Source organism: Malus sylvestris, chromosome 3 (genome assembly GCF_916048215.2).
Source record: "Malus sylvestris chromosome 3, drMalSylv7.2, whole genome shotgun sequence".
Lineage (NCBI taxonomy): Eukaryota > Viridiplantae > Streptophyta > Magnoliopsida > Rosales > Rosaceae > Malus > Malus sylvestris.
The window spans coordinates 12,940,397-13,012,485 of NC_062262.1; the positions used below are offsets into that span (position 1 = coordinate 12,940,397).

Genomic DNA, 72,089 nt, shown 5'->3' on the forward strand with positions numbered 1-72,089 from the left:
AATCTTCCAACCGAAGCACTCCTCCACCTAAGAATTCACCCCTCCGTTAGACTAAACTTTGAGGGAAACTTCATATTTTCTATTTTCATAGATTTTCCTATACTAGTTAGCCCAATTCTTTGAAAATAAAGGAGAAATATTTTGTGTTTGCATAAAATGGTTCATCATTGAAAAAAGAAAAAAGGAAAACGAATCTGGGTTAAATCATATGTAATCGTTTTCATGACCAAAGTCTATACAATTCCAATTAATCCACTGAGAGAAAATATGAAGTGATGGAATTTCAGTTCTTTGGAGACATGAGAGATTTAACACATAAACCGAAGGAAAGTGATGAATGCAACTTAGGAAACTAATCAACCCATATTAAAGTTTATTTTCCAGGCCTTTCCAGTGGAGGAAGTTTGGGTGGGCGTTTTTGTTTTATTTGTTTTAATGTTAGAAATAATATTTTTTTAGTTTTTATGTAAATAGGAAATTGTAGTTAAATTTAATCATGTGTCAAATTTTGATTGAGTCATGGTGCCATTATGCATTGTTTAGTGACACGTTGAGCTCTACACAAGTGAAATAAAGATTGCAATTAAATATTGATTGAGAAGGAATCGGAATAAATGGTAAGTACTATTTCTAATTCATTTAATTATTTTTATTTTTATAAAGATTTAATCAAATGCATAAGATAATTTTAATATAACACCGTCATGATATGAAAAGGAGAATGACGAGTGTCTTTGGTCTGTAGTGACCAAAAACAATTTTAATTGTGGTTGTCTTTTTGTTTTTCTTATACAGAGGATCTGCAAATTTTTTTTAGAATGGGAATGGAAAAGTTTTTCTTTTTCTTTTTAAAAGAAAAAGGGTAAATGTCCATTTTCAAGTAAAGGATATTTGGTTAACTATTTTGTCAGGCTCTTTTTTTACTATTTTATGCCACTGCTGAAAATACACAATAAAAATAAAAATCATTTTTTAAGGGTGATGCCATAGAGAGACCACGATTTATGTATCATTTCTAAAGTATCTCTCTAATACAAGTAAGGTCAGCAATACAAGTAGTGATGTACAAAACAAATAAATACCTTGATCAAAGACCAAAGCTATGTGCGCCCACGTTGTGAGTGGGGTTTGGCCAATGAACCTTTGATGTCTTTTCTAAAAAGAGAGAGTTTAAGGCTTGAAGCCTTGAATGCATAGCAAAATCTTATTAGAATGTGGTAGAGAATGCAAGATTTATAGAGCATAGGCCGCATGTGTAGGGTTTACCTTAACATGTGTCGACGTCCAATTGACCAAGGTTAGTCATTCGTTGGATGAATGAGGAAAGAATTATCCCGAAGATATTATTTAATAAATAATATCTTGAGATTATCTTGTAATATACTTGATTGGATATGATTGTGATTCATTGCTTGATGGATTTGATCTTCAATTAGAAAGGTATAAAGATAAGATTTAATAATTAATCATAACTTTATTACATCTAACTTTTCTCTTTGCCATGGGCAGAAGAGCTTGATGAGATTGTAGTCAGTTGCTCAGGTTTTCAAGATGGTTGAATTGCGCGTGGAGCAGATGTGGGCCTCGCCAATTTAATGAGAGCATTCTCGTCACTTGTGAGTAAAAGTTCACATGTCAACTTCAGGATATTCTGTATTATTTTTTGCTCCACGAGTATACATCTATTAGAGAGATGGTTTAAGATATATTCTACAAAGTATGGTCTCCCTAGTATTTTTCTATTTCTGACAAAATATGGGCACTTACTAATAGGTCTAGTGATATTCCTCTTTATTTGTAAGTGAGAGGTCATAGATTCAATTCTCGCCAAAGGCGAATTTGAACTACATTATTGCTAGCCCATTATGAGACTTAATCCACTCCTCCACTCGTTTGTTATATAAAAAAATTAAGTGTTGACTAATGTAGCTCATAATTCAAGATTTTAATTGGAGTAAAAAAGCTCAGAAGAATACCATAGATGTCACGACCCGATCCCGACCTACGTTTAAGATTGACACGTGACATCACCAAGTAACCATATATCCAAAAGATCCCGCATCCGGGATATGTACGAAGTATAACTCAAGAATCGAATCGCATAGTAATTGTTTGTTACTTTATGGTTGCATATAACTTTCTCGTTAGACTGCTTACACACCCTGAATAGGGATCAAGTCATTCGTAGTTCATTATTCACTACATTTGAACATTCATCACATAAACCACTATGTCCCAACATAATACCCCGATTCAGGCATGCACAATAATATTCTCTAGTCATCTTGCCATTCACACACACATATGATTTCCAACACTGTTCAATAATCACAACAATCAATAACACATACAATACATCAAAATGCAGGGCCAAAGCGACACAGTTTGGCCAAAGCCTACATCTCTGAAACTGAAATCAAATCCAAGGAACCAACAAGTCAAATAATGCGATTTCAGACCACTCAATGAAATCCATCAACATCGGGTTTCAGACCACTCAATGGAACCATAATACCAAACAGGATTTCAGACCACTCAACGAAATCTAAACCAGGATACGACTTAATAGAATCGTGGAGTACAATGCATAATGAACCACTCAATGAAACCCAAGTTGGATACGATTTCGAACCATCACTTAACGGAATCGAGAAGTATAAGGGATTCCAGACCATCACTTAACGAAATCCAAGTGGATATGATTCTGTACCATCACTCAATGTAATCGCGGAGTAAAAGGGATTCTGGACCATCACTCAACAGAATCCAAATGGATACGATTTTAGACCATCACTCAACGAATTCGCTGAGTAGAAGTTCAAGAAATATAGCAACGCTCGAAGAACAAAACATGAGACAAGTACTCAAAATACAAAAGTTGAACGAACAAGAAATGGAATCAAGCACAAGGTACACGACGGCTCAACGAAACGAGAAATGAAATAATGATACGATATGTGAAATAAGTCTTGAAGCAATAAACCCCATGACAATGGGTTCATGATCCACTACTAGCCCTCACATTTCATCACATCATACCAATCATGTAAATCAACTCACATTCCAAATATGCACGTCAAATTACTTTCCATCAAACAATTCAACAAGCACTTCAAATCACATTTCAATGATATCATCAATACCCGAGTCAAATCACTATTAATAAACATAGATCAATGACTAATTACATTTCAATAGATTCACATTATAAAATCAAATAACATCCACAAAGGGTACTAAATACGAAATTAGGGTAATAACCATACCCCATCTCTTAAGTCACTTTTTATCCAATATAGGTCCACTTGACTTCACTGAGTCTCTAGTAGTACTAATTTTAGTATTTCAAACGTTTCGAGACACGTTGACCAAAAGTTAACTCTCAGTCAATGGTAGGGTCCACAACCCCACGTAATTCAATCCTAAAGATTTGCACATCGGATTTCAGATTCATAATTTCCTAAAATCCTCATTATGTTCATATAATGACATACTAAAATCTCATTGCGATCCGACGGTCGGATCTCCGCCAATTGCTAGAATTAAGTGGTAGTCAACAATTAGTTTTACAAACTTAGAAATCTAATTTGGGAAGATCCGTACTCCTGATTTCCAATCCGTAAGTTCCTAATGTCCTCAATTATTACATATTATAACTTACTAAAGTTTTGTAACGATCCAATGGTCGAATCATCGATTCATGTTTTGAACAAGTAATGTATTATAGTGAAATTATGTTCAAACGATCAATCCACGTCATATGAATATCAAATACAAAATCAGGACATCTAATTGAACTTAGAAAGGCATCATCGGGCCACTAGCCATGTGCCGCCGCGGGTGGCAGTTTCCAGCGAACGGAAACCTAATTTTCAGACTAACTCCAACAATTACCAATTTTCACACAAATGTAGATCTCGATGAGTAGAGCAAGTTTCATACCTATGACTAAGACCAATTTGGCCAGAAAAGCTCTAATTTGGCTCGCACTAGTCGGAAATCCTAAGGTGAGTGTTCTTCGATTTGACTTTCTCGGTGTTCCAACGCCTCTACAACTGGTTGGGTCTTGTTCCTGGGTCCAAGTGGAGATGATTAAGGGTGGTGGTGAGTGGTGTAACTCGCCGGATCGAAGGAATCACAATCGATCACCTCCGGTAAGGTTCTACATGGAATTGGACCTTAAAAATCCTCAAATTTGGGTGGAGATAGTTGATGGGGAGTTCTGGAAGAGGTTGGAGGTGTTGGATAGTGGTGGTTCGACGGAAAAAATGGCGGAAACCGTCGAAATTGGATCGGGTTGGTGCACGGGCGATGGAAGGCTGGGAGCTTCCTTTTTTTTTCTCCTCACTTTTGATTGGTTGCTCACTCTCCCTCATTTCTGATTCGTCCTCCCTCCATTTGTCTGATTGGATTGAAATTTAATCGCACATGATATGGCCAAATTCCCACAAAGTGGGAGTTTATTTAACTTAAAATCTAAAGTTTAGTAAGCTGACTTCAAATGTCCGTAATTATACCGTTATAATCCGGATTCGTAAAAAGCTTTCACCTATGTAACATCAATGGCTCGAAGATAGCATGATTGATCAAGATAATGACTTGCTCAAGTGAAGCATTGTGTGGAAGCTAGAAGATTATCAGTTTAGTATGTTGAGAAAGAGTTGGCGTGGTTGCATGGCATTCTGGGCTGCATGATTTGGGCTTTCTTAGGATGATAACAAGGCTTCTAATGGCTGTGATGTTTGGTGGAAGGTTGTGGGATTACTAAGGCTGCATGAATGGCGATGCTTGAGGCTTGAAGTATGTTTCTGGACTAAATGGAACTCTCTGAGCTTATTTCCTAGGTGGTTCTTTCTTCTTGCGTTTCTTCTAACTCTATGTGTATTCCTTTATGCGTTCTAACTTTTTCTCCCTTTCTCCGTAATGGCTTTATCTCTCCTTATGTAAGTGAATGGCTCTTCTCTAGGTTTCAAGGGAATCTCCTTTTGTGGCTTGGTCTTCCTCTTCTTTCTCCTTAGGCCTCATATTATTCCCTTTTTGGTGTAAGATAGTTGCATTGTTGAGACCTACAATTTTCTTTTTTTTTGAAATGAGCCTTTCCCAAGGCGGTCTTCTGCAGATGCTAATTCTGGTAGCGTGCCTCATGACTTTCATGTGTTGGTTGTCTGTGTAGCCTGGGAAGGGAAAGTCAACATTAAATGCCTGTTTTGCTGGGCTTAGCATGCATTTAATGCAAGAATCTAGTTTAGTTCTAACTAAAGGAGTTGGCTTGCTAGGGAAATGAGTAAACTAGGCTAATTATCTCTCAATGATGCCTGATTGAAATACAAAGGGTATGGCTTGGATCTTTGGGCCCCTAAGCAGCCCAAAGTCTCCCATGACCCTGATTCCACATAGGCTCGATAACCTTTCGTAACCTTTCACACCACAATCCACTTGACAAGCCTCAAATATGTGACTTGGGCTTAGCACGAATAGTGGCTAAGGAAGCATGACGTGATGAATAGGCATGAGCATGACGTGAATATCTGGCTTAATCACCGTGGCATGGCATGTTTGTAAATGTATTCCTCGTCGATCCCGTACCTTGCATGTGTTTGGACACCCGAAATACAAGGGGGTGGTGGGGCCAAATTAAAATGGGAAGGGATGTTTCGCGTGTTTGGTCAAACCGTCACATGGCCAGATGCTCTGCACCCGAGAAGTTCTTCTGATCCTTACATGGTAATTGGTGCTATTTTGGCTATAAGAACAATCTCGACAAAAAAAAAAATGGGGACTAGAAACAACGAACCCTATTTAATATATTGTCATTACTATTTTACGAAAATCGGACGTTTTTTATTTGACAAGAGACATAATTCCTTCCTGAAAGCAAAAAAAAATAAAATATCAACTTAAAAAAAAGTACAACATGGTAAGGAATTGGAGATTCAGTATCCAAAAAAATATTTGAAAAAAAAAATCCAACAAAAAAAAAGTAATTTAGCACGACTTGGTACCCCTTTGTATTCTTATCTCAAAAGCGAAAGAGCCAATAAATCTAGTAAATTTATTTTTGTCCAAAAAATGTTAAATTACGAACTCCATTTCAGAACAAGTTTAAACCGATCATTTCCCAATCAATGAAACGCTTAAATGTCCCGTAGCAAAGCAAACCAAGCGTCTCTTCTCCCAATGAAACCTTTGCCCAAACCAAATTCCCTTTACACCCCTACAATCATTTATAACCACCACTTAACCGCTTCATCCACTTCCCCCACGACCGTCTTCGAGCATAAATCCCATAATTTCACGGCGCTATGGAAAACAAGGGAAGGGCAAAATAGTCAATTAATCTGCTCTTTCCACTCCATTTCCTTTTCAAACCCCCCCGAAAGCCTTTCTCAGCACGTCTAATCAAACTCCCTTTGCTATAAATACCATGCAAACACCACCTACTCTCGCTCTGCGCTCTCCTCACACACTGGACACTCCTCTCCTTCTCTCTCTCTCTAAAAACCTCACTTTCTCTCTCTAAAACTCCAGAGCGCCCAGACGCGATGTCTCAACGCGGCCGCGGCCGAGGCCGCCATTCCGAACCCTCATGCGGCTCCGACGCCCCGTCTTTTAATCGCGGTGGAGGAGGCGGAGCCCGTGGTCGGGGACGAAACGCCGGTGCTACACAGTTGTTTCAGTCCGAATCGGGACCTAGACATGGCGGTCCAGGAGTCGTAGCCGCTCCGACGGCGGCTCAAGCTCCCTCGCCGGCACCATTGGCTCAAACACCGGTTCCTCGCGGACCGGCGCCGGCTCAGGCGTCTTCCAGCTCGGCACCTCCCCCCGCTGAGGCTCCTCTCATCTGTGCGATGGAGCAGAAGCTGACGCTGACCGCTCCTCCACCGTCGTCGTCGAAAGCCGTCCGGTTTCCGGCGAGGCCTGGCTACGGGAAGGTTGGCGAGAAGGTCCAAGTCAGGGCCAACCACTTCCTAGTGGAGGTGGCGGCGAGAGATCTCCATCACTACGATGTAAGCCTCCTTCTTCCTTTGTTCTTTTGCAATTTTCCCTTTTCGTTCTTATTCTTCTGTGTTTATCTGTTCATCTGCATTTTTACAGTTAATTTTGAATTTTCTTTTACGTTTTCCTTTTCTTTGTTTTTGAAAACTTGACTCGGAATGTCGTTCCATTTTTTTTTTTTACATTTTACTTTTTACGATTTTATGGTGCTTCGGACTTTTGAGCGTCGTCATTGTGTTTTGAATATTTTTGTTTTATTTATTTTGATTTTTTTTTTCGGGTTTTCCTTTTTGTTTTTGAAGTTTACTGCTGTAAACTTAAGTCGTTCATGGCGTTTTGGGACCTAAAAAACATTTGAGGTTTCTGAAAACAACTTTCTGATTCCAAGTGATGAAGAGCAAAGGCAACCATTTAAATTTCGCTTTTTTTTTAATTTATTTTTAAATTTTCTTTTGTATTTCCCTGTTGGCGTTCCTCTAATGCTTTAAATCTGACTCAGAAAGGTGATGTCACGTTCCCAAAACATTTTTCTGAGTTTAAAGTTGACCTAAATTTGCTTTTCAGAAGGGGTTTTGTAAATTTGATCCAGGAAGGTATTCATCAATAATTTTTTATTTTATGAAAGCTTTTGGTGTTCCGAAAAACCTATTGATGAAGGTTTCTGAGAAACAGGGGGTGGTTTTCTTTTGCTATTCTGTATTTTTTTTTACTCAGAAGGGTTATGTGAACAATGCAATTCTTTTGGTATTTTCTGAGTCCTGGTAAACGGGTTTTCTTGGTAAACTATTGGTATTCTCGCATGTTTTCTTGTTGTGGGGTGTCTTATGATTTCATTCGGTGGCTGTAGGTGTCGATTACCCCTGAAGTTGCATCGAAAAAGATCAACAGGGAAGTCATTAAGCAGCTCTTAAAGCTTTATAAGGAGTCTCACCTGGGCAAGAGAATCCCAGCTTATGATGGCATGAAAAGTATTTATACAGCAGGCCCCTTACCTTTTGCCTCGAAAGAGTTTGTGGTCCAGTTGGCCGAGAGGGAGGGTTCTTCTGCTGCTGCTGGTTCCAGAAGGTATATTTGTAAGATAGTTTAATGTCCTGTTTTCATTTTTGTATGTTTTTTTATTTGTTGCGGTTTTTTGAATGCTTTCTTCTTTGTATTGAAATGGCTTACAGGAGGGACCGAGAGTTCAAGGTCACTCTCAAGTTGGCTAGCAAACCTGACCTGTATTCCCTCCAACAGTTCTTACGAAGCCAGCAGCATGAGTTGCCTCAGGACGCAATTCAAGTTCTGGACGTTGTTCTTAGGGCTAAACCTTCTGAAAAGTAAAGTCTTTATTTGGTAGAAGGGCATGAGATTTATTTTATCCTTGTCTGCGTTGTTTCCTCGCTAATGACGGTTTTGACTGTTGTAATTTTTGTCACAGTTACACTGTTGTTGGGAGGTCTTTTTTCGCCATTCAACTTGGGAAGAAAGGTGATCTTGGTGATGGTCTGGAATACTGGAGAGGCTTTTATCAGAGTCTAAGGCCGACCCAGTTTGGGCTTTCACTCAATATAGGTAATGCATTTACCAATTTTCCCTGTTCTCGTAATCATATGAAGTTAAGTGTTGTGGCTAACTTTTTTTTATTCATATATTTGCAGATGTATCAGCCAGAGCATTTTATGAATCTATTCTGGTAACTGAGTTTGTGAAAAAACTTTTGAACTACAGAGAACTGTCAAGGCCTTTACCTGATCATGATCGCTTGAAGGTATTCTCCACAAGTTATTTATGCTAGTTATAGGTTCTATTTATGCATATTTGCTAGTATTTATTCCCATTCGGTTTTGAAGCTGCATTTTGTTTTCTTTTATATTGAATTGACTTGTTCATCTTGAATTCACTTCCTTTGGATCTGGTGTCGATATCCACATAGACTAATTTATTCAGAGTTCTATGCATTTACTTTTCTTTTGTCTTGGAACAAAACTGATTGGCATTCTGTTACTTACAGGTGAAAAAGGCCTTAAAGGGGGTCAAGGTAAAACTTTCTTATCGTGAGAATAGATCTTATAAGATCACCGGGGTCTCCGTGGAACCCCTGAGCAAGTTGACGTGAGTCTTATAATCTTTACAATACGTTTTTGCTTATATCTTGTTTATATGTATATAGGTTGTTGTGGTACTTGATTTGCTTGAAATGTAGAACTGGAATTTTCATGCTCATTATCTACTTTCGTTTGAACTATTTTGATTGAATTTGCTATATCATACATCATAATGGGTAAATATGAAAATAAAATCAAATTGGGTTATGGCGGTGTTCCATGGTAACAGAACGTTCATAACTTATCATCCATGTTTGTGTTTTAGGTTCACTCTAGAAGATCAAAGTAGAACTTCAGTAGTACAGTATTATCGCGAAAGGTACAATATTGTGCTGAGGGATGTGGCAATGCCTGCGCTTCAGTCTGGGAGCGATTCAAAACCTGTTTATTTGCCTATGGAGGTTACTTTCTTGACTTCTTCACCATTTTATTTCCTAGCAGGTTTCTATTCTAAGTATGGTAGTAGTCTTGTGGAGATAATTTACCTATTTACCTTAATTTACATATTTACCTTTTTGGCAGCTTTGTTCCATTGTTGCTGGGCAGAGGTACACTAGGAAGCTGAATGAGAGACAAGTAACAGCTCTTCTGAGAGCAACTTGTCAACGCCCTGGAGAGAGGCAGCGCAGTATAGTCGAGGTCTGGATGTGATTTCATCTTTTCAATCAATAGAACTCTTTTCCTAATCTAGATGGTTTTCATTTTTGTTTCTGGTGATCATGTTTTTACATCTTTGCAGATGGGTAAACACAATCGTTACAATGAAGATGACCTTATCCAGCAATTTGGCATGAATATAAGTCAAGATATGGCTTTAGTTAATGCTCGTGTTCTGCCGCCGCCTACGGTAATTATTTGTTTCCAAACTCGTTTGAATAGTGCAAGTGTTCTTTTATTCATCTTGTTTTCTTTGCTGGTGTTTGAATTGATGACAACAGCTGAAATACCATGACACTGGTCGTGAGAAGTCTGAAAATCCACGAATGGGGCAATGGAATATGATCAACAAGGTATGATCTTGGTTTTGCATTTGTTTAGATGGATCTGTGTGTATGTTGAACTCCATTGTGTGTTTTGAGGATAGTTACACAAGATTTTTTGCAATGTAAGTCTTTGCAGTCTGCAACTTCCTGATTTATTATGGATTTGTAAACATTTAAAATACCATCTTTTACTGCTTTTGTGATATGTGATGCAGCATCAAAATTAAAACATTATTCTTGGTAGAAATTTGATTTCTGATTATTTTTAATTAATTCTGGTTCTGTAGAAAATGGTTAACGGTGGTCGAGTGGATTTCTGGGCATGTGTCAATTTCTCCCGATTGGACCCAAGTTTTAACTTCCGATTTTGTGAGGATTTGGTCAATATGTGCAACAGCAAGGGAGTGGTACGACTCCCTTCCTTAAGTTCCTCCTATTTCTGCATTGAATTGTTTTTGTTCTTTTCCTAACCAAATTGTTTTATCTTCCTAGCATTTCCATCCGCAACCCTTAATTCCTCATCAATCAGCTCATCCTGGGCAAATAGAGAGGGTGCTCAGAGATATCCATAAGATGTCTAGCAAGAAAATTGAAGAAATTGGACATAAGGGAAAGCCTCTTCAGTTGTTAATTATCATTTTGCCTGATGCTACTGGATCATATGGTGAGTAGCAGTCTGAGAACAAAATGTGTCTTGTATTTCAAGAAAATCATGTTTAAGGTCTGACGTATTGATTGCTGATTGCTTGCAGGCATGATAAAACGGATCTGTGAAACTGAGTTAGGAATTGTATCTCAGTGCTGTCAGCCCAAGGCAGCATCAAAGCTCAGTAAACAATACCTAGAAAATCTGTCACTCAAGATAAATGTGAAGGTTTGTTTTTATGTATTGCCCATCACATTACTTATTGTGTTTATCCTTTATTGATTGTCGCTCACATCACTCACTGTCTTCCATTAACATTGAAATATTGAATATTTAAAAGGGAGTTTTAACGAAACACTCTTGGTAATGTTCACTTTTAACGAAAAACAACATTTTTACCTTTTCCTGGTATTATTCACTACACCTTTATTTGTCCTTTTTCATTAAAACTAAAGATTTTTTGAACTTGTCATTAGTTTTCCTTATTTAAAACTGTTGGTAGGTTGGTGGAAGGAACACTGTTCTAATAGATGCCATTCAAAGAAGGATTCCTCATGTGAGTGACATTCCCACAATAATATTTGGTGCTGATGTTACCCATCCACAACCCGGGGAGGATAGCAGTCCTTCAATTGCGGCTGTAAGTTTCAGTCTTATATTGATTTCATTTTCAAAATGCATAATGTGTTAACATGGCAATTTATTCAATCAGGTGGTGGCGTCCATGGATTGGCCAGAAGTCACTAAGTACCGAGGAATTGTATCCGCACAGGCTCACCGTGAAGAAATAATCCAAGATCTTTACAGTGTTAAACAGGACCCTAACAGAGGTCCGGTTGCCGGAGGAATGATCAGGTATTTGGGACAGCATGCACCTTCTTTTGTTATTGTTTCTATTTTTTTTTTAAATAATAGTTGTGACTCTTTTCTTAACATGATTATTTTCATCATGTTAGGGAGCATTTCAGAGCATTTAGACAAGCAACTGGCCGAAAACCAGAGAGAATTATCTTCTTCAGGTAATATTTGTTTTTGCTGTGGTCATGGAAAATGATGTCACTCTGCTAATATTTGTTTTGATTTTTGCTTGGCAGAGATGGAGTTAGTGAAGGCCAGTTTAGTCAAGTTCTGCTGTATGAAATGGATGCTATAAGAAAGGTATGCTGATTACTACAATTTAGAATTATTTTGTTATTGCTTAATTATTTGACTTGATCAAGTAGTTAGTGATTCTTTTTTTAAGATAAGCGACTTTATCTAATGTGTGTCATTACTTTTTCAGGCTTGTCAATCGCTTCAGGAGGGATATCTACCACCAGTTACTTTTGTTGTGGTGCAGAAAAGGCATCATACTCGCCTGTTCCCAACTGATCAACGGAAGACTGATAGGAGTGGGAATATTCAACCAGGTTACAGATTTAGATGCATTGAGATATATTAGATTTGATGCTTTTTCGTTTTGCGCATTGACGCTCTTTATGTTGTCTAGGCACTGTCGTTGACACCCAGATTTGTCATCCGACGGAGTTTGACTTCTATCTCAACAGTCATGCTGGCATTCAGGTATATTTGTATTGTTGATTTATATATGCCCATTCTGTTTTTTGCGGTAGTTTCCTTGCCCTCTTCTGAGGATTTATGTGCTCTATTCACTGCTAAAAGTTTGACGGTTATCTTGTGTTCATGTAGGGAACTAGCAGGCCCGCACATTACCATGTCCTGTTTGATGAGAACAGATTCACCCCAGATGCCTTGCAAATGCTAACGAACAACCTATGCTACACGTAAGAAAACAACAATTTCAATTCTTTCTCTGGCTTTTGCAGTTGGTACTATGCCAATTTGAAGATGACATTTTGTTTTCTGACATTCTAATCGTATGGCATGTGATTTTTCAGGTATGCAAGGTGCACACGCTCAGTTTCCATTGGTACGTACTTGGCTTGGTTTCATATCTGTTTTCTGAAATTATGCTTTTTCCTGATTGCACCACTGATGTTTCTGTGTTTTCATGCAGTTCCTCCTGCATACTATGCACATTTGGCTGCCTTCCGTGCGCGATACTACATAGAGGGCGAGTATTCTGATGGAGGTTCAACTACGGGATCTACAGCAGGGGTTGCTGGTGGTGCGAGGTTCCGTGCCCTTCCGGAGATTAAAGAAAATGTAAAGGAAGTCATGTTCTACTGCTGAAATCAGTCTTGAGGTCTCACTGGCGGTGGTTCGTTTCTAGTGGTCGTGTTTTGTCTGAGGTTGTATGAACTAAAGTTGCACAAGACTCTAATCTTATATTGTCTTGAAGATTGACGTCTAAATCGCTCATCCGTGATGGTTTTGGTGATTAGTTTTGTGGGTTGGTCCTGAATCCTTGGCTACTGATATGGATATGGACTTTGGTTCAAAGTTTAGTTTATATACAAGTGCAGTCGGAACATTTTGAGCTGTTACTTGGTTGGATGTATCTGTTAATTACCTTCATCTCATCTGATGTAAGTTCATATGTTTTTATTCCGGATTTGACCTTCCTCTCAAGGCCTGAGCTCAAAATTTTGAGGCATTGTCCTTCCAGGTGGAGATTTTGGATATTTTGTCCAAATTTTGGTTTTGCTGAAAGGGCTTGAGAAAGTTTACCAAAAAGTGACTTGCAGGTTAAGTTTAGCTGCTTCCCTTCAGTCGAGTTTTTATTAATTTATTATCATTCTCATCCCTAACCAAGAGCAAATTGTAACTTAATTCTTTTTCGAATGTGGGAATCGTGACTAAGACATCTCTAATGCGAGATTCGAAGAGTTTGGAATAGCCATGTTACATTTTTTGTTGGGCGGAAACCCCTAGAATGAGTTGTGACTAAGAACATCTTTAATGGGAGATTCGTAGTCTTGGAATGGTCATGTTACATATCTTGTTGGGCGGAAAGCCCTCGAATGACCTGCTAATAAACTAAAAAATAAATGGGATCTCAAATTGGAGTAGAACTTATATTTACATCTTACGAGGAAGATAAATGAGATGTTCAAGACTCTATATATATGTATATGTATTTGTGTGTGTGTATCTACGTTTTTGGTGAGAATCGAACCTAAAACCTCTTATTTACAAATGATGAATAATATTATTAGACTATAATACTAAGTGACATTTTCTTTTAATGAACGATATTATTTATGCTAAGGGAAAGAGATGGGCTAAGTCTCATAATAAGTTAGCAATAATAATCGAACTTGACTTCACTTACAAAGAAAGAAGAAAATCATTAGATTGTAATACTAATTAGCATATCAAGTGACAATTAATTACACAGCTTTTATTATTAGCTGCCTAACTTAACGAAATCAACAGTCACATAATCCAATCCGAAAACCCAAATCCCAACAGAATCAAATTATTAGGTCCTTTAATTAAATTAAAACTCCTGGACAAAAAGGAAAAGTCATCTGTGCCCTTCCCATTATTTTCTCAACTGCACAATTAACCGCTTAACCACGTCACTTAACCGTTTTAAACTCAAAAGCATAATTCCGAAATTCTTTGTTTTTTGTTGGAAAGCATTAAATCCAAAATTCAGTTGCCTAATCACGCGGCGGTCCTGTGAATAATGATGGAGGGTAAAATCGTCATTTAATATGAGAAATCAGACGTCAATTTCTTGTATTGACTTTCCTCTCTCGCTTCCAACCCAAAACCCCTTCCTTCCCTTTTGCACGGTCTTTGATTTGTTTCCATTTCTGTATAAACAACACGCAAACACACCTACTCTCACTCTATTTAGTTTTGCACAATTAATTTTGGGAAGAATTATTAGCACTCCAAAAATCTCATTCTACACTTCTCACGGGTGTATTTTTCTTTCTAAATATTGAAAGTTTGGAGTGTAAAATGAGAAATTTGAAGTGTCAATAACAATTCTCTTAATTTTTTTATAAACATAAATAGTTGGAATTCACAAATTAAACTTTGAACTACTAATATCAGTTTTCATTTTTTATTTTTCTTATAAACATTATACTTGTGTAGATTTTATGCATCGAAATTACACTAATAAACTTTGACAAAAAAAAAAGACATGAACGCTAAAAATGAATTTGAATTATATTATTTGTAACCTATTGTGAGAATTAGCCACTCCCCCACTAACTATAAACAAAATTCACCTAAACTAGCTGTAAACAAAATTCTCTTCGATGATCAGAAGATGGCTAAAAAGACCAAATTAACCTTGCCAAGAAAAATAAAGAAGAATAACTAAGATAAAAGTTATTGACAATATAGTAAACTAAACACAAAATATTTTTGTTAATTTTCTTTTTAAAAGCCTCACTCAGGTAACCATAGCAGTTGCCCCCATTTCTCTTCCATGTTTTCACCCAAATAAAAAAAAGTTTAGTGAGAAAACAATTATTCAGAAATATTCACCAAATATATTATAAACAACCTCTTTAGTAATGAAAAATTATTTGAAGGTCATTACCAAAAACTTTTAGTGACCATTTTATATTTTCTTTCTTTATAAGTTTTATTTTGAAAATTTAATAATCACATGCTTAGCATGTGTACAATTGCTAATAAATAGATATATAAAATAAAAGAATGAATGAAGTTACAGGTGATATTTTAAATTTTTTAGTTCGTAATGTAGATCCAATAATGATCTGTGATTCGGATCCGATGCTTAACGATATGGATCGACCATTTAGATTTGATGATTATAATATGAAAACCATATCACAAATGGAATTCGAATGTGTACAAATGGATTCAAATATTCTAACTCTACTCCAACTAATATCGAGGTATTTGATGATAAAATTGCGCATCTGCTAGACTGTACAGGTGAAAATTAACAAGTTGGGTACAATATCGGTGTTGTTGGAAGTGAGTTTTTGGCCACATGGTATTAGAGCCAGGGGCAGGCCTGTACACCCATGTAATGGGTGGATCTCCTTGGCCCTGCGCTATGATGGTGGGTCCCTTGATCCCGGTGTTGGGTAAGTCCTCTTAGCTCCACATGATTGCCGATGCGTGGATCTCCCATGTGTGATCTACTAATTAGGTCCCACGTAAGAGGGTATGTCCAAATATCGTATATCGGGTGTGTGATCTATTAATTGAGTCCCACGTAAGGGGGCATGTCCAAATATCCCACATCGGGTAGGTCCAAATTCCACATCTGTTGGGGCATGTCCAAATATCCTACATCAGGCAAAGACAAAGAGTTTAAATATCCTAACCCTAGTCCAAAAAATATTGAGTCCTTTTGTGTCCAAACTCCATGCCTGTTGGATTGTGCAGGTGGTTAAGTAGCTTTTTGTTTTGTACAAGTCACACCTAGGTCAAAGAACCCTGCTTATGATGGTATGAAAAGCATTCACACAGCAGGTCCATTGCCATTTGAATCCAAAGGGTTTGTGGTTAAGTTACCTGAGAAAGATGATCGTGGCGGGTCTTCTTCTTCTTCTTCTTCTTCTTCTCTCTCGAAAAGGTATTTTCCTACGAGAGTTCAGTGCTTCTGTGTCTTGTTTTCACCTCTAATGTTTCGATGGTTATTGCAGTTTTCTGAGTATCATTTGTTTTTGGTGCGTTCGAATGACTTACAGATTGGATAGGGACTTTAAGGTGACTCTCAAACCGAGGAACGAACCCGATCAACCTTTACCAACTTACAACATTTCTTGCGCAGGAAGCAACACGGGTCGCCTCGAGGCTATACAAGCACTTGATGTTGCTCTTAGAGCCTCACCATCTGAAAAGTAACGCATCTTTTTGTAGAACCGGCGTATGATATGGTTTCTTTCATTATTCTGTTTCTTGTTTCCTAACTAATTATATGTTAAATATTGTATTTTGTACCACATTTTCACTTGTTGATGCACCAGAGTCTTAGGCCAACCAGTTTGGGATTTACCTCAAAATAGGTATTGTGGGTGCAAAAATTAAGGGTTAAGTAATTCGCCATTTTTCATGCATCCTAAAAATAAGAGAGTTGGGCTAAAATAAAGCAACATGAATCAGCCACTACTAACAAGGGAACATGTAGTGAGATAATGGGACTTGGAGCCCAAGCTTTTTATGCCTATAAAAGGCCTAGAATCATGTCACAACTGTGGGAGAAAAAAGAGAGGTAGGACTTAGGAGATCGTTTTGTATTTTGTAAGCATCCTGAACAAATATTGACTTGAGCATCGGAGTGTTTTCTTACAGGTCCCCCGCTCTCATTGATGACAAGAGAAATGGTATCGTGGGCTTCTCAACATGCATGGTTACAAGATTTACATGTTGAAGGATTACAGAACCAAATTTTCCGCTCCAACAGGTACTGTGTTAGCCCAATTTTCCTTGTTTTGAAAATCATGCAAAGCCAAGTAACAAGAAGGCCTTGCCTTTTTGTTTTTTCCATTCAAATTTTTCATATGTGTCTGCCACATCTTTCTATGAATCCACCCTGGTAACGGAATTTGTGAAAATACTTTAACGTAAGAGATCTGTCAATCAGTTTCTTATCGAGCTTATACAGTATGTCCATAATCAGTTTCTTAAACATTTTGTGTTAGCAAATCTTGTGACATTCTGTTATCATAGGTGAAAAAGGCCTTATAAAATCACTAGAGTGTCCACGGAGCCGCTGAACCAACTCAAGTGATTATCGTGAAAGTAGTAAGACAGAAGTTCAATATTATCGTGAAAGGTACTATATTATGCTAAGAATGGGGCAATGCCTGCCATTCAATCTGGAAGTGTTTCCAAACCTGTTTATTTGCCCATGGAAGTACCTTTCTCGACTCTTTAAGGAGCTTGTTTTCCAGGTTTATTTTTCAGGTTCGGTACTGGTCTTTATGAAATAATTTACCTATTTACCTTTCTGGCAGCTTTGTACAATTGTTTCTGATCAGAGATACTCCAAGAAGCTTAATGAAAGACAAGTAACAGCCCTACTACGAGCTACTTGTCAACGTCCCGGAGACAGAGAGAGGAGTACATATCAAGTCTAATTTAGGTGGTGTTTTAAACTTATTTCTTATGGTCATGTTTCTGCATCTATGCATGCAGCACACAGTAATTACGATGGAGATGAACTAATCAAGGGGGGATTTGGAATGTGCTCATCATGGACAGATGGAGAGGGTGCTTAATAATATTCACAGAAGGAAAACCAGGAACAACAATCCTTTCTTGTTCTTCTTTCCATTATACTAGGCTTAAATATGTGATTTTTATTTCTTGTAGGGGTGGTAAAACGAATATGTGAAACTGAACTAGCAATTGTGTCTCAATGGTGCATGCCTAGGCAAGCAAGACTCTTTATGAAAGGTAATTGTGTCTCAATGCTTGTGCAACTGTTCATTGAGTCTGGTTAGCCCAATATTCCTTCTATGCTTGCTCGGGGTGGGGTCGACTCAATGTCGAGAGACTCACTCACTGAGGATTTTATCGCATCCTTATGTCTTTATCTCTCGAGTCAAGCTTAATCTAGGTTAAATAATGAGTTTCTTCCATCAATAAAAGCAATTTTGTCATTCTAGGTATAAAATCCACTTGGCACGTTTTGATTGACTGTGATGATTTATGGTTTCACGTCTTCAGCCCAAACACCTGAAATACAAAGTGGTGAGGTCAAATTAAAAAAGTAAGGTATGTTTTGCGTGTTTGGTCAAACGGTCACGTGGCCGAATAATATTTTCGGTTTCTCCCCGTATCCGAAATATACTTTAATTTTATCTCCAATTCCATTCTATTCCGACGGTTATTCATGGTTATCAGAGTGAATTGTTATACCTATCCGTAGTAAACCAAGTGTCTCTTCTCCCAAAGAAACCTTTGCCCAAACCAAATTCCCTTTACACCACTTAACCGCTTAATCACTCTTCCCCTACAACAGTCTTCGTCATGATCCCAAATTAATTCCCTTAATTTCACGGTGGTCTGGAAAACAACGAAGGGGCAAAATAGTCAATTAACAGACGCTCTCATTTCACTTCTTTGCTTTTCCTTTTCAACCCCCGAAGTCTTCATCAGCAAGTCTAAGCAAATTGCTCCTCTTTACCCACCTATTCTCACTCTGCGCTCTCCTCACACACACTCCTCCTCTTCCTCTCTCTGAAAACCTCACTTTAAACCCCAGAGCGCAGAGACGCGATGGCTCAAACCTGGTTTCTCACTGACCGGCGCCCGCTCAGTCGTCTTCCAGCTCGGCGCCTCTGCCCACTGAGGCTCTTCTCATCTGTGATATGGAGCAGAAACTGACGCTGACCGCTCCGCCACCGTCGTCGTCGAAGGCCGTCAAGTATCCGACTAGGCCTGGGTACGGGAAGGTCGGCGAGAACGTCCAAGTCAGGGCCAACCACTTCCTAGTGGAGGTTAGGGCGAGAGATCTCCATCGCTACGACGTAAGCCTCCATCTTCCTTTTTTTCATTTTGCAGTTTTCCCCTTTCGTTCTTATTTTTATAGTGTTCATATGTTTTTCTGCATTTTACAGTTTATTTTTGGATTTTCTTTTACGTTTTCCTTTTCTTTGGTTTTTGAAAACTTAACTCGGAATGTCGTTTTGGGACCAAAAAATCATTTGGCGCCAAGCTCCAAAATTTCTTTTACATTTTATTTTACGCTGTTTAAAAATATTTCTGAGTTGATCTGTTCGGATGCTTCGGACCATTGTGTTTTGGATCTCGTAGTAGTTTTAGATTTCCTTATTTATTTATTTTTATTTTTTATTTTTTAGTAAATATGATCTATGAGTGATGAATTAAAATCTATACTATTCGAATCGTTGAAAAAAATAATGAAATGATCATCCCAAGATGTTCATCAAATAAGCATTATGTGAGGGATATCAAAATGGGACTTCAATTAGACCAGCTCCATGGACTAGCGACTTTGATGACCCAATGGCCCTAACTGTTTGCTCCAGCTCGTGCGGACATGTGGGCTGAGGGGGGCTCGAGTGAGAGGCCCGGCTCGAATCAGTGGTCCGAGAGCCTGAGGCCTATGTGATGCATGGCTGATGTCAGGGCAATATAAAATTAATTAAAAAATGTAAAAAATTAATAAAAAAAATAAAAAAATAAACAAAAAAATCCGAAAAAAAAATTTAAAAATAAAAAAAAAAATTTAATTTTTCTATAAATATGTTATCATTATCTTCCAACTTACACCATAATTTTATATTTTCTCAAATACTTTGGGTTGTAATTTTTTATTTACTGACACATGGTACAATGAGACTGATTAAAAATCTTATCCGAAATTATAAATAAAATTATTTTTTATTATTTTATAAAATAAAAAATACTAATATTTTATTGTCTATTGCCATGACTATTCAATTTAAGGGGATTTAGATGCAAAAGGAAATTACTGTTCATTAAAGATAGTTATTGTTCACTGGAGGAGATTCAATAATAAGTTGCCCTAGGGGGCCTTTGCAACGTTGAAGTTGCTCTTATATACAACCTAGATACTATTACATGATGGAAGGTGTTGCGTTCCCAAAACATTTTTCTGAGTCAAAAGAGAGCCATATGCTTTTGTAAAATTTATTCTCTCTGTTTAAAGTTGACCTAAATATGTTTTTCAAAAAGGGTTTTGTAAATTTGATCTAGGAAGGTGTTCATCAATGGGTTATGTGGTTGTGGAGGAGATTCAATAATATGTGCATGGCTGCTTGATTATCACACATGAAAGGCATAGGAGTTGTACTCGAGAACCCTAGATCAAACAAGAGACTTTTAAGCCAAATCAATTCACATGCAGTGACAACCATGGCTAGATACTCAGTGTGAAATTCCGTTCCTGAATTTCCCTTTTTAAAGGTACATATTTTCATATTATTAATTGCAACGCATTTATATGTACAACGCATGTTTTTTTTATGAGAAGCCCCTCGATCGCATATTGTTGGAAAAAAAAAATATTAATAATAATATTAATGTTAAGAAATTGAGTTGCCAAATGGCAGCTAAAGAAAAAAAAATTAAAGAAAAAGCCACGGGGAGTGGCTGAAAAGGGAAGAAGAAGAAAAGGAAAGGAGGAGGTGCGGGAGAGAAAGGAGGGAAGATGGGGACAAATCAGAAGAGGAGAGAGGAAGGAAGTGACGAATCAAAGAGGGAGGAAAGGATGGGAAAGGAGGGGAAAGAAAGGCACCCAACCCGGATCTCAGTTTCGACCCGATTCCTGACTCGACTTCAGTCCTGGTCCCTTTTCATTTTCCGTCGTGATTTTGGCCCTTTTTCTGGCGAATTGCGTCCATTTATCACCACCATTCATCATCACGTACCTTCCTCTTCATTTTACACTAAAGATTGACTGGGTTTTGAGCTTTTATCACGAAGAATGGAACCGTGGGTTCCGAGGACACCACGGCTGTGAATTCACCATTTTTGCAATGATTTATTTCAATTTCCACCACTAACTGAAGGGTCCAGAGGGCCAGAGGGCCGAAAATAGCCCTAAAACCGTCTCCAACCGAGGGCTAGGCCAGAGGGCTCTGGAATCTGGGAGGGCCCCACGGGATCGAAGAGGGCTGGAGGGCTGGCTATTTTTTTTAATGTTTTCCTATTGCTGTCGGTTATAACCGACAGCATTAAAGAGATTTTTTTTTTTTAATAGTTTGAATTTTTTTTTAATATAACGGCTAGCTGAGTCAGCTAGCCGTTGGGTTTTTTTTTTTTAAATTTTAAACATTTCTTTTCTTCTATAAATATGGTGAAGTTATTTCAATTCTTCACTTCATTTGCAATATTTCCTTCTTCAATATTTTTCAATATTTCCTTCAATATATTTCTCAATATTTCCTTCAATATTTCCTTCAATATATTTTCCAATATTTCCTTCATCTATAATATTTGTTTCAATTTTTCAATATTTCCTTCAATATATTTTCCAATATTTCCTTCATCTATAATATTTGTTTCAATTTTTCAATATTTCCTTCATCCATAATATTTCTTCACTTCATTTGCAATATTTCCTTCATTTTTTTTCAAAAAAAAATGGCCTCATTTGCAATGAAAGGTAGGGCTTGGACCCGAAAAGAAGATGAAGCTCTTTGCAAGGCTTATAGATGGATCTCAGAAGATAGTGTGAGGGGGATTTCTCAAACAAGTGAAGGTGTTTGGACTCGTGTGTCCAAAAAATACTTAGAGTTCTACGAAGGCACCATTCCACCGAATACCCGAAACCACGAAAGTTGTTCTTCAAGATGGAAGAAACATCTTCATCCAAGTTTGAATAAATGGCATCAAGCACTATTAGCAGCAACAAGTAGACATGAAAGCGGCGCCAATTACTATGACGAAGTTAGTGTTTTTACAGTTTATTTTAAATGTTTAATTATATTACATTTAATTTTTGTAATTATATGTCATTATATTACATTTAATTTCGTGAATTAATTTCCTAAATTTTTTTTAATTATATTTTCTAGGTACGCCAAGCGGAGGAATTGTATATGGAGGGCAGCTCAAAACCCTTTCAGTTTCACGGTTGTTGGGAAATTTGTAAAGGGTGGGTGTTATTTGAAGATCCACCTCAACATAGAGTGGATCCTTTGGAAGCTGCATCCCCATCTGTAGATATGAATGAAGATGGATCTCCTACCATTCAACAAACAAGGGTAGAAAATCCGACTCCGTCCGAAAGTTCTTTACCTAGGGCTATGGGACGAAACAAGGCCCGAAGGTTGAGGGAAAAGGGCAAGGCAAATGCTGATTACGCCGCTCAACATGAAGTGGCGGCCTCATTTCGATTACTGGCGGAGCAAAATGTCCTTGAGGCGGAAGAAAGGAAGTGTAGACATGAAGAACGAGCCAAACAAATACAAGAAGAGATGGATGATAAGAATATGGAAAGGAACACTTCGAATTACACTCCAATGAGTAAGGCCTATTTTGATAGGAAAAAAAAAGAAATTATGTCTCGGCGGCAATTGTTTACCTCTGACTATACTCCTACAATGGCGGATGATGAAGATGTTATTGATTATGGATATTAAATTTAAGTCGTTGTAATTTTTAAATTTAAGTTAATGTTGTTTTTAAATTTAATTTGTAGTTTTTAAATTTAATTTGTAGTGTTTAAATATAAGTTGTTGTTTTTAAATTTAAGTTGTTGTAGTTTTTAAATTTAAATAATAAATTATGTTTGGCCCTATGGCCCTCGGTTGGAGACGGTTTTTTGTGACAGGGCTAAAACGAGCCCTTTGGCCCTCTGGCCCTCGATTGGAGACGGAGGCAAATATGGCCCTGTACTGTTCATTAAAATATTAATATCTTGGGGAATCTTGGAGGGCCAGAGGGCTCAAACGAGCCCTCTGGCCAGCCCTCGGTTAGAGATGGCCTAATGTGCTTATCTGGAGCTCAGGAATATTGACCAATCATTGGTTAGAGCGTCGGAGTCGATTTGAGGACGAATCAAGAAACACCAATTTCTAGGGTTTTTGGGGGATTTGAGTAAAATTGGAGCTTTTCCCGGCCAAATTTGACTTGGTCACATGTATAAAGTTTGCTCTACTCTTTGAGATATTCATTTCTGTAATTTTTGGTAATTTTTAAAAATAGTTGAATTTTCCGACAAGTCGGGGGCGGCCATCCGCCACCCGCTGCGGCGCGTACGGCGGCAGCCTGGTCGGTGGGCCGACGATGTCCTTTTAAGTTCAGTTATATGCCCTGGTTTCATAATTGATATCCTTGTGATATGGTTTGATTGTTTGAACCTAATTTCATTACGATACGTGGTTAGGTCAAAAATATAATTCGACGATTCGACCGTTGGATCGTCACCAAACCTTAATGTATGATAGAACATAATATTTTTGGATCATAGAAACTTACAGATCAAGAATCTGAAGTATGGATCTTTCCTAATTGGATTTCTAAGTTTGTAAAATTAAATGTCGATCGTCACTTGAATTTTGAAATTGGCGGAGATCCGACCGTCGGATCGTGTTGAGATTTTAGTATGTTGTTATTTGAGCATAATGTGGACTTTGGAAAGTTACGGATCAGAAATTGAAGGTACAAATCTTTTGAATCAAATTACGTAAGTTTATGGACTGTACTGTTGATCGAGAGTTGACTTTTGGTCAACATGTCATGAAGCATCCTAATTACTAAAATTAGTACCATGGGAGACTTAAGTGAAGTCTAGTGGGACTACATTGGTTGGAGAGTGACTTGAATACTTGTGATATTGTTTATTATCTTAATTTCTTATATTGGTATTAATTATGAATATGAATTGGTCTTATAAATAGGATTTCTATTGACATATGATTTATATATATATTTAGCCATAGACTTATGTTTATTAAACATGAATTGGCTTGTGTACGGGTGATGATTGTGATATATGTGCGTTTAATTATTTTTTTGTAATGTGAAAGGTAAGTCTGATAAATGTGGTGATAATGTGATTGTATATTCTGATTAGAAGTATTCTATAGAACTTATATGCTTGTGTGACATATTAGTTGGTGGTCATGAGAAGTGAATGTGATAAGTGACTACGTTGTAATTATGTAGATGATGAGGCTTAGATATACCTGGCACATTTGGTAGGAATCATATGCTTGCTTGGATTTCGTTGAGTGATGGTTCGTAATCCCTTCTATTCTGTGATTCTGTTGAGTGATGGTCCGGAATCATACTTGGTTGGATTCCGTTGAGTGATGGTCTGGAATTCCTTTCTACTTTGTGATTCCGTTGAGTGATGGTCCGGAATCGTATCTTGGTTTGGATTCCGTTGAGTGATGGTCTGGAATCCCTCATACTTTGCGATTTCGTTGAGTAATGGTCCGAAATCCCCTTTGGTGTCCTGGTTCCATTGAGAGGTCCGGAACCCGATGATGATAGATTTCGTTGAGTGGTTCGAAATCGCATCATTTGAGACAGCTTCAGAGATGTAGGCTTTGGCCGAACTGTGTCGCTCTAGCCCTGCAGTTCGATGAATTGTATGTGTTATTGATGATATGGTGATTGGCATTATTGATTGATGTGACAATTGGATGTTGTTGGAATGCATATGTGTGGATGAGTGATGATATGAATAGAGATTAATATTGTGCCTTGTTAAATGCTCCTTGAGGTGCTACATAATTGAATTGTGGTATTATGTTGAGATACAGTGGTTTATGTGATGAATATTTGAGTGTAGCGAAAGGACGAACTACGAATGGCTTGATCCCTAATAAGGGTACGTAGGCAGTCTAATGAGGAGGTTAGATGCAACCATAAAGTATACAGAAAAATGACTATGCGATTCGATTCTTGAGTTGTGATTTGCCATATTCTGGAGACGGGGTATGTTGAGATATGAGTATTTGGTAACATCACGTGTTGATCCTGGATGTATGTCGGGATCGGGGCGTGACACTCAGCTTTAACATTAGAGTGGGTAATGACTTGTTGTTTCTTACTCTTCCAAGTGACAATGTTGCGTCCAACAAATGTGCAATAACTAGTGGTGGATTTTCTATCGATTGCACTGCCTACCCAGTCAGTGTTAGTGTATGCATGAATCTTGGTGGAATGGTTATTACGCATGAGGATACCCCTATCGATGGACCCCTTGAGATAGCGTAGGATCTTTTTAACAATATTGAGATGTTCTACTGTGGGTGCATGCATGAATTGACTGACTAAGCTCACAACAAAGGTAATGTCTGAACGGGTCATTCCTCATTGGAGGAAAGCCATGTCTGAAGAACTTCAAGCCTTGGAGGAAAATTGTACTTGGAGTATTGTTCAATTACCTCCAAGAAAGAAGGCAGTTGGGAGTTGTTGGGTTTACAAAACTAAACTCAAGACTGATGGCTCAATAGAAAGACACAAAGCTCGTCTTGTTGCTCATGGTTTCACCCAAACCTTTGGGATTGATTACAAAGAAACTTTCGCTCCAGTGGCAAAAATGAACACAGTGCATGTGCTACTTTCTATTGCTGTCAATTATGATTGATCATTATACCAAATGGATGTTAAAGATGATTTCCTTCATGGAGAGCTTCAAGAGGAAGTTTACATGCAAATTCCCCCAGGTTACTCTCTAGCAAAGGATGGCATGGTGTGCAAACTACACAAGGCTATCTATGGTTTGAAGCAATCACCAAGAGCTTGGTATGCCAAGCTTAGTTCAGTGTTGAAAATGGAAGGTTTTCTCATAAGTAATGTCGATTCTTCCTTGTTTACAGAATGGAATCCGTGGGAAGTTGGTGGTCCTTATTTATGTAGATGATCTTATTATCACAGGTGACAATGCATATGAAATTGGAGCCTTGAAAACATCCCTACATCAAACCTTTACCATCAAGGATCTTGGGAAGTTAAAGTATTTTCTTGGCATTGAGATGGCAACCTCTCAACGGAGTTTGTTTCACCTATTATCAAAGATTGGTTGGCAAGCTTATCTTGAAAAGTGTTAGGCTCTACAAGATTTGAGACTACTGTAATAAATGCCACATGAGAATTTGAAAAACTGTGATTACTTATTACTTCAGAGATGGGATGTCTAAAAGCATAAGTAACGTAGTCTACAAACTTAGTAGGAGCCTTCCTTTCTCGAGGTGGATTCCTCCTAACATCTTGAGAAGGATGGTGAGTGAATGATTGAGGTGTAGCCTCAAGATCACCATTTCCTTGTGAGTTGGGTTGAGAACCTGTTGAAGTTATGGTTTCCAACATGACTTCTTGGTCTTGATTGTCATTGCCCTTTAAGGAATCATCGTGACTCAAAAACTCAGTGTATATAGGCAATGGAAACAAGTCACATAAGAGCTCCTCCTCACCTGAAGTAAAACCCTTTTTAAAGAATGGAGTCTCTTCCTCAAAGTGAACATCTATGGATATAACACATTTGTTAGTGATAGGATTAAAACATTTATTTCCCTTTTGAGTGGAAGAGTATACCATGAACATGCATTTGACTACCCTAGCATCCAATTTGTCACGAAGTTGAGTTTACACATGTACAAAACAAGTGCAACAAAAAACTTTCAGGTGTGCCAGGTTTATTGGTTTGTCTTTAAGGATTTCATATGGTGATCTGAAACCTAGAACATGGCTAAGAAACCTATTGATCAAATAGGTGGCTGTAAGGATTGCATATGACCAAAAACTTTTGGGTACATTCATATGCAACATGAGTGCTAGAGTCTTCTCAAGTAGATTTCTATTCTTCCTCTTGGCTATCCCATTTTGTTGTGGGGTTCCCACACAACTTGTTTGGTGAATAATTCCTTGTGAACTCAAGTATTGAGTCATGATATTAGATAAGAACTCAGTGCCTTTGTCTGATCTCAAGGTTTTAATAGTTAAGTGAAATTGTGTTACAACCAACTTATGAAAATCTTTAAAAATAGTTGGAACTTCATTTTTAGATTTCATGAAATAAAGGAAAGTGATTTGAGTGTAATCATCGACAAATATGACAAAATACTTGTAACCTTCTATTGATTCAAAAGTAGGACCTCATACATCAGTGTGTACCATTTCAAATGGTGTACTAGACTTGGACATTGAAGAACCAAAAGGCAGCCTAGCAAATTTGGAAAAATGACAGGTATCACACTTAAAAGATGGGTGACAAAACATGAGAAATAGTTTTGACAGAACAACTTCGGATGGATGAGCTAATCTTTGATGCCAAAGTTGTTGATCCTGGGGTTTACTTGAGTTTGCTTGAAGAGCTTTATGAAGATGGAACTTCTTGCAAAAATAATACAGGCCATTTAGAAAGAAACCTTCACCAATCATCTTCTTGGTGATACAATCTTGAAATACCACATTAGTTGGTGAGAAAGTGGCAATGCATTTTAAGGTAGAAGTGAGTTGCCATATGGAAAGTAATTTAAAGGGAAACGATGGAACATATAGAGCACTAGACTCAATGTTTTTTTACATCAAATTTAATTTTCCTCTACCCATCACCGAAGCATTTTTTTCTATTTGCAATGGACACTTGAGAAGGTTTTAAAAAAGGATGAAAGTCATGCAAGTTTGAAACTTTATTTGTCATGTGATCAGTGGCACCTGAGTCAATTATCCAACAATCAAGTTCAACACTAGTTTGAAGTGTAGTGGAGAAAACATTGAAGATACCTGAAGCTTTATCAGGATGAACATGGTCATGGTCAGCAAGGAACCCAGTAAACTGGCTAAGAAGTGCAGTGTGGTTGTCACTGTCCACCTTAGGAGTTGATACAACCTCTCCATGTCCTTTGCTTTGAAGATATGCTGCAAACTCGTTGATAAGAGACAAGGGGTTGGCAGGGAAGTCAACTGAGCCATGGTTGAGCGAGCTCGAGGCATGATTCGCAACATGTTGTGCTTTGTAAGAGGTTATCTATGATGCTCTGGGAGTGATTGACCTAATATTCTTGTTGAACTTAGGTTTCAACTCTGGATGTAGTTCCCAACACCTTTCTTCCACATGTCCTGTAACATTGCAGTATTTGCACTTTAAGTGTGGATTCTTCCCCTTGTACACCTTGTTGTCAATTTGGCTATAGTTTGCAGCATACCCTCGAGCCTCAGGCAATTTGTGGCTTGACTCTTGGTTCATCACCCTTCTTCTTGCTTCTTCACGTTGCATAGTAGCACAAACATTCTGAAAAGATGGCAGTTCCATGCTCATTAAAATATGACTTTTGAGATCTTTATACTCAGAGCTTTAGCTTCCTAGCAGCTGATATATCTTATCTTCCTCCATTCGTTTGAGAATAATGGATGGATCAGTGGTATGAGGAAGATATACATCCAGCTCATTCCATATGGTTTTAAGGACACCAAGGTGTTGAACAAAGGTCATTCCTTTTTGTTGAATACCTGCAATATCTTTCTTCAACTGGAACACACAAGCATAATTATTCTGGTTCCCATACATGTCCTTCACAGACTTCCATAGATCTTGTGAGGATTCAAAGTAGCTAAAGATCTCAGCCACATGCTTCTCCATGTTGTTGAGTAACAGAGACATGACCAGTTGGTCATTGCACAACCATGCTTCGTATGCTTGGGTAGAAGGCTCGAGTGCTTCAACTCCTCCATTGATGAACCCTAGCTTTCCTCTTCCACTAAGAGCAAGAGATACTCCTCTAGATCATGGGAGATAGTTGAATTCATTCAACAAAACTGAGCATAAATGCTGATTCGTATTTATCTCAGTATCTGGAACAAAAGAGGGAGAACTTTGTGAGTTTTCTCCCCCAAGGTTTATTGAGCTCTCTTCACCCATAACTGGAGCTTGAAGATGAACAACAACAGAAAAAAAAAATAGGCAAAGACAGGTCAAGGATGACACTGTTTTGATACCATGTTGCAGTTTTGGTTTAAGTTTTCTTGTATTTCTTGATAATATGAATGTACAAGGATACACATATATAAAGACCGGTTACATCCAACGGTCCTAAGACTAAACCCTAGAGACCATATATGCTTCTTAATTAAAGGAGATTACACCAAACACTATATATCAGCCATACTCCTTAATTGGAGGAAACTAACTACAAGACTAAGACGAGATTTACACATAATCTGTCAGGAAAAACAGAAGGTGCCGTGCAACCATCAGCCATACTCCTTAATTGGAGGAAACCAACTACAAGACTAAGAAGATTTACACATAATCTGTCAGGAAAAATAAAAGGTGCCGTGCAGCCATGCTGCACCCATGATTTCTGGAATTGCATAATCTGTCTAGGGTTGGTAACTCTCAATAAGATAATTTACCTATTTATCTTAATTTACTTATTTACCTTTTTGGCAGCTTTGTTCCATTGTTGCTGGGCAAAGGTACACTAGGACGCTGAATGTGAGACAAGTAATAGCTCTTATGAGAGCAGCGTGTCAACGCCCTGGAGAGAGGCAATGAAGTATAGTTGAGGTCTGGACGTGATTTCATCTTTTCAATCAATGGAACTCTTTTCCTAATCTAGATGGTTTTCATCTTATTTCTACATCTGTGTAGATGGTTGAACACAATGGTTACAAAAAGGATGAGCTTATCCAGCGGGAATTTGGAATGAACATAAGAGAAGATATGGCTTTAGTTAATGCTTGTGTTCTGCAGCCGCCTTCGGTAATTATTTGTAACCAAACTTGTTCGAATAATGCAAGTGTTTTTTTATTCATCTTGTTTGTTTTCTTTGTTGGTGTTTGAATTGATGACAACAGCTGGAATACCATGACACTGGTCGTGAGAAGTTAGAAAATCCACGAATGGGGCAATGGAATATGATTAACAAGGTATGGTTATTATTGGTGTTTAATTTGTTTAGATGGATCTTTGTGTATGTTGAAATCCACTGCATACGTGTGAAATCTTCAATGTGTTTTGAGTGTAGTAACACAAGATTTTAGCAATATAAGAGTCTTTGCAGATTGCAACTTCACTTGTTCATATTTATTATGGATTTGTGAAGGTTTTAAAAATAATGTCCTTTACTTTTTTGTGATATGTGGTGAAGCATAAAAAAAATTAAAACATTGTTCTTATAAGAAATTTGATTTCTGATTATTAGTTTTAATTTATCTGTAGAAAATGGTTGACGGTGGTCGAGTGGATATCTGGTCATGTGTCAATTTCTCCCGATCGGCCCCAAGTTTTAACTTCCAATTTTGTTATGATTTGGTCATTATGTGCAACAGCAAGGGAGTGGTACGACTCCATTTCTTAACTCTCTCCTCTTTTTGCATTGAATTTTTTTTGTCCTTTACCTAACCAAATCTTTTTTTTTTAAGTTGTTAGGATTTTCTTAACCACTAGGGTTAGACTTCCTAGTTTTTAGGTCAACTTTGTAGTTGTTAATAATTCCTGGTTTTTAGGAACAGGTAGAGTTGCACGTTCAGGTTTAACCCTAGTCAGATGCCACGATTCTAGGAGGTGTAAAATCGTGGGTTGTTGCTTTTCATTCAGTTATTTTGTTAGGCTATAAGAAGCCATTGTTATCTTTGAATTCAATAAGAAAATCCTTCCAGCAAAACAAATGTGTATTGAACTTTCTGTCTCTCAGTTTCTCGAAGTTTTTTCCTGGTTTTAACATCTGGTATCAGAGCCCCACCACGGGGCCTGAATAAAAGTCTTCAGAGTAAAACATGAGTTCAGTGAGAAAGAGTATTGATATGGCCGGTGAAAGCAGTTTTGTGCAACCAGTTATTCCTAAGTTCGATGGACACTATGATCATTGGAGTATGCTTATGGAGAATTTTCTGCGATCCAAAAAATACTGGGGTTTGGTGGAAACTGGGATCCCTGCAGTAGCAAAAAGGGTGGATCTTACAAAAGTACAGAAGAAGACAATCGAAGATCAAAGGCTAAAGGATCTCAAGACAAAGAATAATCTATTTCAAGCCATTGATCGATCCATTTTGGAGACCATCTTGAAGAAGGATACAGCGAAGGACATTTAGGACTCCTTGAAGCAAAAATATCAAGGCACGGCTTGAGTTAAACGTGCACAGCTGCAAGCTCTTCGCAAAGAGTTTGAGGTACTTCACATGATGGTGGATGAGTCGGTTAATGATTATATTGCACGAACTCTCACCATTGCCAACAAGATGAGAGTTCACGGCAAACAGATGGGTGATGTGGTGATCATCGAGAAGATCCTAAGGTTCATGACTCCAAAGTTTGATTATGTGGTGTGCTCTATTGAGGAGTCAAATGATATTAACAGTTTGTCTATTGACGAACTTCAAAACAGTATACTAGTTCGTGAACAAAGAATGGGTAGACATACTGTGGATGAACAAGCATTATAAGTCACAAATCATAGAGGACGAAGAGGGGGCCATGGTTCTTACCGCGGAAGAGGAAGAGGATGTGTTCGATCGGGATTTGATAAATCCATAGTGGAGTGTTACCACTGTCATGGGCTTGGTCATTTTCAATGAGAGTGCCCTAGAAAGGAGAAGCAAACAAACCTTGCCGAGACAAATGAAGAGATGTTACTTATGGTGTTTGTGGATGACAACAAGACTAGAAGTGATTGTGTATGGTTTCTGGATTTAGGGTGTAGCAATCATATGTGTGGCAAGAATGAGCTTTTCTGTGATCTTAACGAAGGCTTCAAAGATTCTGTTAAACTGGGAAATGATGCAAGCCTGATAGTACAGGGAAAGGGCATTGTTCGAATGGAAATAGACGGAATCATGCATATGATTACTGAGGTGTTCTATTTGCCAGATCTAAAGAATAACCTACTAAGTATTGGACAACTACAAGAGAAAGGTCTTGCAGTTCTCATGCAACATGGAGCTTGCAAGATCTTTCATCCTCAGCGAGGTTTAATCATAGAAACTGCTATGTTACACAACAGGATGTTCATTCTCATTGTATGATTTCAGGAGCAAAAGTGCCCTGTCTCTCTCGTCTCGGACCAATCTCAACTTTGGCACTGTCGATATGGACATCTAAGCTGGAGTGGTCTCAAAGTTCTTCAACAGAAGAAGATGGTGGAGGGTATGCCACAGTTCAAAGCCCCTTTTAAGGTGTATGAAGATTGCTTGGTGGGGAAACAACGAAGGGACTCTTTTCCAAAAGAAAGCACATGGAGAGCGTCATGAATTCTTCAGTTGGTACATGCTGATATTTGTTAAATCCAATATCAAACAGCAAAAAAAGGTATCGCATCACCTTCATATATGATTTTAGTCGTAAAACTTGGCTGTATTTTCTGGTTGAAAAGTTTGAAGCTTTTGTTGTGTTTAAGAACTATAAAGCTAGGGTTAAAAAAGAAACAGGAGCATACATAAGGGCACTTCGCACTGATCATGGAGGAGAATTCACATCATAGGAATTCATTAATTTCTGTGAAGTGAATGGTATTCGAAGACAACTGACAGCTGCATACTCTCCCTAGAAAAACGGAGTTGCCGAGAAGAAGAATAGAACAATTATGAACATGGTTCGAAGCATACTCTCTGGAAAGAACATTCCAAAAACATTTTGACCTGAAGCAGTAAACTGGACTATGCAAATTCTTAATAGGAGTCCCACACTTGCAGTAAGAAGCAAGACGCCAGAAGAGGCATGAAATGGAATGAAACCATCAGTAAGTCATTTCAGAATTTTTGGATGTATTTCTCATGTCCATGTACCGGATCACAGAAGAGTAAAGCTTGACAACAAGAGTTTGAAATGCATATTCTTTGGGGTGAGTGATGAGTCCAAGGCTTACAAATTATTTGATCCGACTTCCCAGAAAATAATTATGAGCCGAGATGTCATTTTTGAGGAAGATCAAAGTTGGGATTGGGCGGCTTGTCACAAAGGCGCTATTGTGGCTGACCTTAAGTGGGAGATAGATGAAGGAGATGGTGCAGTAGTTGATGATAATGAAGATGAACCAGAAGCTAGCAGCACTGAGGAGAATGAGAGCAATGAAGACACAAATCGTGATGTTGCTAAAAAAGACTCATCTCATGAGGAGATGGATGAGTATTCACCTCATGGGGCACGGACACGAAGACCACCAATATAGATGAAAGACTATGTGAGTGGGGAAGGTTGCTCCGAGGAAGAAGACTCAAACATTGCCTGCTTGGCTATGTTTCCTGATAGTGATCCTATATTCTATAAAGATGCAGTTAAAAACAGGAAATGGAGGCAGGCCATGAACTTAGAAATCGAGGCAATCGAAGGGAATGATACATGGGAACTTACTACGTTACCACCTGGTGGCAAGGTTATTGGGGTTAAATGGGTTTACAAGACGAAACTCAATGAGAATGGAGAAATGGATAAGTATAAGGCGCAACTTGTTGCAAAAAAAAGGGTACAGTCAAGAGTATGGGGTAGATTATGCTGAGATATTTGCACCGGTGGCTAGACTCGACACCATTCGAGTTGTGATTTCACTTGCTGCTCAGAAAGGATGGATGATTTATCAACTAGACGTCAAGTCTGCGTTTCTGAATAGAGAGATAAATGAAGAAGTTTTTGTTACTCAGCCTCTTGGGTATGAGAAAGTGGGACATGAACACAAAGTTTACAAGCTTAAGAAAGCCTTGTATGGTCTCAAGCAAGCTCCTCGAACTTGGTACATCCGTATAGAGACTTATTTTGTCAATGAAGGTTTCAAAAAGTGTCCATATGAACATACTTTGTTCATAAAAGCAGCGGATGGAGGTAAAGTTTTGATTATTTGTCTCTACGTTGATGATCTCATATTTAATGGAAATGATGAAGTTATGTTTGAAGATTTTAAATGATCCACGATGATAGAATTTGATATGACTGATCTTGGAAGGATGACGTTTTTCCTTGGTATTGAGGTAGTGCAAAGGTCAGATGGTGTTTTCATTGGTCAACGGAAATATGCATAGGAGGTGCTTAACAGGTTCAATATGGATCAATGTAATCCAGTGGATAATCCAGTAGTTCCTGGGTTTAAATTAAGGAAAGATGAAGATGGAGTAAGGGTGGACAACACGTTCTCAAACAAATTGTAGGAAGCCTTATGTATCTGACTGCTACGTGTCCTGACATGGCTTTTGTAGTTAGTTTGATCAGTAGGTACATGGAGCGTCATACTGAAATGCATCTACAGGCGGCAAAAAGGGTGTTGAAGTATGTGAAGGGAACTGTTGGCCTTGGGGTGTTTAACAAGAAGGGAGGAAATCAAGAGCTTCTGGGATACATAGATAGTGATTATGCAGGTGATCAGGATGACAGAAAGAGTACTTCGGGGTATGTGTTTCGAATGAGTTTAGGAGCTGTGTCCTGGTCTTTGAAGAAACAACCAGTGGTCACTCTTTCCACTATTGAGGCTGAGTTTATTGCTGCTACATCAAGTGCGTGTCAAGCTGTCTGGCTAAGGAGAATTTTAAAGGAACTTTGTCATGATCAGTGCAAGTCTACATTATTGTTTTGTCATGGTCGAAGCAAACACATTGATATTCGCTTTCACTTTCTGCGTGATCTTACAAAGGAAGAAGTTGTGGAGTTGGTTCAGTGTTCAACCCAAGAGCAAGTTGCGGATATTCTTACAAAGCCGTTAAAGCTTGAAGATTTCTTGAAGCTGCGAGGTTTGCTAGGTGTCTGCTCTTAGCCAGAATGATAATGGCATTCAATTTAAGGGAGGATGTTAAAGTTGTTAGGATTTTCTTAACCACTAGGGTTAGACTTCCTAGTTTTTAGGTCAACTTTGTAGTTGTTAATAATTCCTGGTTTTTAGGAACAGGTAGAGTTGCACGTTCAGGTTTAAACCCTAGTCAGATACCACGATTCTAGGAGGTGTAGAATCGTGGGTTGTTGCTTTTCATTTAGTTATTTTGTTAGGCTATAAGAAGCCATTGTTATCTTTGAATTCAATAAGAAAATCCTTCCTGCAAAACAAGTGTGTATTGAACTTTTAGTCTCTCAGTTTCTCGAAGTTTTTTCCTAGTTTTAACACTTTTACCTTCCTAGCATTTCCGTCCGCAACCTTTAATTCCTCATCAATCAGCTCATCCTGCGCAAATCGAGAGGGTGCTAAGAGATATCCATATGATATCTAGCAAGAAACTTGAAGAAATTGGACATAAGGGAAAGCCTTTTCAGTTGTTAATTATCATTTTGCCTGATGTCCCTGGATCATATGGTGAGTAGCTAGCAATCGAAGAACATTGTATTTCAAGAAAATCATGTTTAAAATCTGACATATGATTGCTTTCAGGTATGATAAAACGAATCTGTGAAACTAAGGGGTGGTTTGGGAGTGAGGTGCTTAAAAAAAAAACACCCATGAAAAAAAGCTGTGAGGGTTTTAGGTGTTTGGTAAACTAAAAAAAAGAGCTTATTTTGGAAACTGCTGTGAGAATAAGCTGAAATCAAAGGAAAAAGCTGAAGCTGCTATTTGCAGCTTTGGAAAAATGGCTTTTTGTCAAAGCACACGAAGCTACAATGCTCATTTAATGAAACAATGCTCATTTAATGAAAAGACCCACTATCAAACTGCTTTTTTTTCCAAAAGAACTTTTACAAAAAAGTTTACCAAACACTCTGCTGATTTATTTCACAGCCGCTTATTCTCACAACAGTTTTTTTTCAAAGCACAACAATACCAAACCAGCCCTAAGTTGGGAATTGTATCTCATTGCTGTCGGCCTAGGGCAGCATCAAAGCTCAGTAAACAATACCTAGAAAATTTGTCACTCAAGATTAATGTGAAGGTTCGTTTTTTTGTATTCTCCGCCACATTACTAATTGTGTTTGTTCTTTATGTATTGTCTCTCACATTACTTACTGTCTTCTATTAGCATTGATATATTGAGACAACATTTGAAACTGTAGTAGGTTGGCGGAAGGAACACTGTTCTAACAGACGCCATTCAAAGAAGGATTCCTCTGGTTAGTGACAATCCCACAATCATCTTTGGTGCGGGTGTTAACTATCCGCATCCTGGGGAGGACAGCCCGTCAATTGCAGCTGTAAGTTTCGGTCTTCTATTTTGATTTCATTTTAATTAAAAATGCATAATGTGTTAACCTGTTAATTTATTCCATCAGGTGGTGGCGTGACTGGCGTCCATGGATTGGCCAGAGGTCACTAAGTACCGAGGAATTGTTTTTGCACAGGCTCACCGTAAAGAAACAGTCCAAGAACTTTATAGTGTTCAAGAGGACCATGACAGAGGTCGGGTTGCTGGATGAATGATCATGTAATTGGGTCAACATGCACCTTCTTTTGTTATTGTTTCTATTTTTTTCAAATAATGGTTGTGAGTGTATTTTCTTACGTGTATTTTCTTACCATGATTATTTTCATTGTGTTAGGGAGCATTTCTACAAGCAACTGGCCGAAAACCAGAGAGAATTATCTTCTTCAGGTAATACTTGTTTTTGCATTGGTCAAGGAAAATGACACAACACTGCTAATATTTGTTTTGATATTTGCTTGACAGAAATGGAGTCGGTGAAGGGTAATTTAGTCAAGTTCTACTGTATGAAATTGATGCTATAAGAAAGTTATGCTGACTACTAGAATTCTAGAATTATTTTGTTATTGTTTAGACTTTAGATGACTTGACATTAATCACTACTTAATTATTTAATTTGATCAAGTAGTTAGTGAATTATTTTTAAGATAAGCGATTTTATCTAATATGCGTGTCACTAATTTTTCAAGCTTGTCAATCGCTTCAGGAGGGATATCTACCACCAGTTACTTATGTTGTGGTATGGAAAACGCGTCATACTCGCCTGTTCCCTACTGATCATCAGAAAACTGATAAGAGTGGCAATATTCAACCAGGTTGCAGATTTAGATGCATTGAGATATATTAAATTTGATGCTTTTCCGTTTTGCGCATTGACTCTCTTTATGTTGTCTAGGCACTGTCGTTGACACCCAGATTTGTCATCTGACGGAGTTTGACTTCTATCTCAACAGTCATGCTGGCATTCAGGTACCATTTGTATCCTTGATTTATGTATGCCAGTTCTGTTTTTTGCGGTAGTTTCCTTGCCCTCTTCTGAGGATTTATGTGTTCTATTCACTGCTAAATATGATGACATTTTCTGTTGTGCTAAAGTTTGAACGGTTATCTTCTGTTCGTGCAGAGAACTAGCAGGCCCGCACATTACCATGTCCTGTATGATGAGAACAGATTCACCCCAGATGCCTTGCAAATGCTAACGAACAACCTATGCTACACGTAAGCAAACAACAATTTCAGTTCTTTCTCTGGCTTTTGCAATGTACGAAGCCAATTTGAAGATAACATTTTGTTTGCTGACGTTGTAATCTTATGGCATGTGATCTTTCAGGTATGCAAGGTGCACTCGCTCAGTTTCCATTGGTACGTACTTAGACTTGGATTCGTATCTGTTTTCTGAAATTATGCTTCTTCCTGATTGCACCACTGATGTTTCTGTTTTTTCATGCAGTTCCTCCTGCATACTATGCGCATTTGGCTGCCGTCTGTGCACGATACTACATAGAGGGCGAGTATTCTGATGGAGGTTCTACTACCGGATCTACTGCTGGGGTTGCTGGTGGTGTGAGGTTTCGTGCGCTACCGGAGATAAAGGAAAATGTGAAAGAAGTCATGTTCTACTGCTGAAACAGTCTTGAGGTCCGTGCTGTCGCTGGTGGCGGTTAGTTTCTAGTGGTCGTGTTTTGTCTGAGGTTGTATGAACTAAAGTTGCACAAGACTCTAATCTTATATCGTCTTGAAGATTGATCTCTAAATCGCTCATCCGTGATGGTTTTGGTGATTAGTTTTGTGGGTTTGGTCCTGAACTCTTGGCTACTGACGGACATGGATTTTTGGTTCAAAGTTGACTTTATATATAAGTGCAGTCAGAATATTTTGAGCTGTTACTTGGTTGGATGTATCTGTTACTCTGATCTCATCTGATGGAGGTTCGGTTTATACTCGTGCATACTTTTGTTCCGGATTTGACCTTCCTCTCAAGGCCTGAGCTCAAGTTTTGGGACGATAGGTCTTTCCAGATAGGGATTTTGGATATTTTGTCCAAATTTTTGGTTTTGCTAAAAGGGCTTGAAAAAATTTACCAAAAAAGCAACTTGTAGGTTAAGTTTAGCTGCTTCTCTTTCTAGAGAAAATTTTCAAGGTCATGGGTACTTCTGCTAAGGTGGAGTACCACTTAGGAGTGGTTTAGTATGGGATCCCAAACAAAAAACGGGATTCCGAATTTCAAATCGAAAATTTTTGGAATGTGAATTTGAAGACCAATCCCGAATTGAAATTTCGATATTCTCAATTTTTGGGATTCCTGAAATGTTTTGGGTATTTCGAGATGGATCAGCACTAGATTTTGGGTTTTAGGCTTTTGGGTAAAAATGTGATATTTTTGGGTTGTGGGCTAAGATTTGGGTTTCGGCTTGAAATTTTGTTGTCCAATTTCATATCAATTGAAATTTAGGCTTTTTACCTATAACCAATTTGAAATTTCATACCAATTCATTCTTACCAAGTCAAATTGACGTTCCAAAGTTTAAAATTACTTAATTTCATACGTCTATTTCTAATATAGTCTACTATCAAATTACTTAACATGCATGCAACCAATATATATATATATATATATATATATATATATATATATTTTGGTTCCGAACCGTTGAATATGTAATCCCGATTCCCGTACGGTATGGATCCCAAAAAATTTGATATTTTCTGTTTGGAAATTTTTTGTTATGGGATAGGGATTTTTTTTGGTTTTATTTGGGATTTTCAGAAGAAAAAAAATTCAGCCCTAGTACCACCTATTGATATCTGACACATAATATTTATTTGCACAATATAATTTAAATTATTTAATTAAAGGGAAAATTTTTAGTTGTGACAAGAATACGGATGATACACCACATGTTTTTATGTAAGTGGTGGAAAATTTTAATTTTTAAGCTATTAACCCTATGCCCCACCCCCACCAAAACCTCCATTTCCCATCATCTTTTCATGTTTTTTTTTCTTTCTCCTCTTCTATTATGCCGAAAAAGAAGAGTGTTAGAGCATCTCCAAAGGAGATGTCAAAAAGTCTACATAAGCAATAACGATTGGAAAAGATAGCACTTGTTTCCAACCGAAATGTCAATTCCTATGTGATAAGACATGGAATGGTAGCAGATAGAGTTGCTGTCAAATTTGGCAGCAATTTCAAATCTTTAGGGGATAATAAATGCTTTTTTATAATTTTTGTATTTATCTTTTGTTTCAAAATTACTAATTACAATTATAAAAAGTAAATAATGCAATTAATAATAGCTTAAATTTGACATATCAAGTGAAGAACCAAATTTACAAAAAGATGAATGTGCCACATAAGCCTTCAAATTTAAATTTTAGGGTTAATATCAGTTTACTATTCTGAAGTTTCATGGTTTTCAACATTTGGTACATGAAGTTTTTTTCATCCCAAAGTTATACCTCAAGTCTTAATTTTAGGACAGTTTCATACATTCGTTAAGTTTTCCGTCAGAACATCCGTTAACTAATGACGTGGCACCTATGTGGACAATAACAAAACGCCACGTGTTAGCCTGACCGCACTTGGACATTAAAAATTAATAAAAATTAAAACATAAAAAATTAAAAAATTAATTTTTTTTTTCTAGGCCATCTCCTTCCTCTTCCCCCGAGTCTCGACACTCCATCCCTTCTATCCGCTCCACCCACCCAACCTCATCTTTCACACCCCAAAACCCAACCCCAGACAAAAGATCTTGAGGCTAGTTCTTCTCCCCAACAGCAATAGCAACAGTAGCAACAATGATGACCATTCGTTTCCTCGAATGCAATTCAGAAACACCAGCAGTAGCAAAATCAAAATCAAAATCTTTACGAGCGCCGTCTTAAACCCTGTCTGCTAGGATTTTCCAGACCAACATCGCCGTATCCACTTATTACCGACCAAATTCACTGTTTACCCCTCTCCCGTCTCTCTTACCTTCTCCTCTAGATTTGGTCATAGCCTCCAACCCTTTGCTCGAAATCTTCCAGATCTGGTCACGGCCTCCAACTCTTCACTCGAAATCTGACGCATACATGGATCTTCCCAAACCCGAGGTAGAGGAGGGGGACGGTGGAGAAGAAGAATTGAAAGCGATACTCAATAAAGTGGGAATTGGAGGTGGAGGAGGGGGACGGTGGCTGTCGAAGTGGTATTGGAGGGGGACTGCGGCATCTCTTGTCTAGGGTTGGGTTTTGGGGTGTGAAGGATAAGGTTGGGTAGGTGGAAATGATAGGAGGGAGGGAGGGAGGGAGTGTCGGGACTCGGGGGAAAAGTAGACCTGTCATTCGTGTCGTGTTTTCCGTGTTCGTGTCATACCCGATATCTTAACGGGTCATGACGTGTAACACCCATTAAAATAAACAGGTAAAATGACCCGACCCGAAATCGACCCAATAATATTAACATGTAATATGACCCGACCCATTACCCGTTAAGGAAAATATATTTTAAACCAATAAATAATCAAATGAAAAACATAATACTAAATAAGTTATAACCCCACCCCCAATTTAAATTGTATTTTCACTAAGTTTGAGTTTATCTTGCTTTTAAAATTGTTTTTGGATCTTAATAGGTGTGCCCAAGGGCCCACCTTGCTTTTGTGTCCCCGATTTCTCTTCTCTTTCAATTCTCTCTTTTCCCTCTCTCTCTCATCTCTACCGTGCTCTTTCTCTGCACTCTCTCATTCTCCCCGTGAACCAACCCACGCACCCTCACTTCCACACCACATCAACGAAGACAACACCACCCATCACCATCACTTGGACCTTCATTCTCTCCCTTACATCTCCGGTCTATTTTTGGCACTATGCACAGTCACTGTGCAAGTGTTTTCCAGCGAGGGTAAGTTGAACCACTCTTCCATCTTTCTCCCTGATAGTCTAGAAGGCTTAGTGGTTGCTAAAAAATGGTTTTTGGTGAAGGTTTAAACGTGAAAACTGCTCGGGGAGCATTCTCCATATTTTTCGGCGAGCACCGTCACTTTCGAGATAATTTCCAGCCAAACCATGATGTGTTGGCTAGCGTGCAAGGTATCAATCTCTTCGTCTTTTTGAGTACTACAACTTTCCTTTAGAATCACCCAATTTCGTTGAGTATTGAAAAAGTTATACTCATTTGAATCTTACCCAGTTTCCAGCGATCTCAGTGTCTTTCGAGGCATTTTTCGGCCAAACCCAGGCGAGTTAAAGGTTGTGCAAGGTACTATTCTCTTCGCCTCTTAGAGAACTATAACTTTCTGTTTTGTTTCACTCAATTTTGTTGAGTATTGACAAAGTTATTGATGTTTAAATGTTACCCAGAAATTCTGGCAAAAAGCCCAGTTTTCTCGACAAACCCGTGCCTTCCAGGCCATTTTCCAGCCAACTCCGACCACGATGACGGGAACCAAGGGTATATTTTGATTCCTTACTTTTCAGGCTTCAATTTGGTATATTGAATTGCATGAATTGGTTGAGTTTTAAGCTCCATCAAAGCTTGGAAATTCTTAGGCCGAAGTCTAGCCTTCCTCTTCCTTGAGGTCTGGTGTCCACCTTTCCCAGTCGAAACAGGCCTTTTAGGCCACCTCAGAAACCATCGGGCCTTAGGCCCGTTTCAGATCCAAGCCCAAGCCCTTTTCTTTCTTTTATTAATTGTTTTGGTTTAATTAAATTGTTAAAGGCCTTTGGGCCTTTCCTGCTGAGCCCAACCCATATCCTTTTATTTTTATTTATTTGATTTCAAGTCCAAGTCTATTAGAAACCCTTTTATTTATTTATTTATTTTATTTGTTTGAAACTAAACCCAAACTTTTAAAGCCCAACCCTTTTTAAAAGCCTAATCCAAACATTTTTTAACCTAGGGCCTTAAGCACTAAACCCTTTAACCTTTCAAACCCTAAATCTTAACCGGCTCAAACCCTTTTGTGGAATATTCCATCAGAGAATATTCCGTCAGGGAATATTCTATTGACGTTTACGAAATTTATCCGGGACCCTTCTTTGGGTAATTCGACGTCCTGAATCTGTTTTCGACGTTCGTTTTCCCAAATTAAATCGATTGAGTATAGTTTTATCAATTGAGCCCTTTATGTGCTTAAGGGCAATTATAGTGGCGTTTCTGTCTTCGCTAGTTGCGTGGCTCTTCGGTGGCGAAGTACTGTGAGTGGACCCCTTCTAAAAATGCATGTTTTAATAGTAGAAATGCATACCTGAAAAGCATGATTTGATGATTACTATTTATGAAACGCTTTGAGATAACATGCTTACTGAGGCTATTTTGAATTATTACTATTTTTCTTATCACCCATGTTCTTATAGAATATCCGATGGATGACGATATGATATTTAAAATATGTTTCGAACACCTTTTTATAGTATAGATGATGGTTGACTTTATACTATGAAGTTGCTTTTCAAAATATATATGTTAAGTGGTTTTGTACTTACCTAGTGGTCCTTTCCGCTACAGGATGTAGGGATAGATTCCGGTCCGTCCTGGACGACGGTTTGGTGTTGGCATAGGGCCTGGAGTGTGTTTCCTCTGGCTATTAGCACAGGGATGGGGAGCCGGCATGGGGCCTGAAGTGTATTTTCCTTTGACTGTCTACTTAGAGACAGGGAGCCGGCATAGGGCCTGGGGGTTATCGGACAATTCACTAGTGATTATTATATATACAAGTTATGATTTTAAGACATTGCACAACATGCTAGGTTTCAGAAAACCTATGTTTATCATCATATATGTGTTTGCATAAAACTTGGGGGTTAATACGTTGATAACTGTTTTACTATTTATATATCAAATTGGTCCACTCATGTTTGTTTTGTGCCCCCTTCAGGACTTAGAATCGAGGTATACAATCCCGGCATCAAAGCACTTCTGCATTGGCATCTTCGAGTCCTCTCAATGTAGGACCCATTCCTTGTTCATTCAATTTTTATATTATTTCTTTTAGTATTCTAGTTAGTTGTATGCTCTGAACACGTTCCTTAAATGCATATGCATTATTCTTTTATATTTTTAAGTCTTATCTATTCCTTATTCTCAACATTTGCACTCAACAAATGGCTTTCGTCACCCTCGGGTGTCGGCCAGCAAGTGCCTATCCTGGTATTCGAGAGAATATCGGGATCGGGGTGTGTCAGATTGGTATCAGAGCCTAGTTTGTTCAAAGCATACTTAGGATCTTCTCTTACTAAAGTAATGTGTTGGTTTTGACATCATTTGGATGTCATGACTTCTGGATTTGGTGCCATTCGGCGCAATTAGGCGAATCTTTGTTTGTTTGAATTGTCATCTTCTGGTTGAAATACAAGAATTCGTGTCGGGATTGTACCTCAATAATGAAGAAGTGGATTGTTGGACGACTTTCAACATCAGATCGATACTCTGTGACGTGCATTCTTTGGGAATGACAGGCAGAGTCGGTGTTACTTGGAAGCAACATGTTTTAGAAATCTCGGTTTGTGGAAGTCTAATAAAGATCAGTTGTAGATCCGAAATGGCGATGCCACTCTGCATCATGCGTTCCCTAGGAATTGCGGGCGGAGTCGGCTTTACATCGAAATCTTGGGAAACGAAAAAATCTTGGTGGTACGAGTTGGTTAAGATCAACTAGAAACCTGAAATGGTGATGTCACTATGCGACATGTGTTCCCTGGAAATGGCGAGCATAATCATATATCTTAGAAATTGTTTGAAACATTCGAAGTGCGTGTTAGAGAAAGCGAGTAAGTGCTAGTTGTGATGACGGTTAGTAAGTGGTAGTTAGTGGGAGCAAATCAATGTTCTCAGACTCATTACCACTAAAGAAATTCGTGTGAATCTTTATAACAATTATCAGCGATTGTTCTATCGATAACCTTCTTGATTACTCTAACGAAGTCAAGTTCCTTAACCTTTAACCGTCAGCTTTACACCAAATTCTTCGAGTGTTGACTTCATTTACATTAATTGCTTTTCTTGGGAAAGTCCTCGGTAGCAGACGATATTCTCATTAATTCCCTAAAATGGAGTTGCGATTGTTATTGTTGTAGTTGGATTTGGATGATGAAGATCCAGTCTTGTTTGGATAAACAAACTTCTTGAACTTCACCTGGGTCTGATACTTGGCAGTAAACCCTAGTTCCTTGTCCACGTAATTTTCGGTATAGGTGAACTTAGCCTCTTGCTTGTAGCTCAACTGACAAGTGCTCTTGTCCACCAACTGTTTAGCCTTGTAATTTTCAGTGTAATGGCTTGAGACTCTACCATATTCATCATTGTACGAAGATCGAGCTTTACTCTAAACTTCTCTGGACTAATTGAGCTTTGGTTTGCTTAGAGGCACCACTTTAAGGTAGCCAATCGTGTCACTGCATGTATACACAGGCTGTTTTGTATCTTTCTTCTTTGTCATTCTGTTGATTCAGAGGTTCTATGTTAAATTTTTGAACTTTGAAAAAGCTCTCACAAAGTATCGTGAATTGCGAAATGTCTTTGACCTCGTTAAATCTTATAAGCAGTTTTTAACTATTCTTTGAGCTTAGACCTGTTTCCCTTTTGGCTAAGAAAAACCGTCAACCTTATTGTGATGATTAGCCAAATAATCATAAATAGTGACTTCGATTTCTGTATCTTTACCTTCCTTCACTTGTTTGTTTCTCAATGTGAACTAGATCATGCCGGGACATTACACGGAGGGTGTAAAAAAAAAAAAAAACGTTTGTTCTCGGCATGGTTTCTCGTTCAAATCCCAATATCTTGTACTTCAGTTTTAATGGACTAGTTTGACCCCTTAAATTCTTGAGTGTTCTTTCAGCCTTCTCGGCATGGCTTCTCGCTCAATTAGTGAAGAATTCATGATCGATCATTTCATCGAAAGTGTGCACCCAATTCATATCGATTTGGACAAGAACGATAGGAGCATAACCTTTTCACAAGCTTACCAGACTTACTAGAAAGAGTTCCACATGGGTGTGAAGTTTGAACCGCCTTTTGGTAAGAGATTGGTGAAGATTATAGTGCAGGTGATCAACAGATTACATCGCTATCTTCACGCTGAATTGAATGGTCACCACTCATTATCTTGCTACAATTCATAACCATCATGTCGTACTCTGGTAGATATTTTTGATGATGGGATGCGTTCGCCTCAATGCAGATTTCCACTACCTCGCACCAAAACCCATAGGTTCACGAGCATGTGGGCGTGAGGTTTGAGCGGTCTTTTAGTAAGAGTTGGTTAAAGGTTTTAGTACAGAAGGTTAGCATATTGTATCACCATCTTACTATAATTCATGGTCATCACATCGGTTATTTTCCAACGATATATGTTCGTCTCAACGCATCTTTCCACTACTTCACTTCCGAACCTTATTGTTGTGAGTACATGGTTGTCGAAACACTTCTAGCAAATCGGTTTGGTGCATTCTGGGATGGCTCTACAGCATGATCGAGGCGAGAATTGGATAATCTTTACACTTCTCTCGAAATGTGTGTACTCTCTTTTGTTTTTAGGTTGACCATTTGTGAGTCGTTCTTCTTTCCACCAACTTTGGCCTTGTTTGACTAGAAATCTGCAACTAAGCAAAAATGGAGAGGTGGTTTGAGCACTACAACAACTCCCAAGAAGTACTGCTTGTCGAGGAAGATGACTTATCATTTTCTGCTTGCTTGGCTCGAGCTTTTAGGTCTACTACTAACATGGTAGCCATTTTTCTCGAATCTCAAGGTATAGTTTTCAAAAGGGTTCTTTACTAGTGAAACACTGGAGTAGTTGGTCACATTTGGAAGAACCGAGGGGGATAAGATGATTGGTGCTGGATGGAGTTGTTACGACGACAGTTTTTGGTTTTGTTCGATTACGGTATGGCACTGTTGCTACCTGGTACGAGAGTTTCTACAGACAACACTGGTTGATATAGGAGTATTGTGAACTAGTAGTCGGAGGATCGAATTTACGACGTGTGAAATTGTGCATCTTCAGGAAATTACTGCTTACTTATCGAGACAACAAATGTGTGATCGATATCACGGGCGGTCGACTGTTGTATCGATAACTTATTCGTTGGGTTCGTTAAACAAGTGGGCAGGAAGATCCATCTACGGCAATTGTTACAGATTCGCCATTCTTGGGACTTGACCCAAAGACACATATTTTCTCGGAGTACGTGAAGTTAAGAATTCTTGGGCGAGACCCACTTCCATTTTCAATTTTGGCTTTCAATATAAGTATTTTAACTTCCTTTACTTTGGTTATTTGTTTTTGTCATTTCAATTGTTTTGAGGAAAGTGTTTTCTGTTTTCAATTTTAAGTTCAGCACGAGTTTTTGACCTATATGTTATTACTTGTCTATTTTGACGTTATCGTATTTTATGTTCTTACTTTTGACTTTAATCTATTTTATGCATTTTCGACTTTATATCTTTATAAAGTATGTTTTCTACTTTCACATTATTGAGAATGAAAGTAAGAGTTTGGAGGCATGATAGAGGATTTTGCAACCCGCTCGCGACGGTGTGGCATATTCTCTTTGATGCACCCACTCTGACTTGATTTCTCTTTATACATATATTCTTCTTCCTATTTTCGAGTATTTCAGTTTAGTAAATGATTTTAAATTTCGAGGATGAAATTCTTTTAAGGGAGTAGATTGTTACACCCCACCCCCAATTTAAATTGTATTTTCACTAAGTTATCTTGCTTTTAAAATTCTTTTTGGGTCTTAATAGGTGTGCCTAGGGGGCCCACCTTGCTTTTGTGTCCCCGATTTCTCTTCTCTTTCAATTCTCTCTTTTCCCTCTCTTTCTCATCTCTACCGTGCTCTTTCTCTGCACTCTCTCCTTCTCCCTGTGAACCAACCCACACACCCTCACTTCAACACCACATCAACGAAGACAACACCACCCATCACCATCACTCAGACCTTCATTCTCTCCCTCACATCTCCGGTCTATTTTTGGCACTATGCACAGTCATTGTGCAGATGTTTTTCAACGAAGGTAAGTTGAACCACTCTTCCATCTTTTTCCCTGGTAGTCTATAAGGCTTAGTGGTTGCTAAAAAATGGATTTTGGTGAAGGTTTAAACGTGAAAACTGCTCAGGGAGCATTCTCCATATTTTCCGGCGAGCACCGTCAATTTCGAGATAATTTTCAGCCAAACCACAATGAGTTGGCCAGCATACAAGGTATCAATCTCTTCGTCTCCCTGAGTAATATAACTTTACTTTTTGAATCACCCAATTTCGTTGAGTATTGAAGAAGTTATACTCATTTGAATCTTACCCAGTTTCCGGCGACCTTAGTGGCTTTCGAGTCTTTTTTCGGCCAAACCACTGCGAGTTAGATGTTGTGCGAGGTACCATTCTCTTCGTCTCTTCGAGAACTATAACTTTCATTTTGTTTCACTCAATTTCGTTGAGTATTGTCAAAGTTATTGTTGTTTAAAGGTTACCCAGAAATTCAGGCGGAAAGCCCAGTTTTCTTGGCGAACCCGTGCCTTCCAGGCCATTTTCCAGCCAACTCCGGCCACGATGACGGGAACTAAGGGTATATTTCGATTCCTTACTTTCCGGGCTTCAATTTGGTATATTGAATTGCATAAATTGGTTGAGTTTTAAGCTTCATCAGAGCTTGGAAATTCTTAGGCCGAAGTATGGCCTTCCTCTTCCTTGAGGTCCGGCGTCCACCTTTCCCAGTCGAAACAGGCCTTTTAGGCCACCTCAGAAACCATCGGGCCTTAGGCCCATTTCAGATCCAAGCCCAAGTCCTTTTCTTTCTTTTATTAATTGTTTTGGTTTAATTAAATAGTTAAAGGCCTTTGGGCCTTTCCTGCCGAGCCCAACCCATATCCTTTTATTTTTATTTATTTTATTTCAAGCCCAAATCTATTAGAAACCCTTTTATTTATTTATTTATTTATTTTATTTGTTTGAAACTAAACCCAAACTCTTAAAGCCCAACCCTTTTTAAAAGCCTAATCCAAACATTTTTTAACCTAGGGCCTTAAGCACTAAACCCTTTAATCTTTCAAACCCTAAACCCTAACCGGCTTAAACCCTTTTGTGGAATATTCCATCAGAGAATATTCCGTCAGGGAATATTCTATTGACGTTTACGAAATTTATCTGGGACCCTTCGTAGGGTAATTCGACGTCCTGAATCCGTTTTCGACGTCTGTTTTCCCAAATTAAATCGATTGAGTATAGTTTTATTAATTGAGCCCTTTATGTGCTTAGGGGCAATTATAGTGGTGTTTCTGTCTTCGCTAGTTGCGTGGCTCTTCGGCGGCGAAGTACTGTGAGTGGACCCTTTCTAAAATTGCATGTTTTAATAGTAGAAATGCATACCTGAAAAGCATGATTTGATGATTACTATTTATGAAACGCTTTGAGATAACATGCTTACTAAGACTATTTTGAATTATTACTATTTTTCTTATAACCCATGTTCTTATAGAATATCCGACAGATGACGATATGATATTTAGAATATGTTTCGAACACCTCTTTATAGTATAGATGATGGATGACTTTATACTATGAAGTTGCTTTTCAAAATATATATGTTCAGTGGTATTGTACTTACCTAGTGGTCCTTTCCACTACGGGATGTAGGGATAGATTCCAGTCTGTCCCAGGCGACGATTTGGTGTTGGCATAGGGCCTGGAGTGTGTTTCCTCTGGCTATTAGCATAGGGACAGGGAGCTAGCATGAGGCCTGAAGTGTATTTTCCTCTGACTGTCTGCTCAGAGACGGGGAGCCGGCATGGGGCCTGGGGGTTATCGGACAATTCACTAGTGATTATTATATATACAAGTTATGATTTTGAGACATTGCACATCATGCTAGGTTTCGGAAAACCTATGTTTATCATTATATATGTGTTTTCAGAAAACCTGGGGGTTAGTACGTTGATAACTGTTTTACTATTTATATATCAAATTGGCCCACTCATGTTTGTTTTGTGCCCCCTTTAGGACTTAGAATCGAGGCATACAATCCCAGCATCAAAGCACTTATACATTGGCATCTTCGAGTCCTCTCGGTGTAGGACCCATACCCTGTTCATTCAATTTTTATATTATTTCTTTTAGTATTCTAGTTAGCTATATGCTCTGAACACGTTCCTTAAATGCATATTCATTATTTTTTTTATATTTATAAATCTTATCTATTCCTTATTCTCAGTATTTGCACTCAACAAATGGCTTTCGTCATCCTTGGGTGTTGGCCAGCACATGCCTATCCTGGTATTCGGAGAATATCGGGATCGGGGAGTGTCAATATACATACCATATTGTCACATCCAAAACATAAAAACGCAATTTTCTTTCAAGTATTTTTTTCACTTACCTTAAGTCTTTAATAGTTTTTTAATTAATGTAGAAGTGTAAAAAAATATAGAAAAAAATATATAAACGCTCGTAATGACAAGCTTTACAACTTTCATGAAGAGCTTAACTTCAAAATTCGCCACTATAATAATATAAATCATAGATCAAAATTTAACCGTTGATTGTTGTTTACATTTACGCTTCATTGTTCTCATCAAATTTTGTTTTTTCAGATTTTCTTTTTTGAAAACTTGATCTATTAGAGGATGCAGGAAGATGAACGGTTTGGATTGTTGATATTATATTCAAAGTTTATAATTAGTGAAAATATTGCTTGATGTTTATAAAGTTTCTACAAACTATATGACATCTACTCATATTTCAGTTAACCGTAAATATCGAAATATGATATCAAAGATCTGAACCGTTCATCTTCTTACATCCGCCATATGATCATGTTTTCAAAAAAGAAAATTTTAAAAATGAAATTCAGTAAAAAGAATAAAGCCTAAATGACAATCGACGGTTAAATATAAATTTAAGGTTTATGAATTATAATGTTGGATTTCGAAGCTGACCTCTTCATGAAAGTTGTAAAGTTTGTAACTATGAGTGATTGTATATATATTTTTTTTTACATTTTTTACACTTCTACAATAATTATTATTAATTTTATTAATTTTGCCCTCAAATAAAAAACATTATTCATGAAGGTTTGGAGGATTTTAAAAATCTAAACGATAATATAAGTGTAACCATTATCTACCCGTGGAAGAATAATGATGAATCACGAGTGTTTATATATTCTTTCACATTTTTCATACTTGTATGTATGTCTTCTTAGTTCTTGCTTATACAAATACTATATTAGTTTATTTTAATTTTGGACAACAACATATTAAGTAGAATTTATCCTAGTAATGATAATAAGGAACTCTCATAATAAAAATAAATAATGACTAAAACTTTTTTCTTAAAACTTATATAGAATAATAATACAAAACTATATATTTAATATAGAATATATTATATATATTAATATGGCTATTGTATTTTATAATAAATCTTTCAATAATTAAACTTTAAAATTATCAAAATAAATTTTTTCTTAACGGGTAACACACATGTTACCCACATGTATACCCGTTAAGAACCCATTATTAACGGGTTCTTAACGGGTCACCCGATAATGACCCGATAAGTTATCGTGTTGACCCAAAATCTGTTATTTTTGTGTCGTGTCAGAAACTGCCGGGTCTAGGAAAAAGAAGGAGACGGCCCAGAAAAAAAAATTAATTTTAAATTTTTTTATGTTTTAATTTTTTTATTATTTTCTAATGTCCAAGTAGGGTCAGGTTGACACATGGTTTCTTGTTATTGTTCACGTAGATGTCATGTCATCAGTTAACATATATTCCGATTAAAAACTTAACAGATGTATGAAATTGTTCAAAAATTAAGACTTGAGGTATGATTCTGGAATGAAAAAAATTTTATGTACCAAATGTTAAAAACCACAAAACTTCAAAGTAATAAACTGATATTAACCCTAAATTTTATGTACAAAAAGATGGTCTTAGAGACTCATGTTGCAGTACGCAAGTTGGTGCGGTGCGGCGGTGCTGTGGACAGTGGGGTCCTCGAGGAAGCCGAGATCCTCGTCGTAATTGTAGATCGACAGTGAGTCGTCGTTGGGGTGGGGATCGGCTTCTGGGGGGAGACTTTAAGCCTTCATCAAGTTTTTTGCTTTTATTTTTCCGTTTTAATTTTATTTACCTGATTTTTATTAAACAAAATTAATCTATGTGGCTTTTAGTGGGATATGACGCATCATTTAATTGGAAGGGAACTCCAACTAAGCAAGCCCGATCATTAGAAAAATTTCTCTTTTTTTTTGCAATACGGGAATCATGACTTAGAACATCTCTAATAGGAGATTCGAAGAGTGTTGGAATGGTCATGTTATATTTCTTGTTTGACGAAAACTCCCGAATGAATCGTGACCAAGAACATCTCTAATGGGAGATTCATAGAGTCTTGGAATAGTCATGTTGTATTTCTTGTTTGGCGGAAACCCCTTGAATGATGGGTAAAAATTTCTACCTTTAATGGAAAATGTAAAGTTATGCTTTTCATCTTTCGAAGGTGAGCCTCACTAATAAAAATTAAAAAAAAAAAAAAAGGATTTCAAATTGGAGTAGAACTTATATTTACATCTTACCGGAAAGATAAATGAGATGTACAAGACTTTTTACATTTTTATTTTTTTGAACAGTCAATATTATGTATACTAAGAGTAGTTCCACCCCTGACACAAATGCGCCAGTACCCAGCGCATTTATCCACTCAGTGAACAGTGATAGACTCCAATAAACAGTAATAAGCCAAATGCATCTCCACCCCTAAAACTAAATAGTCTAGTCAATTTTATTAAAATTTTATTAATTTTTATTATAAAATAATAATTTGATTTTTAATTTCTACTCCTCCTAGAAAAGACCCCAATTTCTAGCAACTTGCTCCCAATCCTCTGCACCTTCGGATACTCCGACGACCACGCCAAACCGGAATCCTTACACCACCCATAAAACCCCCCAACCAGCTCATCAATCTGCTTCGTCGCACTCACATAAGCATCGAAAGCCTTAACGCAATATGGATTCAAGTAAAACCGCCAATACCTCACAAATATCAGCATACAGCTGAAAGCTCTCCCTCACCAACAGGTACACAGCCACCAGAACCAACCGACTATTTTTAGCTAATCCGGTGGGTCGGGTCGCCAAGAACCGATCTAACAACCTCTGCAGATGACCCATTTTCGCCGACCTCAACCACCGTAATCTCACCAACCTCGCCAAGAAATTCAATGACTGCTTCCTCCTCCGCATGGGGTAGCGCAACCTCATTGTCGTCTCCTCGCCGGAGCTCACCAAGGAGGTGTTCCACACCCAGGGAGTCAAATTCGGGTCGAGGGAGGCGTGGCGGTATCGCTAGGTGTCATGTAGGCCAGGCAAGGGCTCAGCACATTCTAAGCCGGCCTAGAGATCAACTTGTGTTGGGTGCCAGCCTATCTACTCGGCTGGAGTGGATTGGTTGGGTCCTGGGCCATTTTTTTGGCTAGGTGCCGGCCTCTACACCCTCTTGGTGGAACTGCTCTAAGGAAAATGGACGTATGCTTAACCTCATAATTGATTGGCAATAAAAGGCTTCCAAGCGAGGAGCATATTAGACTTCGGATTCAATTGGAAACGAAAGCCGCCTAATTACATTGATGGTAAAATAAAGGTTGGGGTTAGCTATTACTCCAACGAAGACAACTAAGAAAGTTTAGAATTTTTCATACCTATATGTTTGGATATTCATCAACGTTTATATGGAGTATCAATCCAGGCAATGCTACTCTTGATATTTTTCGTAGTTGTTGTCAGAGAGCGAAAAACCAATGCATTGAACAACTCTGGGGGCATGAGTGTACTACCCAAATTCATGGTCGAAGACCATATATGGCCTGAGGGTCGAAGACTCTATAGACCGAATAAAAGCTGAAGGCTTAAAATTGTGGGTTGAAGGGTTAGTTTGGGATCACTGTGTTTTTTTTCAAAACTTCTTCTACAATGCTGTGAGAATAAACAGCTGTGAAACAAAACAAGTGTTTGGTAAACTATTGTGCTAAAAGTGCTTTTAGCAAAAAAAAAAGTATCTGAGTGTTTGGTAAACTTTTGTATAAAACTGTTGTGACTGTGTAAAATGACTAATAAGGACATGTTGTTAGATGTATTATTCATTTAATTATAAAATATTGGTCGATTTGTGACATATACCATTTCTTTTCTTATAATCTCTGTCTTACTTTACCTAGCCCTAATTCTAAACAATTATTATGATAAAATTGCTTTTAAATATTGAAATAATGTTGTTATAATACTGTCTAGTATATAATAATAGTCTAATATTCTGGAGTTAATTGAAATACTGTCAACTATATAATATATACTTCAAAGGTATTAATTATGAACTAGATAATAAGGCATGAGTATCCACATTACAGCGAAACAGAGAAGAATAAAAAGATGAAGGTTAAGAAAGAAATGAAAGATTGTATTAATATCCTCTGAGTTGCAAAATATTATAGAGAATGAGAGAGAGTTTACAAATTTATACTAGCCTACAAAAAAAATAACCAACTTTACAACCTTCCAACAGACTCTTCTAATAGCTTTCATCGGCTGGACCAATCTCCACCATTCAATAGACAGAGGACTATGAAGTCTCACGCTGCGGCTCATTTTGTGTAGTTAAGTTCCTTGTCCTCCCTTCTTTGTAGCACAGTTGATGGAGGATTGGGTTTTGTTTGTAGTCTCAAGCATGGACTATGAACCACGTTCAAATGCCAACTGTTATATGAACTCCATTAGAAATTGTGAGAACTGCATTAGAGATTGAAGTCTCACCAAGTGATTACCCTGCACTATATATCACAGCACCAACCTATCACTTGCCTGCAATACACAATCACAAACAAAATCAAAAGTGGGAGACAAGCAATGTCCAAAGGACAAAACCAAAACCCTTAATTAACAGTAATTAGAGCACCTTAGAGCACTTTCGCCAACTCAAAAACTATATTTCTCATATTATTGTCCCTTCTCTCCTTTTTTTCCGTTTCTTTCTTCCTAATTCCTTTAACTCAGCCACATCATTAAATAATTCCATCTATTGTGCTAATAAGCATGGCAGCATGTGTCCCGTGTGTTATGGACGTGTACAAGTACATATAGGTGAAAACTAGTTGCATACGTAGTGTAGATATAAAACCATGCTGTATATATTTTCAGTAAATAGTTGTTTGAAGAACAACAATGATCTCACTGAAATGGATTTCTCAAACTATAAAGGATAGTATCCACAAGAATTATAATTAAACAACGATCTCACTGAAATGGATTTTTCAATGAACCCCTTCTTCCTTTCTCATCCCTGCCTTTTCTCTCTCTCTCTCTCTCTCTCTCTCTCTCTGTTTCTGAGTTTGTCATGAAATCTACTTGACAGTAATATGCTTAAAATACAAAGCTAAAACACATGATGAAAACTCTTATCATCTCTACAAGAAACATCCTCAAACGAGAGGAATTTCAAACACATCATCTCCAACTACTCCCAAATCACATTGTATTGCACTCGTCTACCAAATAGTACATGGGTTGTTTATAGGACATCAAGGAATAAATCTGCTCTAAAGATTGGAACTATCAGCATGGTAATAAGCAACCGATTACTATCAAGTTTAGACTAATTTATCAGTAAATCACACAGAAAACTCATCAATCATTCACAGAAAAATCACAGATTGCAAAAACACATACTAAAATCCATATCTTTATATATCCAATTTTTCAAAATAACCATCGAACCATTAATATTGCAAATTCCATTTTCAAAATAATAAAGAGGAAGATGACCTATCTGGGGGTTCCTGCTATTTGGGGACGGTCCAAGAAGCGGGGCCTTTCTTATGTGAAGGGGCGAATTCTAGAGAAAATGCAAGGGTAGAAACAAAGTTCTTTGTCCCGAGCCGGAAAAGAGGTGTTGATTAAGGTTGTTGTTCAGGCTATTCTTGCTTACCCTATGAGTATTTTTAAATTCCCTGCCATTGTTTGTCAGGAGCTTGATTCTTTGGCGGCGGATTTTTGGTGGGGTAACAAGGATGGAGCTCGCAAAATGCATTGGGTTTCCAAGGATGTTTTGGGTCTTCCAAAAGACTTAGGTGGATTGGGCTTTCAGAATTTCCAGGAGTTTAATGATGCTTTGTTAGCTAAACAATGTTGGCACTTGGTTTCGGACCCTAATTCGTTGTGGGCTCGTGTAATTAAGGCTCGTTATTTCCCTCATTGTAATATTTGGGAAGCAACGAAAGGTGGTCATGCTTCTTGGGCTTGGTCTAGTATTCTCACGGGAAGGGATTTGCTTAAACTTGGTTCCCATTGGCAAATTTTGGGAGGTCAGGATGTGCGGGTGTGGGTGGATAAGTGGTTACCGTCTCTGCCTTTAGGTCATCCTTTGCCTCTTGGGTCAATTCCGGTTACCTCTAGTTTACGTGTGAGCTCGCTTATTTGTCCGGTTTCTAGGATGTGGGATGTTAATTTCCTGCTGCCTTTCCTCTCGGATACGGATCAAAAGGCTATTGAGGACACTCAAATTGGTGATTTGAGTCGCAAGGACTGGCTTATTTGGGGATGTAGTAAGAATGGTATTTACACGGTCAAGTCGGGTTACCGATGGATTCAAAGTAGATCGCTTGCTCTGAGGGATAATCGGCTTTCTACTACTCATGGGGTTCCTTCGGGGTTATGGAAGGTTATCTGGAAGGTTGAGGTGCCCCCGAAATTGCGCCATTTTCTTTGGCTCACTTTGCACAATTGCCTTCCTACTTGTGCGGCCCTTTTTCGCAGAAGGTCATTCGATGAGACTATTGAGCATCTTTTTCTTAATTGTTCGTGGGTTGAGCCTATTTGGTTTAGAGGTGCCCTGAACTACAAAATTGATCGTGATGCTATTCACTCTTGGGTGGATTGGTTAAAGGATGTGTGGTTTTCTTCCCTTGCGTCCTCTACCCATGCTAAGTGGATGCGGTCTTATATTGCTTATACCTGTTGGTTTATTTGGAAGACTCGCTGTGACTTTGTGTTTAATAAGGTGCCCATTAATCCTTCTAAAGTGTTGTTTGCTTTATCTACGGCTGTGGGCTTTTTCTTGGCTTTGAAAGATTTTTTGGGAGCGTCCAGGTCGGAGGGATCTGGTAGGGTGGGGCATGCTTCGCGTTGGCGTGCTCCTACCTTTCCTTTCATCAAGATAAATGTTGATGCTAGTTGGTCAAAGGTTTCAAAGTTGGGTTTCGCTGGGGTGGTTATGCGGGCTGCGGAGGGGAGGTTTGTTGCTGCTGCAAGGTACCCTCTTTCTGCTCCCTCGGCTGTTGTAGCTGAGGCTTTAGCTTTGCTTCGTGGTTGTGAATTGGGTGTAGCTTTGGGTATCAATGCTCTGATTATTGAATCTGATTCTCTTGATGTTGTTCATTGTCTCTCTGGTTCTCTAAATATAAGCAGTTGGGAGTCTTTCCCTATGCTGGCTCGGGTCAAACAGCTTGGGGAGGCCTTCCAGTTCTGTCGCTGGTCTTGGGTACCTAGATCAACTAATGGTGCGGCGCATGAGCTAGCGTCGGTTGGTTTTACGGAGATGCGTGATTCTATTTGGGTCGAGCGGCCCCCATCTTCGTTGGTCTTTGTTTTGAACAATGATGGGCTCCCGTGTCCTCACTGATTTCTTTTTGGTGGTGTTTGGGGTGACGTCTCCACTAGGTGGCGGTGTCTCTGTTGTATCCCCGTTCACTACTTGGTTTCCTGCTTTTTGTTTGCCTCTCTATAAGCTTTCTTGTTCTTTGGCTTCTTTGCCTTGTTGTTCCCCTGCTTAAAAAAAAAAAAAAAAAAGATACAAAAGGGTAGGTTTGGAAATTTGAAAGTTTCATTTAACGAACACTGTTCATCCGTGTTTTGACTAAAAAATTTCGGTCTTCTGAGGCTCAATTTTGCTGTTTCTACTTTTCAGTTTTTTTTAAAAAGAAAATTAATGAAAAGGGTTTGAAAATTTTGAGTTTTAATGATAAGGATAAAATAAAGGGTAAAGTGAATAGTATTAGGTTTGACTTTTTAGTGTAAAAATATGGTTTTTCGTTAAAGTAAGCAGTACCATGAGCTTTTCGTTAAAACTCCCTTTTTTCAATCCAAAACTAAGGATGACAATTTTAACAGTTAAAATCGATAACCGTAGATAACCGTTTTTTAAATAGATTGGATTTGGGTTTGAAAATTCGGGTATATTTTGAATATGGGGAAAAACCGTGAATAATATTCAGTTATAGTTTTGGATATGGTTATAGGGGTCCCCAATCCATATCCGTCATCGAATCCAAGCTGAATTATATATAATATAATTATATATAATCATATATAATATAATTGTATTATAATATGTGTGTGTGTATATATATATTATTCACTAAATCCATTACCTTGAGAATACAAAAGTTGCACTGTATGAGTTGCATTTTGTGGGCAAGTTAAAAAGTTTTGATATGAATCAAAATCTATGAGAATCTAGACTAATAGTACTTATGGGAGATATCAAATATCAGTCAACATTATCAATGTTTAGCTATAATTTTTATACTCAACAAGATCCATTCATTAAACCATTTTATGTATAAAATATTTAGTGACAAAATTAATATTTACTAAATTATCATGCTCTAATTGAACGAATATATTTTTTGTATTGACTAAGATGGGTATAACCGTTAACTGATAGAAAATCCGTTACCCGATGGGTATGGTTATGAATAATATCCGGTGGTTAATTGACGGTTATGGATATGGTTATTTTCGTGGTGATGGGGATGAATATAGCATTTCCTTCCCTAAACCAAACCGTTGTCATTCCTATCCAAAACTGTGAAAATAAGCTATTTTAAAATGTTTACCAAACACTTTTTAGGGCTCAACTTTTTTGGTACCCACTTTTTATAGAATTTAGGGTTAATCTCAGTTTACTACCCTCAAGTTTCATGATTTTCAACATTTAGTTGTTTGGACCCAAATTTACATCATCGGCTCATGTAATCAAGGCCGTTGAGTAAGCGTAGTTCTCAACCATCAGATGGAAAAGTGGAGATAATTTTTATTGTTAAAGGATAATATTATGGTTTTTATCATAATAATTATCGTTTAACAAATTGTCTTGATAGTTTCTTATACAGGATAAGAAGATGCAAAGTATATTTCAGGGCAAGCAGTACAATACAAATGGACTTGGAACTCCTATTATCAGATTGAGCAGCATGGTGCATTAGGATGCGATTTGAATAGTCAGGATGCATGGTTTTGGGATAATGTTGAAGTCAAGATAATGATGCAAATTGGAGCAAATAATGGTGCATGGGAATTTGGATGACAGAGATCCACAACATTTAAATATTATAACCAATCTTTGGATTAGATTGGTGTTCTGTAAAGATGAAAAGAGCACGACATTGACCCGATGAATCTTGACTTTGAGGGATATTATCAAAAAGGTTCTTTATCACAATATCTTGACGCTGAGAGTTAGAATGGAACTGGAATACTTTATTTCAGTGGCTGAGCATTACAAAATCTATAAATAGAGGCAGCGGTAACGACAAAAGGCCCCTTCCAATTTAACACACAAACTGCCATGCGCAAACTCTCGCTCAACGCGAAACCTCTTAACAACCTTGAGATTTTTATTTTCTTTTTCGCCGACACATCTTTAGTTTGGATAAACAACATTGTGAAGGCAACTGGCAAACATCTTCAGTTTGGATAAACAACACTGTTGTTGTAGAATCAGTCGACCGCGAAGCACCTTCAGTTTGGATAAACCGCACTGCGATGAAGCCGATTGGTTATCTATCCAAGTCTCGGTCGAGAGGGATTTTCAAATCCTTATTGGCAGAGGTCATCTCACGAGCCTTCTCGGCGAAGTAAGGTGTTACGAATCACTAGATTTGGCGCATCGAAGAGTTATATTATGATTGGATACTCACAAGTTGGATTTAGAGTTTGGCATTCTGACGGCCGAACCACATTTACGATTAAGACGTACATCTTCTTTGAATACTTGTGTCCATATAGTCTGGTGTCGATTCGACGTGCTTATACTCTTACAAATATAATCACCGTGACCGAATCCGGCGCCGACGATTTGTGAACTTCTCAAAACTAGCAGCCTTGTCTTCGGGCTCTAGAACCCGAAGGCAGAGACATGTTCCTTCCTCGGCCGCAGTCGTGAGATTGAGAAGTCAGTAGCGCATCTGACGTAACATCAACATATTTTACTCCTCGACCGAGCTCGGCCGACTAGTTGGCACGTCCGCATATAACCGAATGGCGTAATTAGCTCATTAGTTACTCGGTCTGTGCGCCACGTAGGCTTGGTAGTTTTTAGAGTCAACATTAGTACATGAAGTTTTTTTCATCTAAGAGTCATACCTCAAGTCTTAATTTTGAAACAATCTCATACATATGTTAAGTTAGCTGTTAAGTCAACCATTAACTGGTGATGTGGCTCTTATATGAGTAATGACTAGGAGCCATGTGTCATTAAGGGGCCATGTGGAAATTAAAGAAAATTAAAAAATTAAAAAGCTAATAAAAGCAGTACTTGATTTAGATCCACCTCAGACCCCAAAAATACCAAATCCCAAGTTCCTTTCAAACCCTCGCCGCCCAGTCCCACCCTTTACTTGGCTTGCCTACTTTGTGGCCACCATCTCTGCCATCGACAACATGTCGTCCTCTGCATCTAGATCCGAGACCCACTGCCATAGCAACGTTGTTATAGTTCTTGGCATTTTCTCTATCCTCCCGTCTCTTCTTCTTCCCTTCTTTTTTCTTTTTCCTTTTGATTTTCCTTTTATGTTTCCATTTTCTTTCATCTCGAAAGAGACCCTAATTTTTCTAGGATCACAAAAGAAACCCAATATTAGTTGATTTGAAATATGGCCTTTTCGCATGTGCCCGCCGCAAAAAAAAATTTAAAATACCCTATGACATCACGCTAGCGTTAGCATGACGTCAATCGGGCCGTCCTATAGCTCAGTCCATTTTAGACTGGCCTGGAAACCAGCTTGGACTGGGTGCCGTCCTATCTACTAGGCTGAAGGGAATTGGCTTGGTGCTGGGCTGTTAATTGTGCTGGGTGCCGGCCTAAGAGCAACTCCACCCTTGAAGCCTTCCCCCCAGGCAATCCATTATTCAATCCACCCAGTGAACAGTAACTGCCATAATGAACAGTAACTACCTTTTGCATCTCCACCCTTGCACTTGAATAGCCCTGGCAATAGGTAATAAAATATTTATTAATTATTGTTTTTTACAAAATAATACTAAATAAATTTATTTGTAATTTCAGATAAGATATTTTAAATCGTTCTCGTTGCGCCACGTGTCATTTACCCAAAACGACTATTATTGGTCATAGATTTCGATAAGATTTTTATCCAATGTCATCGTGCCACGTGTCGTTATCTTTTCAAAATCTTTGAGGATAGATTTCGATCAGATTTTAAATCGTTCTCGTTGCACCACGTGTCATTATCCGAAAAGATAATTATTGGTGATGGATTTCGATAAGATTTTTATCCAATGCTGTCGTGCCACGTGTCGTTATCTTTTCAGAATCTTTTAGGATAGATTTCGATCAGATTTTTAACGAATGATGGCATGTCATGTGGCACTATCTACAACCTAATCATTTCAGAATCCTCCATATAATCCATCATCCATCCTTTTAAATCTCACACCAATTTTCTCAATATCTCTATCATTATTCATAGTTTCTGCTTCCTTCTTCACCAAATCAAAATTTGTATCATTATTCATAGTTTCTACTTACAATGTCTTATTCTTCAAGCATGATGTGGGAAATCGATCAAGAAGAGGAAGAATTGTTTAACCAACCTGAAGGAATGTTCAATCTCTATATAGCCCAAAATGAGAAGGAAGAGGATGAGGATCGGAGAAGGAGAGATGACGAAGCAAGAATGGCTAGAGACTCACATTCCTGCCGAGTCATCCAAGCTGTGGCTCAGATATGTAGGCCCACCCGTTCCAGAAACCTTGATAGAAGCAGGCAACAATGAGGTAAGGAGATGTTGGATGATTATTTTGTCCATAATAGTGCATTTCCTGATACGTACTTCAGACGTCGTTTTAGAATGGAACGACATTTGTTCAACAAAATCATGATTGCTGTTTGCAACCATGATTCTTACTTTGTGCAAAAGAAAGATGCTTGTGGTGCTATGGGTCTCCTTCCCGAGCAAAAAATTACTGATGCGCTTCGGATGCTTGCATATAGAGCATCTGCAGACCAAGTGGATGAGATAGTGAGGATGGGGAAATCAACCATTCTTGAGTCCCTGATGAGGTTTTACGGAGCAATCGAATCTATCTACATCGTAGAGTACCTCCGGAAACCTACTCACATGGACTTGGAAAGGCTTCTGAAGAAGGCCGAGATGCGAGGTTTTCCTGGGATGATTGGGAGCATTGATTGTATGCATTGGATGTGGAAAAACTATCCAAGTGCATGGCAAAGCGCTTATAGAGACAGAAAAGGAGCAAAAAGTATCATTTTGGAGGCGGTGGCATCTTTTGATACATGGATTTGGCACGCCTTTTTTGGGGTCCGGGAGCTCAAAATGACCTCAACATCCTTGCCCAATCCATAGTGTTCAACGATGTCCTGCAAGGAAGGCACCAAAAGTCACGTATGAGGTCAACGGACGTATGTACGACGGGCCATACGACCTAGTTGACGACATTTACCCAAGTTGGTCAGCATTTGTCAAAACAGTGCCACGTCTGCAAAATGCAAAGGAAAAACACTTTACAAGATGTCAAGAGGGGTGCAGGAAGGATGTGGAGCGTTGTTTCGGTATCTTCCAAGCTCGTTGGGCGATCGTCAAGGTGCTGCCAGATTGTTTGATGTAGAGTTGCTTCGATCCATCATGATGACGTGCATCATTCTTCACAACATGATTGTGGAAGATGAGTACGATTATGAAGCCGTTGATGAATATGAGCCAGACACGATGAACAATTCAAGAACACGTATATATTGTGCTTATGACGCCACCGATGAGCCCGTGCAACATGAGCCAGTGCAACATGAGCCATTAGAAAGGGATGGACGTTACAATGAAAGGATCATTCAACGATATACTGCATTTCAAAGGCCAGACATGCACAAAGCACGGCAAAATGACTTGATAGAGCACTAATGGGCATTGAAACAAGCTGAAGATAATTAAGTTCATTTAGTGTGTTTTTTATTATTTGGTATGTAAGTTCATTTAGTGAGGCTTTTATTATTTGGTGTGTTTATGTAATTTTATTTGGTGTGTTTTATTTTATTTCATTTAGTGAGGTTTTTATTATTTGGTGTGTTTATGTAATTTTATTTGGTGTGTTTATATCATTTGAATACAGATTCTCTTATAGTATAAATATATTACCATATTAAATAAATTTACTCTCAATTTAAATAAAGTACTAAATTCAATAAATTCTAAACAACATAAAATACTCAATTAAATAAATAATAAATTACAACCCAAGGTGATTGGAAAACTATGGGCTCCGATTACAAAAAGTACTCTAATCATCATCACTTAACCAATTTGTGGTGCTAGGATGATCTTCTCTTGTCGTGCTAGGACCATCTCCTCTTGCTCTCGTTTCTCTTGCACGCCTCCTACGCACCACATCCTCTTTCTTCGACTTCCAAAAATATTTAGAATTTGGAGACTTCCCTTCTAAAGGCGTGTTCATAATCTCACGATCTCGTTGAGCCATTCTTTCTTGCTTAAGTAGCTCTCTTTCTCTCTGATTAGCTTCAAATTCTCTCTTAACAACTGTAGCTTTTGCCTACTCTTTAGCCTTACCAGCCTCAAATTTTGCCATTTCCCGCGCCAAAGTCAATTCACTGTGGCGAGTAAGTTTTTCCATGTACTTTGCATAATCATGCTTGGAAGCACTTCCTTTTCTCTTTGAAGCCTTCTTACCTTGAGGCCTAATTGGATAACGGGTCGAATCCAATGCTTGTTCAGGGATGGGCGTTTCGGGCACTTCTTTTGCATCATCTTCTTGCGAGCCATTATCAGGTGTAAAGTATAGCGGGGTGCTGTTTATGACAACTTCTGGACCAACATGCATAACTCTAAATTTAGGACAATCTTTGACAATATTCCAACATTCCCACCGGTTGAACGATTTATTTTTGGTTTTGGTTTTGGCACCATACCAAGCTTGTGCTTGAATTAGCTACACAATGGGGAGAAGAAATAATTATAATCAAAGTAGGTAACAAATAAATAATACAAACAAATAATTATAATTAAAGTATGTAACAAATAAATAATACAAACAAAATAATTATAATTAAAGTAGGTAACAAATAAATAATACAAACAAATAATTATAATTAAAGTAGGTAACAAATAAATAATACAAACAAATAATTACAATGTAAATTTGGGTATAGTACAAACAAATAAATAATATATTGTTACCTGATTCGTGTAATTTTCCCCACTTCGAAGGTTACTACTAGCTTGTGCCAAGGCGTCTCTCCAAATAGTAAACGATTGGCTAAGTAATTTCCAATGACTAGACATCGATTCTTTGGTTCTACTCCCACTCATTTTCTCAAGATAATTGGTATGAATAAGACTCCACATTTCTCGCAACTGCATCTCATTACCCGTAAGCGAACTATGAGTAACTTCAACCCAGCTAGTACACAATGCAATATCTTTAAGAAGCGACCAATTCGTACCTGCAGCAGTAGTCATTTTGTTGAAAAAAATTGGATTGAAACTTTGAGAGAAAGATAGGAATTTGATTGAAAGTGGTTGAGAAAATATGAAATTGTGGTGTAAGGTAGAATGATAATGAGAAGGTATTTATAGAAAAGTAGAAACATTTTTTTTTAAATTTTCAGATATTTTTTTCGGATTTTTTACAATTTTTTAAATTTTTTTATTCAAATAATTAATCTTTGCCGTTGGATTTAAAAAAATTTGAATTCCAACACTCCAGATTGTGCCACGTGTCACAACGGTAACTTTTCTTAATTTTAAAACTATATTTTTTTTATTTATAAAGCAGATTAACATCAACCGTTGATCTCAGATCGAATGGTTGATATTAAATCAACTTTTTTTTTATTACCGTTGGAAATCGGACGGCTCGTATTAAAGAGCAGTTGGGATTGAAAGGACTGTGGGAAGCCACGTGGCTTCCCAACGATCACCTGCATTTCCTAGTGCGCGGGCCTTGTGCCCTGTGAACTTGTCGGTTGACGCGCCCCCACTCGCGAGTGAGGGGCACGCGCTTGACACAAAAAAAATTAAAAAAGCAAATACAACTCGGGTTGCAAGCCTGTCAATTCTTCACGGGCCTGGCCCTCGGGCTCCCACCTTCACTCGGGCTGTTCAAGGCTGAAGATCTATCCATCGGCCCTCGGGCCCTTTCCCTTCACCTGTCCTCCGAGCAACCACCAAGGGTGGACTTGCTCTAAAAGTCCCCCGTGGACTTGCTCTAAGCGACTTGTTTGATTGCTTCTATTTTTATTTTAGTTGGTTAATGAACTTATCTTTACTGATGTTTGAATTTATGCCAACAGCTAAAATACCATGACAGCGGTCGCTAGTGAAAGGTCCGCATTTCAATGTGCTCATCATGGACAAATGGAAAGGGTGCTTTAAGGTAATTGTGTCTCAATACTTGTGCAACAGTTCATTGAGTCTGTTTAGCCCAATATGGATTAAATAATGAGTTTCTTCCATCAAAATTCACTTGGTATGCTTTGACCGACTGTGATGATTTATGGTTCTGCTTCTTTAGTCTGGACACCCAAAATACAAAGTAGTGAGGTCAAACTAGTATAAAACTGTGTGGTATGTTTTGCGCGTTTCGCCAAACTATCATCCGGCAGAATAATATTTTCGATTTATTTTTTCATATCTAAAGTATACTCGAATTTTTATTTTCAAATCTATTCAATTCGGGTGATTATTCATGTTTATTAAGTTTAACAGTTTGAATTTTCATCACTACCCGCAGGGACGAAGCCAGAAATTTAATTAAGAGGGGGCACCTTAAAAAATTTGAGCTCCTTTTTTGGACAAATAAAGCTAGTTCTTTTACAAATGCTGAAAAAAATTAATTACAAAATGCGTAATTTTATTACTCTATTGTCTAATTTTATCTTTAATTGTTGACAATCTAATGCTCATTTGTACTAATTAACCAAATACATGCAACTCAACAAGGTTTAGACATTAGTGCGTGAGAAATCTATCCAAAACAAGGGACATTTAAAACTAAAAGAAGATTTTCATTATTTTAATATAATTAATTGAAAAAAAAATAAGAATGATTAATTGAATAATTTGTAATGAAAACAAAAAGGATAAGAGGGGGCATGTGCCTCCACTGGGCCTTACCTCCCTCCGTCTAGGGGTGGTTCGGTATGGGATCCCATACCGAAACCCTTGTCCCAATTCCCAAACCAAAAATTTCGAGAATCCCAATTTCAATACTGATCCCAAACCAAATTTTCGGGAATCCCGAAATAGTTTCGGGATTTCGGGACAAATCGGGAATCCCGAAATGATTTTGGGCTTTTGGACTAAAATATTATGTTTTTGGGCTAAAATTGAACCTTTTAACACTTTTGGGCTGCAATCTGCTAAGAAGCCCGTTGCAATATGTGCCAATTGCAAGACTATGTCAATTTAAATGTAGATGCTACAATTGCAAGACTCTGCCAATCTGGATTCAAATGTAGATGCTACAATTGCAAGACTCTGTCGATTTAAATCATTCATACATAAATATGTGCAACTATTGAAGCCTTCATTTTCTATGGACTCCCATGTCGTGTGTGTGTGGGTGCTTATTATATAAGTGTATAAATAACCAAGCTGCAATCTGTGCACAAATCTGCCCATCTGCCAATCTGTGCAGTGTGCACAAATCTGCCAATCTGTGCACAAATTTGTGCACAATAGCATTTGCCCATTCAATTTCTACTACAAATGCATGCAATAAAAATAAATTAAGTAACAAATCAAAAAGCAAAAAAAATTAGTTACAAGCCAAGGTTTTAAAATAAATAAAGTAACAAACCCAAAAGAAAAAAATTAGTTACGAGCCAAAGTTTCAAAATAATTAAGTTACAAACCAAAAGCAAAAAAGCAAAGCTTAACGTTTATGAAGATTGTTGGCCTCTTCGGCCCCTTCGGCCTTTTGATCTTGTTGATGCTTGTGGTTGCCCCCTTCTTGTTGGTACTTGTACTCTTCCCCTTGATGTGGATGGTTGAGCCCTTCCCCTTGATATTGGTGGTTGAGCCCTTCCCCTAAAAATGGGTGGTCGTGGAGTTAATGATTGATTAATTTGATTTTGACGTTGAACTTCAACTTGAGGTGGTCGGAGAGGTGGAGGTGGAGGTGGCATTTCATTTTCTTGTGTTGTATTCTCCTCACCTCCCAAATTAGCCATGCCTAAAACAATAAACCACAAATCATTTAGATTGAATTATAGTCTAATAGTAATAGATAATAAATACCAAGAAAATAAAAAAGGAAATTAAACTGTTTGCTTACTTCTTTCTAAGCGTTCAAGCTCCTCGTAGAAATATAATTCGTCAAGAGATTTGTAGTTTATTGAAATCTTTGCTAACTTAATCTGCATATATATACAACATTGGTTAGGTGGCTTCATGAAATCTTTACATACAAGTACAACTACTCTTTTGAAAATTTGCATCCCTTTTGGGAACAATATCTTATATAATGAAAGGGAACAATATTAGAATTAATCTTATAAAATTGGTTAGTGAATCGTTGAGCGTTAGAGAATGTGATCAAACACGTCTCCTCTCTAATCATGTATCTCTAATCATATAAAATATGATAAATTGGTTAAATAACTAGATGACTTGTTCCATGAATATATATGATATATCCATGTGAGCAACAGATTAACTCAGTCATAACAAAAGCATAATCATTCATTCACATCCCAATTTATTGAATGAAACTGTGATATTAATCATGTTTGTGAAAGCTTTGAAAAACTCTAGATTCTTCTATGGATCTAATCAACTCTATACATTTTACAAGAATCCACAACATGTGCAGACTTTGAAAAACTGAAAAAGACATAACCAAGCACTTCGAAAAACATAATGCAAGCAAGTTCAGTCAAATACATCGGAATTCATTTGCCCAAATACACCGAAATTCATATACATTGAGGTTGTTGAATTCTCAAATTGGGGAAGTTTGGAAGCCAGAAGTTTTGTCATTTGTCATGCTATGCCTGTTCTGGTCCATATCTTATGTGACTGATAGTTTATAGTTGGCACTGAGCTTCGACAAAGAGGATCAAAATGGCCTTCTGTGCAAACTCTTTCCAATAGATGATATTCTCAATAACTTGTTAGTTTTTCTAATTAAGTCATAGGGTGATCAGTAAGAGTGAAATATTATTCAACTCCGATTTTAAACTTCAGCCGCTCGTTTGGACAAACTTTCTTAAACAAACAATTTATGCAGTATCCACTGCTGATACGTCTTACCACTTAACAATGGACATGAAGAAGGGACATGATTAATTGACACCAAACAAGGGGTGGCTATACAGAATCACATATACACAATAGCGATATAGATCAGAAAGTAGCGGGTTCCTAACCTCTCCGTCGATTCAAAATCCCTAATTCAGAAACCCTAATTTCAGAAACCCAAATTCAAAATCTCTAATCAAATTTGGAATCAAACAATTTGTATGAACTTTGGTTGAGTTTATTGCAGGAATTTCTTACCTTTTGCAGTGAGGAGGAGTGCGGACTGAGGACTGGTATGAAGGACAGTGGGTGAAGGCGCGATTCAGGTGAAGAGTAAAGGCCCAGAGGAATGAGGACTGGTGTGGCCGTGCGGGTAGATTCGGGATTCAGGCGACGGATGTGGGAGGAGAGACAAATCGGCGAGGAGAGACCGAGAGTGACTGTCGAGAGAGACTGAGAGAGAGATCGGGTTTAGGTCTGAGGTGAGGTGAGGGTGAGAGTGACAAGATTGTCGAGAGGGATCGAGAGAAAGAGTCAGACACGGGTTTAACACATAACAACGGTTGAGATTAAATCTCAACAGAATCCAACGGCTATTAAAATTCTAAATATATATTTAAAAATTAAATAATATATATATATATATATATTTTTTTTTTGGTTCGGTTTAGGAATACCGAAATCCCAAAAACTTGAGACCGATTCCCGTACCGAAATTTCGGGATCGGTTCGGTATTGGGTACCGAAATTTTTGAGAATTTCGGTTTGGGATTTTTTCGGTTTAGTTTCGGGAATTTTTTGGTTTGGTTTGGAATTTGTGGGATTTTTTTCCAGCCTCTGTCAATGGCTACCCGTAACAAACCAATTGTCTCTGCTCCCAAAGAAACCCTTGCCCAAACCAAATTCCCTTTACACCCCTTCGAGCCTGATCCCATATTAATTCCCCTAATTTCACGGGGGGTATGAAAAACAACGGAAGGGCAAAATAGTCAATTAACAGACGCTCTCTGTCCACTCTTTTTTATTTTTTATTTTTTATAGTCAATTAACAGACTCTCTCTTTCCACTCATTTCCCTTTTTCTCCTTTTCCTTTTCTTTTCCTTTTTCTTTTCCTTTTCCTTTTCAACCCCCCGAAGTCTTCATCAGCAAGTCTAAAGCAATTGCTCCGCCCTTTTCCCACCTATTCTCACTCTGCGCACTCCTCCTTTCACTCTCTAAAAACCTCACTTTCTCTCTCTCAAATCCAGAGCGCACAGAGACGCGATGTCTCAACGCGGCCGAGGCCGAGGCCGAGGCCGTCATTCAGAACCCTCGTACGGCTCGGACGCCCCGCCTTTTAATTGCGGTAGAGGAGACAGAGGCCGTGGTTGGGTACGAAACACCGGTGCTGCACCGTCGTTTCAGTCCGAATCGGACCCTAGCTATGGTTATCCTGGAGTCGTTGCCGCTCCGACTGCGGCTCAAACTCCCTCGCCGGCACCGTTGGCTCAAACACCGGTTTCTCGCGGACTGGCGCCCGCTCAGTCGTCTTCCAGCTGGACGCAGGCCCCTCTCATCTGTGAGTTGGAGCAGAAACTGATGCTGACCGCCCCGCCACCGTCGTCGTCGAAGCCCGCCGTGTGTCCGGCTAGGCCTGGCTACGGGAAGGTCGGCGAGAAGGTCCAAGTCAGGGCCAACCACTTCCTAGTGGAGGTTAGAGCGAGAGATCTCCATCACTACGATGTAAGCCTCCTTCCTTTTTTTTTTCTTTTTGCAGTTATTCCTTTTCGTTCGTATTTTCCTGTGTTGATCTGTTCTTTCTGCATTTTACAGTTTATTTTTGAATTTTTTTTATTAACACAACATATTGTTGAATAAATTTTACATAATTTATTTTTAAATAACATATATCATATTATGAAATGACTATTTAGGTCATATATGAATTTAAAAAATAAAATTATTTTCTGATACACCCTAAATTGTTTTTCATATTTTTTTTTCTTCAAGCTCTCAAAGTGTGTGTGTGAAATCCAAAATCCCTAATTGATAGAACCCACGAAGTTGAGTGAAAACTAACCCCTTAAAATGGACAAAAATCTTTGTAGTTAATTGAATAGAGAAACCCTAAAATTCTTAATTGATAGAAACTAATGAAATAGTTAAAAATTGAAAAAAGAATATGAGAAATTTTTTGTTTTGTACTTGATTCGAGTTTTTTAATAGATGATAAACCATTTGAGAAACCCATGAACGTCTAACAATTCCAGATGAGAGGAAAAAGTGGAGTCCTCAAAGATGCACAAAGAAATTGGAGCGTAGGTTTCTGGACAGCACTGCCTACAAATAATGGGTAAGGGCGACCATCCCCAACCACCACGGGGTTTCTCAGCAGTCTGCGTTGCGCCATTGAAATTGAAACTGAAGTTGAAAATTGAAAATTGAAATCGCCACCGATGATATAATCTACTGCAAGTACAAGATCAATCACATTATATCAAGGTAGAATAGCTATTAGTGAGAAGAATTAAGAGCAATTTCATTTCACAAACACATCAATTACTCAACAACACAACAACAAATAACCATTGATAATGTTAATGCCCAAAATACCCACAAAACCACTGACTTTGTTGTACATAAAAGCTCATGATTTCTACTGAGTCGAGAGTAGTCAATTTTGCAAGAGATGTCGTTTAGGATCTCATTGTGGTTCCACCGGCAACTGGGGTTGCTGGAGCATTGTGATTCCAATGACATGTCCTCTGGATCTGACTCTAATTTCTTATGTTCTTCCTCCTTTGAGTACTCGACAATACGTCAGGAACAGACGGACAAGACGGAATACCAAGATTATTGACGACAACATACGAATTTAACAGAGTTAAAAGATATTGGTCCCAAGGAACAAAATGCCGATAATATCGGCGATATATCGCCGATATTATTGGTTTTTCGCCGGACCGATATTTTAATAGGTATCCAAAGGGTTTTCGTCAAAATATTGCGATATTATCGCAAAATTTCGGAACTGTGCAGTTGGAGACGAACGCCGGAGCTTCTACAGCTCCGGCAAACTGTAAAACAGCCCCCTAGACTCCGATCTAGGTATGAAAATGAAATAGAAGACGAGAGGAACATTTTTATAACGTCCGTTTGCCGTGAAACTCGCTGGAGCAAGTGCGATGGTGTGCGTGTGGGTCTCGGTGCATAGAGAAAGGAGAGGTGCATGTGGGTCTCGGTGCAGAGAGAAAGGAGAGGGAGGAGCAGAAGGCCGTGGTGTGTGTGTGGGAGAAGGGAGAAGAGAGATCGAGAGATCTCTGTGTGTGTGTGTGGGAGTGGAGAATGGAGAGAATATAGAAGGATCGAGAGAGAGAAACAGAGGTCTCTGTGTGTTTGCGTGTGTGATGTTAAATTTGTGTGCATGTCTGTCTGTCTACTCTGGGAAGGAGAGTTGCAGATGAAAGGAAATGAAAGAAAGAGAAATGAATGGAAGTAAGTGGGAAGAGAGGGAAAGAATCAGCATAAATGAGGGAAAATGGGGGAAAATGGAACCGTGAGGGAGAGAGATGTGAGGGAAAAGTGATGGGATATGGCGTGTGTGAGTGTGTAAAAGAGAGAGGGAGAGAGAGAGATATGTGAGATTGTGGGAGAGAAAGAAAATATATTTTAAAAAATGGGAAAGAAATGATGTCTGATGGATGATGGCACAAAAATGTGGATTTTCAAAACCAAATAAAACAATATTAAATTGTCCACTTGCTGCACACTTAAACCAACTTTCTTGGTTTCCAACGTACACAACCCACAAGGCTATTCAGAAAATCAAACCAAAGCAGTGGCACACTGCACAAGAATTTCGAGTTTGAATTCGCCTCAGATATTTTTACACATTTTCGAGCATAACTTGTTCGTTATAACTCCGAATTGAGTTCCGTTTACAGCTACATGCTCGTAAAAATGAGAATTACTCAAGAATAGTAAAATAAGAGTGGAAAAATGAAGGGAAAATTGAGGTCCACGTGAAAGGCCTACGTGGCATCGTATTTTGGTAATTTCACTATTACTAAGAATAAAATACGATAAATCGCGGGATAGGATGTCATAACCTAAGACACACCCCGACCCGGAATGTCCACCTAGACACCTGAATCGTGATGTGTTGGCCGACACCTGGAATGTGACGAAGCCATAAAATGTAGTGATGTGAAAAATGTAAATAAATTAAAACCTAAAAGTGACTAATCTATAGGACGTATGTGAGCGGGATTGAACCATATCACATATTTATAATATTCCCAATACATGCAAAATTATTTTGGGGATTTATCATTTGATGACTACTCTTCACAATACACTCACTCTACACATAGAGATGATGAAGATAGTGAAAATTTTTGAACCTCATAGGAACTCTATGTGGTACTAAGTCACTCATGTA

The 72,089-nt window shown here is 38.1% G+C and overlaps 3 protein-coding genes and 1 pseudogene across 3 annotated transcripts in view; all 4 read left to right on the top strand.

Annotated features, from left to right (window-relative positions):
- The first annotated feature begins 6,402 nt into the window (after window positions 1-6,402).
- On the top strand, window positions 6,403-13,365 carry LOC126615657 (protein argonaute 5-like). Its single transcript, XM_050283522.1, has 22 exons — window positions 6,403-7,007; window positions 7,844-8,061; window positions 8,166-8,315; window positions 8,417-8,550; window positions 8,637-8,746; window positions 8,990-9,090; window positions 9,349-9,484; window positions 9,606-9,722; window positions 9,823-9,930; window positions 10,022-10,093; window positions 10,354-10,473; window positions 10,559-10,730; window positions 10,819-10,940; window positions 11,215-11,352; window positions 11,425-11,567; window positions 11,669-11,731; window positions 11,807-11,870; window positions 11,995-12,121; window positions 12,202-12,275; window positions 12,402-12,496; window positions 12,611-12,642; window positions 12,730-13,365. Exons 1-22 carry the CDS (start codon window positions 6,543-6,545, stop codon window positions 12,903-12,905), a joined length of 2,937 nt encoding a protein of 978 aa, XP_050139479.1. The 5' UTR covers window positions 6,403-6,542; the 3' UTR covers window positions 12,906-13,365.
- A 2,235-nt stretch (window positions 13,366-15,600) lies between these two features.
- On the top strand, window positions 15,601-37,967 carry LOC126616986 (protein argonaute 5-like; annotated as a pseudogene).
- On the top strand, window positions 21,699-22,869 carry LOC126615658 (uncharacterized). Its single transcript, XM_050283523.1, has 2 exons — window positions 21,699-22,001; window positions 22,130-22,869. Exons 1-2 carry the CDS (start codon window positions 21,711-21,713, stop codon window positions 22,694-22,696), a joined length of 858 nt encoding a protein of 285 aa, XP_050139480.1. The 5' UTR covers window positions 21,699-21,710; the 3' UTR covers window positions 22,697-22,869.
- Window positions 37,968-68,807: 30,840 nt separating the features above from the next.
- The window catches only part of LOC126615656 (protein argonaute 5-like), a 16,133-nt gene continuing 12,851 nt past the window's right edge, over window positions 68,808-72,089 (top strand). The window contains exon 1 of the mRNA XM_050283521.1: window positions 68,808-69,391. Within this exon, the coding sequence (XP_050139478.1) occupies window positions 68,933-69,391 (459 nt within the window). The 5' untranslated portion in view covers window positions 68,808-68,932. The remainder of the gene's footprint in view (window positions 69,392-72,089) is intronic.

What these genes read in the sequence shown, in the direction of transcription:
- LOC126615658 (XM_050283523.1), top strand. Translation starts at nt 21,711, where the DNA reads ATGAAAGGTAGGGCTTGGACCCGAAAAGAAGATGAAGCTCTTTGCAAG. An exon ending in GCGCCAATTACTATGACGAA is followed by an intron (nt 22,002 to 22,129) that starts GTTAGTGTTTTT and finishes TATATTTTCTAG; the next exon opens with GTACGCCAAGCGGAGGAATT.
- LOC126615657 (XM_050283522.1), top strand. Translation starts at nt 6,543, where the DNA reads ATGTCTCAACGCGGCCGCGGCCGAGGCCGCCATTCCGAACCCTCATGC. An exon ending in GTGTTCTGCCGCCGCCTACG is followed by an intron (nt 9,931 to 10,021) that starts GTAATTATTTGT and finishes TGATGACAACAG; the next exon opens with CTGAAATACCATGACACTGG. An exon ending in ACAGTCATGCTGGCATTCAG is followed by an intron (nt 12,276 to 12,401) that starts GTATATTTGTAT and finishes GTGTTCATGTAG; the next exon opens with GGAACTAGCAGGCCCGCACA.